Consider the following 71,681-nt stretch of genomic DNA (forward strand, 5'->3'; position numbering starts at 1 on the left):
TCAAAGGAAATCCTGTCCTTTTGTGTTGGAGCCAGGGAGTGGGGTTGGTGTGTAGACACATCCGTAGTGGCTGATCTGAAAAGCAGCTGCTTGGATTTGAGAGTAGCGTTTTTTTTAATTACACCTTCACATTAGATATTATATCCCTTTACAATTTCTCCCCCTAGCTGAATAAGGTCAGGGACTGCATGGAAGCAGTCTCCTGGGGCTTGATCCGTCAGTTTAAGGCTTGCATATAAATGTCCCCTATTGTCTCCCTATTTGCTCTTCCTATCCCTTCCTGTCCCCAGTTCACAAATAATATCTGACTCTGCTTAATGTGCTGTGCATCTGAACTTGAAATATCCTTGAACACCTTATCTGTGGACCATGCCGGCAACCAAATAAACTTGAGCAGATTTCTGAACTCGAGTCTAGTAAAGAGGCATTTGTTTTGAAAAAAATACACTTTTGTATAATCAGAGAACTGCAGAAGGCATTGCTATTGCCTGCAATTATGTGTATATGCTGCTTTTCAAAGAACAAAGGGATATTATTCTGTTGGAACAGTGAGTTCTCCTGAAGAACCCAAGAAATTGCATAGGATATGCATGTGTGCAGGTAGGGTCTGTGTGAGAGCTGAACAGTTAGATCCAACTGTGAGTGTGTGCAGGCACAATTTAAAGATGATCCACATTAGCCATTGGTGCACATAAATCAATGCCAAATGTAGCATCATATGCCAAATGGGGTATTGCTTGGGTGACAGTAAGGTAAAGGAAAAGGACTCCCAAATGGTTAAGTTCAGTCAAAGGCAACTATGGGGTTGTGGCGCTCATCTCGCTTTCAGGTCGAGGGAGCTGGCATTTGTCCACAGACAGCTTTAAGGGTCATGTGGGCAGCATGACTAGACCGCTTCTGGCGCAACAGAACACTGTGACGGAAACCAGAGCGCATGGAAACACCATTTACCTTCTTGCCGCAGTGGTACCTATTTATTTACTTGTGCTGGCGTGCTTTTGAACTGCTAGGTTGGCAGGAGCTGGGACCAAGCAACAGGAGCTCACCCTGTCACGGGGATTTGAACCACCAGCCTTCTGATCTTCAAGCCTAAGAGGCTCAGTGGTTTAGACCACAGCGCCACCATTCCAGTATTGATGGTGCCAGTATTGATAGGCCCTTACCTGTACCACTTGGTTGCAGCTTCCTTCTGCACATTGTTATCTTGGGACTGTGTCCATGATTTTAAGCTTTACGTCTGACCACGCATACACCTTGATAATTAAAATGCAGGCTGCTTCATTACCAGAACAGCCCTATTAGAAACGAAACTGTGTAAAATACCAGAAATGTTCACCAGGACAAAAAATAAATAAAAATGCCTTTCCCAGTTCTGCCCATTTGTTTTCACAGAGAGCAAGTTACTCCTAACAAGCGGAAAGTCTATGAAGAGGGAAAAGGAAGCGTTTAGGGAACCAGGAAACAAAGTTTGGCTGCTGGGCAAGACAGCTGTGAACTTAGATAAACAAATCTCTTGAAGCTTAATCTAACAGCAACACTCATGCTGTACAGGTGCAGAAAGAATATTGGTTCTATGCATTTTGTTTGTGGTTGGTCTGTTTGTTAAGATGCAAAAAGGTGGAGACAATGGCTGGCTTGAATCCAGAGATTATTCATGTTAAACTTCGCCCTCTCCTGCCATCCCAAAGTAGAATCCCACCTACTGTAAGATCTGTGCAATTGTTTTGCCTGGTGCAGCTTGTGTGTATGATGGCGAATGCAAAGAACTGTTTCTGTGTATGTGTTCCAACAATCACAATGGCCAGACTGGGCTAACACATGAGCCAGGAAATGGGATGCTGTAGTTCCCTGGCTAACAGGATGTTTTCCTGATGCCTTCTTAGAGGCAGCCTTGACAAAGCTGATCTAACCATATGCTTGTAATGCTGGACTTGGTCAAATAATTCTAAAAGGCTTTGCACCGTACTCTTTGATTAAAATCAACACATTGGCTTACAATAAAATATTAAAACATAGTGGGCAGCATCGAACGTGCAAGCAGATTTCTTCTTGTGCAATGGCAGTTCTCTTTTTTCTCCTCCATTGCAGCCTCCTTGTGCACCCCAAAAATTTGCTCCAAGGAAATGGCTAGTGGTCAGGGATGATGGGAGTTGTTGTTGAGATTTTTTTACTGTAAAAAGCTAGTGATAAATGAAAACAATAATTCATGTGGCGCTATGGTCTAAACCACTGAACCTCTTGGGCTTGCCAGTCAGAAGGTCAGCAGTTCGAATCCCCTCGATGAGGTGAGCTCTCGTTGCTCTATCCCAGCTCCTGCCAACCTAGCCGTTTGAAAGCATGCTAGTACAAGTAGATAAATAGGTACTGCTGTGGCAGGAAGGTAAACGGTGTTTCCATGTGCTCTAGTTTCTGGCACGGTGTTCCATTGTGCCAGAAGCAGTTTAGTCATGCTGGCCACATGGTTTAGAAAGCTGTCTGTGGACAAACGTCGGCTCGCTTGGCCTGAAAGCGAGATGAGCGGCACAACCCCATAGTTGCCTTTGACTTGACTTAACCATCCAGGGGTCCTTTACCTTTTACTTTTAGAGAGAAGTACCAGAGGAAATTCCTGTTGTTTGGAAAGCGGGACAACCCTCCCTGATCTTGTAATACAGGTTACATGATTTTCTTTTATTGATTAGTATGAATCATTTTGTTTCATTTTGGGATTACTGATTGGATTTGTTAACTGTTTTAAGTGCCTTGAAGCAAAGAGAATAAATCAGATAAATAGACATCCCCTATGATGAGAATGTATTTTATTACAGTGGTACCTCGGGTTACAGATGCTCCGGTTACAGACCATTCAGGTTATAGACTCTGCTAACCCAGAAATAATACCTCGGGTTAAGAACTTTGCTTCAGGATGAGAACAGACATCGCATGCTGGCGGCAGTGGGAGGCCCCATTAGCTAAAGTGGTACCTCAGGTTAAGAACAGTTTCAGGTTAAGAACGGACCTCCAGAATGAATTAAGTTCTTAACCCGGGGTACCACTGTATTAATGCAAAGTCACTGTTCATTTCACAGCAGTCCTTCTACAAACCAGATTTCCCTTTTCATTGTTTTGTTTCAAAGGCCCTTCTTTATCACATTGTACATGCATAAAGGGTAAGGTAAATCACCTTACCCTTAAATTATCTAAATCACATGCATAGGTGTGATTTAGATAAGTAAGAGGAATACTTTCCTCCCTCCCTCTAACTAAAATGTAAGGCAAAGCCCTCGATTCCATTTTGTAGTATAGAAATTCTGTCTATGTATTTCAGTAAAATTGCCTCACTGTGTGGGAAGTTGCAGCTTTGGTGTGCCAGCTAGCCTTCTCCTCGTACCAGTTTGTCAGCTTTCGAAAAGGTTCACCCTTCCCACACCAAAGAAACTGGCTGTTGTCCAAAGAACAAACCTGTAGGGTGGCATTTAATTCCCAGAGAAACCAATACTCACTCTCTTTCTCTCTCTCTCTTTAACCCACAGGGAGCTGGAGGTGAGATTGCTTTTTGATAACATTTGCATGTTGTGGTTGCCTTCCTCACTTCTCTGAAACAAAATGGCTGCCTACAGTAGGCTCAATTAATTATTTTATTATTATTCTTTACTGCACTCTATTTCAGGGTGGGCATAAATGGAATCCCTCGCCTTCCCAGCGACAGGGATCCCTTCTGGCCGCAATAGTCTGCTGCTCATCAGCAATCTTGGGACTTCACAGGCGCTATGCTTCTAAGGCACCTGCCAAGAATCCTAGGAATTACAGTTTAAGGATGCTGGAGGTTGTAGCTCTGCAAGATGTAAACTACACTTGCCAGGATTCCTTGCTGGGGGAGAAGGGGATGATGTACTTTTAAATTTATGATATGTGTGCAGCCCTAATTGGAATGGTTGCTGTGGTGTGCAGTCTGCAAAATTACCTTCGAGTTCCACATGTTATGGGGTGCAGGGGAGCAGTGGCGGTGGAAGTAAAGGTAAAGGGACCTCTGACAGTTAAATCCAGTCACGAATGACACTGGGGTTGTGGCGCTCATCTTGCTTTACAGGCCAAGAGAGCAGGCATTTGTCCACTCCGCAGACAGTTTTTCCAGGTCATGTGGTCAGTATAACTAAGCCGCTTCTGGTGCAATGGAACACCGACACCAGAGCAGCACACGGAAACACCATTTACCTTCCCACCGGAGCGGTACCTATTGATCTACTTTCATTTTTTGGTGTGCTTTCGAACTGCTAGGTTGGCAGGAGCTGGGAAAGAGCAAGGGGAGCTCACCCTGTTGTGGGGATTTGAACTGCCGACCTTTTGATCGGCAAGCCCAAGGCTCAGTGGTTTAGACCACAGCGCCACCCGCTTCCCCGGCAGTGGAAGTACCTGCTTCCATTGTGCTGGAAGGTTCTGTGTGACTGCAGAGGAGGTGCTTTGCATGCAGAAGGTCCCAGGTTCCATCCTCTGCATGTCTAGTAGATGCAGCTGGGAAAGACCTCTGCCTGAAGAGCTGCTGTCATTCAGAGTAAACAATACTGGACTAGATGGGCAAATAGTGTGCTTTAGTAGAAGGCAACTTATGCCTATGTTAATGTTGGTTTTATTATTTAGATTTACATGGCACCATCAGTAGCATTTTCTAGGCATGCCAAGGCTTATTTGGGCGTAGAATAGTCAAGGAGGGTGTAGTTTGTCTGCCTAGGATTGTGTTGTTCAATCTGTTCTGGATGGGACTTGCACACTTCCTAAAGGAGCAGGTTGGCAGTCAGGTTTTCCTGTCAGTGGCCTCCCTTTTTCCATTGCCTTCTTTTTCTGTGGAAAATTTTCCATTTCATAATTTCCAAATTAGGTCCCCCTGTCCTAGAGAGTAACCCATTGCCTATGGGCCAGATTTTGACCCAGCATGGGTTCCAGTTTGGTCTGCAATGCCATTCCCACCCCAAACCACACCCACCTGCCCCTATACCTGGTATCACATACCATGTGGCATCATAATGGGGCAGGTAGAAACGTAGCTGGATTGAATGCACGGCTGAGTTCTACATTGTCTGTGGCACAGTGTGCCTTAGAGCAGTTCAGACTGATTCATCAGCTGCTATCTGTTCTAGGCAGATAGCCTAGAGCCTCAGTCGTCCTTGCTCTCGTCACCTCTATTTGAATATGGCAATGTGTTGTATGTGGGGTTGCCTTAGGAAACGGTTCTGTAAATTCAGCTAGTTGTTCAAAACACAACCATGAAGCTGCTAACTGGGACCAGTTAGTGGATAACATGTCTCAAGTCCTGGCTTTCAGTTTGTTTCTGGGCTCAGTTTAGTTCTGGTGCTTACCTTTCAAAGCCTCTCAGGGCTTGAGACAAATCTGAAGTCCTATCTCCATGTGAACTTGTTGAGACACTGAGGTCCTCTTCGGAGACCCTCACCTTAATTCCTCCACCATTGGAGGTACAGTGAGGGGGCATTTTGGGTAGTGACGCTGTAGTCTAAACCACAGAGCCTAGGGCTTGCCGATCAGAAGGTCGGCGGTTTGAATCCCCGCTATGGGGTGAACCCCCGTTGCTCGGTCCCTTCTCCTGCCAACCTAGCAGTTTGAAAGCACGTCAAAGTGCAAGTAGATAAATAGGTACCACTCCGGCAGGAAGGTAAATGGCATTTCTGTGTGCTGCTCTGGTTTGCCAGAAGCAGCTTAGTCATGCTGGCCACATGACCCGGAAGCTGTATGCCGGGTCCCTCGGCCAATAAAGCGAGATGAGCGTCGCAACCCCAGAGTTGTCCGCAACTGGACCTAATGGTCAGGGGTCCCTTTACCTTTTTACCCTGCTTGTGAAACCATCTCTCTCCCAACTGGCATTGACTCTGATGACACTTCAGTGACAGGCAAATGTAGTCCTTATTTTCCCAGGCCTTTTAAATTAAACTGTTAGTCCTGGCAATTGGATCTGTGATGGTCATAAATGGTTGGTTGTTGTTGTTCTGTAAGAGTTCTTCTATTTATTCTTTGTTAGCGTAAGCCACCCTTGGAATGTGGATGGAGGGTGAGGTAAAAATATGTAAAGCAAACAGCATGTCACAAAGTAGCTGTCTAAGCTGCACTGGGTGTCTCGGCATATACCGTATTTTTCGCCCTATAGGACACACTTTTTCCCCTCCAAAAAGAAAGGGGAAATGTGTGTGCGTCCTATGGGGCGAATGCAGGCTTTCGCTGAAGCCTGGAGAGTGAGAGGGGTCGGTGCGCACCGACCCCCCTCTCTCTCCAGGCTTCAGGAGAGCCCCACCGCCAGCCCCGCAAGCTCGGGGGACAGCGGGGAGGCGCAGCTGGGCTCCCACGGCTTGCGGAGAGCTGCCTGTTCTGGGGGGGGGGGTAAATAAAATTGTTTTCCTTTATTTCCCCCCCCCCCCCAAATCTAGGTGCGTCCTATGGGCCGGTGCGTCCTATGGGGCGAAAAATACGGTAGATCTTGCAGTCTCTACAACGCTAAAACTCTCAAATATGGGGCAGAAGCTGTGCCATTTCACAAATATGGGGCAGAGCACATAGCAAGCCAGGAAGTGGAATGAAAAGCAGCATAACTGTCATTCACTAGAGCGTGCCAGTCTATAATGCATGTATTTTGTCGTGTGCATACTTTTCATTGTTGTATGTCAACATGAAAGCTTTTATTATGATGCAGGAAGAACATAATATATGAAATGATCTTCAGTGCTATGCTGATCAAAAGCTACCAGTTTGTAGACTTGAAGACTATTTGCACAGTGCTCCTCAGCAGTTTAATAAGTCTTCAGTTTTAATGGGTAAGAGTGGCTCCCTTCTATAACTTTTTTATTTCTGAAAAATGAAATTTGGGTGGAGACTAAGCAATCCCAAATGATTGGCTAAGGTTCACTGGTATGTTGTTGGGATCTATGAGAAAGGAATTTGAATTCTGTGCCATAAAATCCTACAACCCCAGAAGACTGGGTCTGTGAAAAGAGCTAGTTATTGAGGTTTGGTACATTTACAGAAATGTGCAATACTTGCCTAAACACCACATTGGTTGTATAGATTGCTTTTTGACAGCTAGAGGGAGAGTCAGGTTGGGCTCAGAATATTAAGAGGAGAAGAGGTGGAAAAAGGAAGGCTCAATGACTAGACCATCTAAATGGGTGCTTCATGCTGCTTCAGAGTATTCCGTTTCCCAACAAATGGAAGACGAACTCCAATTGTTGAGGGTTTTGTGTAATCTGCTTACAGTGATTCCCTATGGTTGTTAGAACTGTGTGCCACTATCAAAAGTGAGATCCTCTAAACTCCATGTCTGATACCAGATCCTGCACTGGAGAATCAAATTGCATGGCCAAAAGTCAAAGCAGCCATATGCATGCACAGGGGAGAAAAAAACATACCGAGCCTGCGCTTTATTTTGCTGTTTCCTTCATTGCAGTTCCTACTTTCAAAGCTGCCACTCCAGTTAAAAACCAGCTTGCCCTTTTAAGAGCAAGAACTGCAGCAGCAGAACTGCAGCAGTGCCCATGTGTGTACATAGTGACCTGGTTTGCACATACTGCTATGCCATAGTTTATTAAACTATGATTTATTACTCCACGGTTTGTTCGATCATCTGAATCTTGTTCAGCAGCTCAGCTGGGATGTGTGTGCTGCAACCAACTATGATCTGAAGCCATGGTTTGTTATTGGCTTACAAACCTTAGTTTTAACTATGGCTTGGTGTTGTGTGTGAACCACAGGCCTTATTTGATACTTTTGAGTTTCAGGATCTCAAAATGGAGTGAAGTTTCTGGAGTTTTTGCCATGATCTTGCCGGTAGGTTCCAAAACCTGACCAGGATTTTTTTTAAAAAATAGCAACCTTTTGCAGCACAGTTGACTGGCCTGTTGCTTGTTGCTAAGTATATGTAGTAGGAACTGCCAATGCAGGGTTAGGCCGATCCAAAAGTGTCCATAGGTTCCTTTTGACAGATGGGGAGGTTCCCCTACCTGTAAAATCGCTTGACATTATATGCTGTTGGGGGATTTGTGCCTGCCGAAATGCAAGCATTATTGCACATGAAAAATCAGGAGTCTTCTCTAAGCTGTGTGAAATGGATTGCTCTTCAGGCCTTACACCCAACATTATTTAAACTTGGCGCTGAATGCAAGTCCTGCTGGGATTGGCTCTTCAAAACAAACCTTGATCAATGGCTAAGGAAATTAGGGGATAATATGGTGATGAAGAATTGCATGTCATATCTGCCTTTCAGAGGGAAGAATGAAAACAATCCAGATTTTTCAACAAAACTGGTTGTTCTTTTTATTTTGTATTGGAACAACAACTACAGAAGGAATGAAGTGATACATGTGGCCATTCTCACTCTGATATGACAGTATTTGTCATACAATATGTGCTTGCTGCATGATTGAAATGATCTTTTGTAATTATGAAATCAATTTAAGATAAAAGAAGTGTGAAGAAAAAAGCGTGCATACCTTAAACCATAAAAACAATGAAAAGGGTTTTCTGCTTCATAGCTTCCTCTTACTAAGTTCTTCCTTAGGCATTAAAAATGTCTTATGTGGTTTAAGTTTCAATATTGATCAAAGTTAAAAGGCACGGGTTCATGTTTGGAGAGGCATGCTGTAAGGTTGAAATCAATTAAACAGGAAATAAAGATCATAACTTTCCTCCAGGTGTTCTAAAGTCCTAGATGAGCTTATGGGGCTGCTGCCATGGTATTTGTACTCTTTGGGGTGCATGAATTTTTGGATAGTTTTTTTCACAACTCCGCTCTCTAAGCCTGGTTATCTATCAGGCAAACCCACCTTCCCTTTTTAAAGGCGCGACTCTGGGTGGTTCTTCAGACTATGGTTCAAAGGCCACATTGGTGTGCTGCCCTACAACCCTCTTCTCTCATGAGGGAAGATAGTTGAGCTATATAATATTTGGGATGCCATTTTTCTGTGAGGGGCTCGCACTTACAGAGTACATGACCTTGTGTGAAGTGAGTTCACTGATAAGGATCCATGGTAATGACTACTTTCCCCTTCAAGCCTGAGGGACGAATGAGCTTTTTAAAGGATTCCCTCAAGAGGAAGTCTGGCATCAGTCACCTGCTTATTTGGAAAAGGCATAGGATCTTTGTACAGGAGAGATGGTATACAACCCAAAAGGAGACAGTGACATGAAAGAGTGGAAAATCTCTTATCTCTCCAAGCACTTTTCCCTTCCTTAAGTGTGAAACTGTCACACCTTGATTAAATTGGATAGAGCCACTGGGGAACTTGATAAATTCAAATTCAGTTTGTGGGCTGAGTTTCGTCATTCCCCAGTTGGGAATTGGCTTTTAGTTGAGAGCCGTGTATCTGCCAGATGTGTACCAGTGGGCAGCATATATATCTGGCCTTTCCTGTCCCACCTTCATCTCCATCTGCTAGTAACTTGCTTATATTATAAATACAAGTTCTTTGCTTCTAAAGAGCAGTGCGCTTATTCCCCACCTAAAGGCCTAATCTTCTGTTTGTCACATAACACGCTGGTGCTTTTAAAGCAGCTTAGGAGTCTCCATATGGAGGCACATTATGCGCTCCGTCATGCTGCTCTGGGCTGTGTGATCTGATTAGGTTTTCTGCACTTAGGAGAGCCAAACCTCTTTTAGCAATTGGATTGAGGAGGTGAAGGCCTCAATGACTATGGTGCTTTTCGCTTGCTGCATGTTTTGCTTAAGCGGTTTTGAAGGAACATCACCGCTGGACTTCTTCAAACAGCACCCAGGGCTAAAGTGACAATAGGGCTTCCAGGCACCGAATCTGTGGTGGTATGGATCACACTCATCCATGTCGTGGCGTTTGACACTGGTAAGTGGAGGGAGATGCGTGGCACGATGGGATTGAAGCTGGAAAGTTTTTACCCAACTATCAAAGGCTTGCCACTTTATTTTACTCTTCTACCATCCCTGGCTGACAAAAATTTTTTTTAAAATTTTTCCCCCTACAAACTCAGTTTTAAGATACCCGTTTGCACAAGGTGTTTTCTGAGGATTCCCTCCCTCTTCCACCACCTCACCCCACCCCCACTATTCATATTGTAATATCTTGCAAGTTAAGCCGTATCATTAAAAAACACAAACCACTGCGGTCACCAGATACCATGATGGTACTCCATTCTGTTCTCTCTCACCACTCAGTACAGTGGTACCTTGGTTCTCAAATGCCTTGGTTCCCAAACTCCAAAAACCCAGAAGTGTTCTGGTTTGTGAATGTTTTTTGGAAGCTGAACGTTTGATGCGGCTGTCAGCTATTGTTTCCGGGGCGCCTGCACCAATCAGAAGCTGCAGCTTTGGTTTTTCAAACATTTCTGAAGTCAAACAGAGTTCTGGAATGGATTAAGTTTGAGAACTAAGGTGCAACTATTTGGCGCTTTTGTTTTAGCTATTTATTTTCTGTTTTTGTTTTTGAGGCTTTTCCGGTTAATTTGTTTTTTGTGACTGTGTGGAACCCAGTTCAGCTACTGATTGATTGATTGATTGATTGATTGTGTGACTGCGGAAATGGATAAAAGCCCCCCATCCAAACAATGACTATCATCAGTGCAGGTATGAAAAAATAACCATTTTTATTTTTATCATCTACAATACTGTCTTATTTATTTTATAGTACAAAACATTGATTGTTGCTTTCATTTTATGGATCAGTGGTCTCATTGGATAGTAAAATTCATGTTAAATTGCTGTTTTAGGGGTTGTGTTTAAAAGTCTGGAACAGATTAATCCGTTTTGTATTACTTTCTATGGGAAAGCACGCCTTGGTTTTGGAATGCTTTGGTTTTGGAATGGACTTCCAGAACAGATTAAGTTTGAGAACTAAGGTACCACTGTATTCTTTGCCCACTGAGCATGCCCCATCTGCGGTTTGGGTGGCATCTTTCCCTTTAGGATGTCCTCCTCCCCCCAAAAAGTTTTTTTTAAAAAACTTCAAGCATTTTATTCCCTTAAGCCTGCTATTTTGATTACGTACTGTAAGAATGTATCCTCGGAAAGTGAGTTTGCTATTAGTATATGGACATTTGTGAGGAAGTGGTCCTGTGACTGGATTTTCACAAGAGCACTTTGTCCTCTAAATACCGTATTTTTTGCACCATAACACTCACTTTTTTCCTCCTAGAAAGTAAGGGGAAATGTCTGTGCGTGTTATGGAGTGAATGCCTACGGGTGGCGGGGGGGATCTGCTGCAGTCGTGAGCAGAGGATCCATGGTTCCCTTTCCTTCCCTCCTCCGTGGTTACAAAGCATGGATCCTCAGGATTTTTGCATTGGTCTACTCCAAACACACTGTCAGATCACATGTCTGTGGCCGCAGCATGAACCACAAAAATCATATATCCACTATTTCGTTTAGAATATTTTTTTCCTTGTTTTCCTCCTCTAAAAACTATGTGCGTGTTATGGTCTGGTGCGTGTTATAGAGCGAAAAATACGGTAATAGTTTACTCAGGGCAGACCGCCCGCCTCAAAATAATTGTGCGAATCAGCCCCATAATCTGTTGCTTGCGTTTGAACACTTATTGCTTTGCTTGTTAGTTTGTGTCAGAAATAATGATGAAAAGGTTTCACAAACTACTGTAGTCAACCAGAGAAGAATTAAATGAATAGGGAGCATGTACAAGACGTTAATGTTGCATTGTGGAAAATATTCTTCCATCTCAAAATAGTTGTGTGAAATGACTCCAAATTCTTCCTGTTGTTGTTGTTGTTGTTCCTTTGCTAAAGTCACTGTGTAGTTTCATTGACATGATTATTTCCAGGACACCTTGCATGCTGCGAGTGGCTTGCAAACTGAAATTTTTTATTAGAAAAACAAAACAAAACATTAAGATGGGAAGGAGCAGATGTAGAGAAATAAGAGGAATTGGAAGAATTTAAAAGGCAGGGCCGAGTAGAAGGTATTGATGCTGCAGCAGTCCTCCCACAATCAGACACTTGTAATAATTCAGTGGTGGCAGTTTGGAGTAGCCACCAATTTTTGGACTAGAATTTACGCAAGGGTGCTTTGTTTGGGAATTTGAATGACCCAGGCAAGATGGTAACCGTATAGCACAATTTGAAAGAGATGTTTAATTTGTAAGTATTCTTGGAAGTTTTGAATTGCCTTTCCAGAAAGTGTTGAATCTAGAAATGAATTAATGCCCATTGCACTGTTGTATAATTGGAAGAGTGGTGAAGTTGTGAATACAGTCATACCTCATGTTACGTCCGCTTCATGTTACGTTCTTTCAGGTTACGTCCCGCAGCAACCCGGAAGTACTGGAAAGGGTTACTTCCGGGTTTCACTGCTCGTGCATGTGCAAAAGTGCAAAATGACGTCATGTGCAGAAGCAGCAAATTGCAACCCGTGCATACGCAGACGCGCCGCTGTGGGTTGCGCTCTTTTCATGTTGAAAATGGGCCTCCGGAATGGATCCCATTCGCAACCAGAAGTCGCAGGAATCTAACATAGAGCAATACATTTTGCAGGTGTAGCAGCAGGTGGCCTGATCTACTGTAATGAATTGTTAGGGAAATGAACGAGACTGGTTCCTCTTTTGGATCACTCAATGCATTTTAGGTGCCTCTCATTGTTAAACCTACCCAATTTCCCCCCCTATGAAAATGCAAAGTTTTAACATAATTTGCACTGTTATTAGGTGTTTCATGAGTAATTTGAAATATTTGGGAACCTGCTTTACAAAGATTTTAAAATGATCACCCATGCATGCAAAGTGCCTATCCTTTCTATACAACATCCTGTGTTTCCTTAGGTACAGTATGCACAGTATTTCAAAGTTACAGGTGTGCTTGGATTCACAGAAAATAGTGGCAGACTTTTCACTGTTTAATTGCCTGCTGCATTTGTTTTCCCACTTGTGTTTTCGTTTTTCTATTGCGAAAATTGCAGCAAGGATAACATCCGCACTGTCTTACAACTCTTGTTCTTCCATGTTTTAAGGCTGTGGATCTTACTGGGCTTTCTTTACCTAGAGGACTAAATACTTAATATAAAGTCTTAAATTTACATTCTGAATACTGCAAGAAAGACTTCAGTGGATAGCCCGAAGTTCTAGTATTACCTGAGATTGCTACACCTGAAAAAAGGAATTGCAGCATCCCAGTACGTTAGATTTCTCCCCGTCCACTTTCTCAGTTGCACCCTAAGAGCCTATGATATTAGCAGTGTAGACCCAGACTAGGCCTCTTTCCTCAAAGTAACAAATACCGGTGTGTTGGGAAAAGATTTTGCTTGAGCCGTCTTTCTCTCATATATATATATAATGCGTGAGAGAGTTGGCTCTCCTTCCATTGCACCTGATTAAGAGGTAAAATAAATATTTACAAGATGTCATGTTATACCAGCAGGCATTGATATAAGGGAAAGGTGCCATCTTACATATTTTAAGGTTGCTTCTCTTGTGTAATACAGTGGTACCTTGGGTTAAGTACCGTATTTTTCGCTCTATAACACGCACCAGACCATAACACGCACATAGTTTTTAGAGGAGGAAAACAAGGAAAAAAATATTCTAAACGAAATAGTGGATATATGATTTTTGTGGTTCATGCTGCGGCCACAGACATGTGATCTGACAGTGTGTTTGGAGTAGACCAATGCAAAAATCCTGAGGATCCATGCTTTGTAACCACGGAGGAGGGAAGGAAAGGGAACCATGGATCCTCTGCTCACGACTGCAGCAGATCCCCCCCGCCACCCGTAGGCATTCACTCCATAACACGCACAGACATTTCCCCTTACTTTCTAGGAGGAAAAAAGTGAGTGTTATGGTGCAAAAAATACGGTACTTAATTTGTTCCGGAGGTCCGTTCTTAACCTGAAACTGTTCTTAACCTGAAGCACCAGTTTAGCTAATGGGGCCTCCTGCTGCTGCCGTGCCGCTGGAGCACGATTTCTGTTCTCATCCTGAAGCAAAGTTCTTAACCCGAGGTACTATTTCTGGGTTAGCGGAGTCTGTAACCTGAAGTGTATGTAACCCAAGGTACCTCTGTACATAGAGGTGTGTGTGTGTGTGTGTGTGTGTGTGTGTGTGAGAGAGAGAGAGAGAGAGAGAGAGAGAGAGAGAGAGCATACTATTATTTATTAGATTTCATACCCACCCTTCACCATAAGGTCCCAGGGAAGGTTACAACAAAACGATTCTGAAACAAAATGGTCACAACCATAAATTAAAAGAAGTTCACAAATGGCAACTTCATTATACATCTGTAAGCGCCATGCGAAAACGTTCTTGTTCAACCAGGCCTTCGGCTGATTAACAGTCTATGTCCTTTTAAATGTGTTTGCAAGAGGGTGTGTGGTTTTGTTTTGTTTTGTTTTTGGTTATGTTCTTTGTGGTTTTATTCTGTATTTTATGCTGTGAACTGCACTGAGATCATCAAATGAAGGGTGGTATACACATTTAATTAACAACAACAGCAGCAGCAGCAGCAGCTTCGTTTGTAAAACAATTACATTTATTTTAAAAAATGCAAACATTTAAAAAATAAATCTATAAAGTCAGTTAAAAATAGTTCTGAGACAGAAGCAGACTGGGATAATGATCTCCACTTAAAAGACGTGTTGGAAACATGTGGGATATGTTTATCATAAGGAGATCTGGGGTTCCTACACATCATATATTTAAAGTACATCCCTACCAAAAACCCTGGGAACTTTACCCCTCTGAGAGCTACAATTCCCAGCCAAACTACAGTTCCCAGTTTTTACGTTTGCGGGGTAGAGGGAGAGAAGAGAAATCTGTTTTAAATGCGTGGTGTGTACGTGGCCAAATTGTGAAGAAGCAGACTTCAGACAAAGGCACCGTGCCGTCTTTTTGAGTAGTGTGTGTGTGTGTGTGTGTGTGTGTGTGTGTGTTTATACAACCTTGTCTTTCTGGATCTTCTAGTTGTGGGCATGACTTCTGGAGCCGTACCAGAGCCTTTAAAGTGTAATATTTAAGCTTTTCACTCCCTGCCGTCTGACTACCAAAAGTAACTGTCTGTATCCTGATAGCATTTGTCGGGGCTAAACTTGGTTGTAGATTGACCTGGAATGGACAGGTATTTCCCGTTTTGTTCCCGCCTTGCAGCCGACAAGAGATTGCCCAAAAGCAGTCAAAGTTTGGATTCTGCCGGCTTTGCCTGTCACCGGTAAAGCCTTGCATTTCCAGCGTGTGCCTTCCTTATGAGCCTTCCAAGCACGAGGTTGCTGGTGACTGTTCTTGGACCGAAGTCATGGGTATGTTGGCTAGATTTTTATCTCTCCGTTCTCACCCTGCCGTATATGAGGAGAGAAGAAGGAGAGAAGAAGGAGGAGGATTTGCTGTCTAATTAGCAGCATTCCTGAGACGTGACTGGGTGGTGCTGCAGCCCTGTTGCGTTTGCTGCAGTCAGCTGCTCAACAATCCAAAAGTGTTCCAGGAACTTACTCTGTTCTGGGACTATTTGAAGAGAGACACAGATGGACTGGTGTTTGGTGTTTCTCTCCGCAGAGAAGAGCAATTTGTACTCTGTATAAAGGAATATGGATAAATTTGGAAAGCATGGCAGGTCCGGATTTGTTAGGACTCGCATTCCTAGACCTCAGGTCCTACTACAGCCAATCCAGCCTTCTGGTCATCCAGGTGTTTGCAGGTAATTCTCACATCTTTGTTTTGGGATGCCTCCTTTTTGGTGATTTACACTAGCGTAGAAGGTGGCATGGAGTTAGGAAGACCGTATTGTGCTCTGCTGGTAGTGTAATCAAATGGGAAATCCCAAATTTAAGGGACTAATAAAACTCAGTACGCAAAGATTGTAGCAAATACCGGTAATTGATATCGCTTATTTGTCTGTTTTTTTGTTTTTTTTTGCAGTCACAGTCTAAATTGGTGCATTTTAAATGAGCTTCTTAGTAGTCTGTTTCAGGAAATGCAAAAAGTTGTTTCAGTGTTAGAAACTACTGCATAAACCCTTATTAAAGAAATGATAACTTGTCTTGGAAACTGTTTCTGAGTAAAGGGAAGTAAAAGGGATAGCATAACTTCTAATGGACTGAAATTTTCTCAATCATAGTTTAGAGCCAAATGTGGGAGTACGCCCAGAGTTTTTATATAAGATATACATAGGCTACATTTCTCAGCGCCTTTGTTTGCTTGTTGGTTCCAGTGAAAGCAGCTGGACAAGCTTCCAAGGAGATATACTTAGGATCACAGTGTCCGTATATTTATTGTGGTATTGTGGATATTTAGTCAACTATCATGCACTCTGACTTGGGAAGTACTTTCCATTTCCCATATTAATATAAGGCAGATTGATACATCAATACAAGTTTGGTAGTTTTGTTTTTGTTTTGACAGGCATTTGTTACCAGTAGTTTTTTTCTTTGCTTTAGATACTTCTCATTCTAACAGGCTAGTTTCGGGTTTTTTGGTGGGGAAGTCATGACTGAAGGATAGGTTTATGGGAAATTGTCAAGAAGCAATGGCAAAATAAAATAAGAGGAGGGTCTACTTCATTTTGAAAACTTTAGATGGCACAGTTTAAGATGACTGTGGGTTTTTTTATTTAAAAAATCTTGAAAGGATCTCAATTTCAATATATCTGTTGTTCTTTTTGCCTCAAACTGCATCATGTATGGGATTTTAGTATTAACCAAAGCCTGATGATGGAAATTCAGATATACTGCTTAAATTGAAATCATGCATGCATGCATGTAAGTCACCCAGTGCTTGCATAATGAATACTCTGTTACGTATTTGCAGGCATGATTGATGGTGCCTGTGACTACGTGATGCTTGCAAAATGATATGCCAAAAATCCCAATAGTTTAATTGCTCTTCCGAATGGCCACATGTTCAATTAGTGTCGTAGTAACCACAGCATCCGTACTGGATTGCCATTAAGATGCCTAGCCTTGTTGAACCCCGCAGTCTTCAGTGCTATCCTTTCCAAGAACTGTTACTAAAGCTGTGGTTATTGATCCAGATTCCCTTGCATCATCTCCCTCTCCTCCTCACCCTTCCAAATTCAGGTTGATGAAGCCTGTATTTCTAGTGTCAGCACGCCGACTGAGTGCCAGCTGTGCTGCATTGTCTCGCAGTTCAAAAAAACCTGACTCGGTCACATTCCACAAGGTGACCAAACTTCATGCAGAAACTATTTGGTGCATTTTTGTGGCGGGGTTAACTTGTCTTCGAGATAAGCCTTAAAATAAACACCTATCCCTTTTTCTCTTTGTCTGTGACCCTGAATTTAACCCCATCTGCACATCTCGCTTCAAAGAAGATGTACTTCTAAGTAGCAGGTGCAGCGCTGAAGTCTGGATTTGGTTTTGTGAGCCAAACTGACCCCTCTCCATCTGGGGGTGGGGGGAAATGGTGACTACAAGGAGCTTATGGATCTGTGCTTTTAATTTGCATGGCCCGCAAATCTCTTTAAGCATGCAGCTTAAGTGGATCCTTCTTGGGTTCTGTTTTGGTGGCCTTGGAAATAGTTTATTCCTCTACTGTTTACATCATTCCTTGCTAATCACTGAGCCGGAATAGTTTCTGTTTCCCAATGTTCTTCTTGAACAGCAAATGCTTCCCAAAAACAGGGGTGGGGGGTGGGGAGAGAGAGAGAGAATGCCTCCATTGTTATATGGTAGAAATTTGGTCTCCTCTGAAGGATGGGGTTGCAAAACCGTATTAAATTACCATATTTTTTGCACCATAACACTCACTTTTTTCCCTCCTAAAAAGTAAGGGGAAATGTCTGTGCGTGTTAGGGAGGCAATGCCTATGGGTGGCATGCCTACGGATTTTCCTCCTCTAAAAACTACATGCGTGTTATGGTCGGGTGCGTGTTATAGAGCGAAAAATACGGTATATGATAGGTTTTGTACTGATCAAGTTAGTTGCATAACAGTCTAAACTGGCTTTTGCCAGCCAGGCACCCTCCAGCTGTTTTGGGCTACAAGTCCCATCAGCCCTGCACACATGCACCAGCTGGGGCTGATGGGAACTGTAGTACAAAACAGCTGGAGGGCAATGGGCTGGTCTAAATATGGTGGGAAAGGCTTTTTGTCTAAGAATGAAAAAAGAGAATAGCATTATTTGTACATTCTACGTATTATACTGTCTGGTGGAAGAGCATGTTAGACATGTATCAAAATGACTACAAGGCCTGATATTCAAAGCACGTGCTGTTTAAAACCCAACAAGAAAAGGGTGGTTACCCTTCCAAACTTGTGAGGTGTGGGAAGTGAGGAAGGCCTCCTTTGGAAAGAAATTCCAGATTTGGTGGAGGGGAGAGGAAGGAATCATAAAGGTTCCTCTTTAAAAACCTTTCAGATTCTGACTTCCTTTTCATTTCAGTGGCACCAGTAGTGTCCCATCAGGCCTCTCAGTGAATTTTAGAAACAGAGAATTGTGGAGTTGAAAGGGACCACGAGGGTCATCTAGTCCAACCCCCTGCAGTTCAGGAATCTTTTGCCCAGCGTGTGGCTTGAACTCCCAACCCTGAGATTAAGAGTCTCATTCTCTGCCGACTGAGGAAAGTATGCAACTTCCTCTCTCACTGGATCACTCCTACACTTGCCAGGGAAAGTCTGCCACACACCTCAGTGTATGTATTAGTTATGCATTGGCTGACCAGCATGAGTTATAGCACCCTGCAGGGTCAGACAGGAGATTACAAGTATTGAAACAGCGTGCTCAGCTGCTTTTGAACCCTTTGTTTGTTTGTTTCATAATATTTATACAGTATGCCGTTTGATTGTAGTTTTAATTTTATTGGAATTTTATTTACAACATAACATAAACCTCCCACCCCCCAATACACAAATCCACCCTCATTAAACGTGAACATAACATACAGTGAGCATAACATACAACAATACAAACAACCAAATAAAAGACTTCCATTTGATTGTAAAAAACACACAAAAGAATAAGCAAAAAGAATAAAACAATAAAGTGATCAGTCAATAACAGCTATATAAAACAAAAATAAAATAAATAAAATTAAAGATAAGCGAAGCAGAGATTAAAACACATGGCAGAATTCTAGATATCTGAGTAGGCTTGCCTAAACAAAAATGTTTTTACAAGGTGCCAAAAAGTGAAAGTGCCTGCCTGATGGCAATATGCAGGGCGTTCCATACTAAAAGATCAATTTCTTACTAATGCAGAAGGAGTATTTTGTGGCAGCTATGTAACACTGCCATTATCACAGATTGAAGTGGTCAAGTGGTCATGTAAGGGGTAAGGTGGTCCTGTAGGTAAACCAGTCCCAAGCTGCGACAGGGTCTCACTCCTGCCAGCAATCATGCTGCACCATTTTGCACACAAACTGTAGCTTCTTCAGCCTGGATAGCTCAGTTGGTGGGAGCATGGTGCTGATAATGCCAGGGTTTCAAGTTCGATCCACAAATGGGACAGCTGCAGATTCTTGCATTGCACAGGGTTGGACTAGAAGATGATCAACTCTGCAGTTCCATGATGCTATGATTCTAGATCACGTGCAAGAGAAGCCCCAGATAGAGCATTAGAAGTCGTCTTCTCTCCCCCACCTCCTCTAGATGAGTGGGACAAAGGCCTTTATTGTACATCTATTGATTTACCGAAGTCTAGTCAAGGAACTGGCAGCTGAGCTTAAGAGGGAACCTAGATGTTTGCCTTCCACATCCCATCCAACCGTCTTACAACTTGAGCCACACTGTTTCCAAAACAGTTTTGAAGTTCAGTGGTACCTCGGGAAGCAAACGGGATCCGTTCCGGAGACCGTTCGCATCCCAAACAGAACGTAAGACGCGACAGTGCGTCTGCGCGGGTCACACATGTGTGTGACATCATTTTGACCGTCTGCGCATGCGCGAGCAGCAAAACCCAGAAGTAACGCGCTCTGTTACTTCCGGGTCGCCACGGAGCGCAACCTGAAAGCACTCAACCTGAAGCGTATTTCCCCCAAGGTATGACTGTAGATGAAAACTGCAAAAACTTCTTTAGATTGAGAAAGAAAAGCTGCTGTTTGTTGTCAGGTGAATCAAGGAAGAGGTTAGGTTAGGTTAGGCAAAAACAAACAAACACTGATCTTGGAGGAAATAAAAATTGCCCCACATTGTGCTTTTGGCTCAGCAGCAGAGAAAGCAGGAGATCATCATATACGTAGTAAAAGCTGTTGCATTTTTACCCCTTTGTTATTGATAAATCAGTGTAACGGGAAATGGAGGACACAGCTCATTCAGCATCCAATTCCTTGGCGCATTGCAGAGGGGCTCTCAGCTGCATGGGCCTCCTATGAGAGAAGTTCTTCTCTGAACTGTGAGAAACCCTGTGCATTTTGTAATTGGCTAAGTAGCCTGTCAGGGTTACATTTAGCAGGTGCCAATGCCATTGGACTTGGTTTCTTTCCTTGATACAGTGATTTGGAAGTGAAGGTAGTCCTGTCTCACTACCCTTTGATTTTGACTTGGCTCATAAATTTGATAAGCAGGTGCTCTCCTTTTGGTTGACCTAGTTGCCACAAATGTTGAGAAACTGAATGCCATTTGTGCCTGTAGAGGCAACAGCCACCCTAGTGCATATAGGGAAAAACAGAACTGGGAGTGGTGAGAACTGCCCTGTGGCTGTTACACAATTACTTCACCTCCCCGTTCGTTGCCTAATCTTTTTATCCTTTTACGCTAACAGTTTCCATCCACGTTAACACTGAATTGGCATTTGTGGAACACTGCAGAGCCCTGCTTTGAGCATGTCTACTTATTGGAGTTTTATTTATTTTACAAGGAAATTCACCAAGATAAAAAGAAAAATCCAGGCATAAGTAATAAAACCAAACAGGGAGAAAGCGAAGAAAGAGCTTCCATTAAGCCACAGGTTATATGGCTATATTCCTTAGCTCAAAATCAGTGGTCACACATATGTTGATTAAACAATTTCATTTTAATTCTCAAAAAATTATGAAGCCATAACTATTATAGAAGGATCAGCCTTGTGTTCTACAATGTTGAATAAATACATTCAGTCAGGAAATGTGTGTGAGAAAGAAATTATGTCCTCTTGCTCTAATGAGATACCTTAGCTTGGTCATCAGGGTATAATCTCAACATCTATTAAAGCACTCTGTGATAGATGGAATGTTCCTTGACATCCATTTGGAAATACGGTAGGTATCTACAGTATTGGAATTTTGATCTATGAAATTCTTAACCTGTTGTGTTGCTTTGTTGAACTAGTGGCTGCATACAAGAGCCACATATAGTAGAATTAGACCTGAATTCAGATCTGCATTCAGATCTGTTAAAACTATTGGATGGCCATTTGCCCGTATTCTGACTGACCTCCTTTGCAGGGTTTGTGAGAATAACATGAAGGGAGGTGGGAGAGTGGAATAAAAGATAATCTTTATTGTCATTGTCCCATACAGAACAATGAAATTGACAAATCTACATAAAACATTCAAAACCCAACAAGCCTGCTATCCCAGCTATCCCAACCTGGTTAGCCCCCTAAAAACTCTGATACCCCATTTTTAAATACAGTATACTCCCATAGAGACTCCTTATACTGTGTTTAAAACCAAAATCGCATTTGGGTAGAAACTGTTTCTCAGGCGGCTAGTCCTAGTCTTTATAACCCTGTACCTTCTTCCAGAAGGCAGAAGCTGAAAGAGATCATTTCCGGGGTGCGCACTATCCTGCGCTATCTCTGCAGCTTTCTTATGGCACCTGGAAGCATAGATTTGATCCAAGGTGGGAAGAGTGCACCCAATTATTCTCTCCGCAGTCTTTACAACCCTGGACAGCATTGTTTTTTCCCTGACCGTTCAGCTCCCAAACCACACACACAGACCATAAGTTAATACACCCTCCACAGTACAATGGTAAAATGCCATCAACAGGTCCTCTGAGCATGCTCCTCTGAGGTCTTCAGAAGGGTAGGATAAAATGCAATTTAAAAAGGAACTAACCTCCACTGGCCTCTTGTAATGTAAAACCATAAAACAGATAAGCATCATAAAACAGCATTCCAGCAGCAAAGGGAACCAATTCTTTGAATCAGTTACCTCCCAAGACCTGAAGGAAGAGATGCATCTAAATGTGAAATCAGAAAACAAGCAATGTGTGGGGACAACAGTCAAGTCCACAAGCTTGCTTGTGTCGCAACTTGATTCTTAAGCTTTGCCTGAGCTGATTCACACAACATACTAAGCCACACTTTAGCTTAGCAGGACCATGCAAATGTGCAGACTCCTGGAGGGGAAGTCGCATCCGCTTTTCTACTCCCTAGTGCTCCACACTAAGCAAAGCCAAGGTTTGCCTTCACACAACCTTGAGTCTCCGTTCCAGTGGCATGCTAAGCCAAACTGACAGCAAAAGGGATCTGGGAGGAGCAGATCGGCTCTGGAGCCCAAACAGGAGCCCACCTGTTTGTGCAATCTCACAAAACCAAGGTTCAGCTTAGCATGTTGTGTGAACCAGGCCACTGGTACAGTGAACAAACATTAAGAGCCCAGAAGTTTGAACGCTGTATGGGACAGTTGCATGTGCCTGCATTTCGGGAAGTTGAACTAGATGAGCCATAGAGTCACTTCCAACTCTACTATTCTGTGTATGCATAGTCCTACTAAGCCAAGATGTGGCATGTTGTGCGATAACAGTGCCAGAGGCTGCACCAGTAGCCTCTAGGAACTGCAGGTTTTTGTGGAGAGGCAAAAAGTCCTGGTTGCAGATAATGGGCTGTCATCTCTGTTCTAATACAGCACCTATACTGAACAGGTCCTTAGCAGTTGCTAGCCTTTTGCATTCTTGATTTTAATTCTGTTGCATGCAACTGTGTCAGAAATAGAGGGTTTCCATGTAAAAAAAAGCTTGTAAAAGCATCAGGCCAGTGTCCTACCTGTTGCATGGAGATCTCCGTACCAATGATTCAAAGGACATGGCAATCTCCCAAAGGATCCTGGGAACTGTAGTTTGTGAAGGGGGCTATAGCAATTGTAGATCTTGTAAAGAGCAAACTACAGCTCCCAGGATTCTTTGGGAGATGCCATGTGCTTTGAATCTTTCATGTGGAGATCTCTGTACAACAGCCAAGTTATTGTGGCATCATCTGAAGTAAACACTGCTTTTTGCCTGGCTGGAATGTGCTCTGGACATCTCCTCCTTGCTGAATAGAGGTGTGTGTGTGTAGAACTCTCTTGTGTTTTGAATGGGCAGAAAGTAGCCTACTGTACAAAGATAGGCGTTGGATCCACTGCTGCTTCTCATTTCGGCTACTGGGTCCTGCCCAGATCCCCACAAGGGAATGTTACTCACTCCTGCCCTATCACCATATCTCCCCTTGCCTGTGCCCCTGTTGATCTGCACACCCCAACCTTCCTTCCCTCCCTCCCTCTCCACTGTCTCCAATTTTTAATTCTCCAAGGCACATATCTGCCTGCTTTCTCACTTGGTTGCTTTCCCCACCTCTTTTATGATTATTGTTGTTATTGCTGCAAAGTTTCTGCACTGCAAGGGAGTCCTTGTATTTGTTGATCAGGCCAATGTAGGTTTAAGTAATTGCTTAGTACAATCCGTTATTGCAACGAGAGTGCTCCAGGCATAAACTTGGAAGCAAATTAAAGAGGGACTTAGTTTCCCACTTCATTAACCCCCTCCCCCTTGCTCTTTTTTTATCCCTTTCATCCATCCTCTCTCTGCCAACTGATTATTTGACCTTGAGAGACTAGTTGAAGGTTGGCGGAAGAGCTGAATTTCTTGAAGCTGTCTGTCATTTCCTCTGACTTCCTCCAACTCTCGGCGCCCCTCTTTACCAAATCCTTACCTGGTTATATGTGTGGTGTGTGTACTATGTATACACAACTTTGTGGCCTGATCCACTTGAGTGGTCAAGCTTTCACTGGGCTCCTTGCTCAGCTGTGTCTGAAAAAATCATTTCTACCTAAGCTCTGATAGCATCAGGCTAAAGGACCATTTAGTTCAGCATCCTGTTCCCACAGTGACCAGTCAGATGCAACAGCACTCTCCCCCAATTGTGATTCCCAGCAACTGCCATTCAAAGGTAGACTGCCTCTGACAGTGGAGGTACTTTGCCCCTAGAAATTACTCTAGTATTCGGAATTTTCTTCTTCCAGTGTCGTTGGCATGGATGTCTTTGAGATGCCACCGTCACCATTTCCGTTTTTATTGCAAGCTAAGTTGGAACCATTGTGAAGTGGATCACATTATTGTTGGCTTCTGCTTGTGGCAAGCAAGTCTACCCTGTAAAGCGGTTGAGAACAATAAGAGGAAATGCTCTTTATTAACGCAGCTGCTGAACTGGAAGGCTGTCTAATTCCATTCTCCATGTGGAAAGGGCGTTGAGAAACGCAAGGCAGGAATCCAATAGCTTGCGGGGGCGGGGAGCATCTATTTGGGTGGAATGATTCAACCTTGGAACAACCGACTGCATAGCAACCTTGGCTTATGTTTACTGGTCAGTAACCAGTGCAAAGCGTATATTTTGGCCTCGTGTGCATCTTTCCCCCTTTTTGGGGTCTGTTTTTATGGTTATGAATATTGAAAGTAACTTGATGGGCTATAATGTTGGGTTAACAACTGGGAATGTCCACTAGGGTTAGTGGCTTAAAATGCAGCAAATCTGTTTTCGCCTTCTGCCTTTCAAGTCATATTTGCATGGTGCTGTACACATCGTAAGAGGAAGTGGGGATATCATCATCACCCGATGTGCACGGCCTATTCAGACACACATGCCCCGAACTCCTGTTCATGAAGCTGTCATTTGCACGTGTGCACTTAAGAGCACATGTGCGATTGCTGTCTCAAATGTGCACATATGTCTTATGTTCGATGTGAATGTGGCTTAAGTTTTCTAGTTGGATTGAAGCGGGTTGGGGGGGGGGAATACATCAGAAGCAGTAGATCTCCAGTAAGTGAAGGAATGATATGGTTTGTGGCTACCATCATGTGTATATGACTTCAAAAACTAGCAGAGGGAGTACACTGGATGCAGAGTAAGTAGTAATGCACACACAGCCCTAGATTGCAATTCTGTGCACCCTTAGCTGGGAGTAATCTTCTTTGAACGCCACATCTGACATAGCATGTATGGGATTCATCTGCTTGGATGACTTAATTTCTTACAGGCACATCACAAACCAGGTTGAGAAGAAGAAGAAGAAAGCAGTTTGGATAGGAAATTAACAGCTAACCACTTGTTAAGCACATATAATGAGATTCAGGGCAGAGCTATGTCTTCTTTCTTCTCTTTCTTTGGCGATCACTTGTAGCCGAGTAAGATTGTCTTCCATAAACACGGTTTTAACAATGAGTCCGTAAGTGACTGTGGAGGCCAATTCTGGATCCACGCGTCCTTTCACAGTGGGGACATTGGTTTCTGAGCGGGAGCTGATCACGGTGTGGATTTGCCAAGCGTGCCTTCCTCCTAGCACGTTTCTCCCTTGCGTCCTGAGTTTGAGTGTCTTCAAAGTCCATGACACCTTTGGTAAAGGCTGTTATCATAGCGTTGACAGGCCCAGGTTTTGACTTCCAAAATGTATGCATTTGCTTCAGGCAAAATGCTGCTGTGTAATACATGCTATTCCTAAAGCAACAGTGCATATAAATGAGGGCAGTGCTATATGCGACTTGGTTGTTGGATTGGGTGCAACGCAACGCCAGCACTTAAGGGTGCAATCCTAACCCACAGTCGACTTCATGTGTGTTGGGTAGGGTGAAGTTCTCCCTTCACCCAGCTCAGAACAGCTCCCTGCCTATGGAATGATGCTCCCTGCTCTGCCACAGGCAGAAGTACTGCTGGTGTACTCTGTATAAAGCCTGGAAATGGAGCATCTGGGGAGAGGTCAAGGGCTGAGCCAGCCTGGGAACCACTGGTGAGATCGTGACCTTCCTCTGCTTGACAGGGGTTTGGATTACGCAGTAAGGTGTGTTTTTTAAAATATATATATATATTGAAAATTAAAATATGAGAGTTCAAGTGAACTTGATTTAGTCATCTTCTTTTAACCCTCCTCCCCACTGTGCTATTGTAGCAGCTGCCCCCAATGATTCATTGCCAAAATAATCTACACTTTATCTAAATTGCTACTCGCCAGAGATCACTCAGTGTTCCTTCCTTACTGCCTTCAAAGGGAATCGACTTAACTTCACTGACGCACACGTTGATTCAACGACCTCCATGTTTCCAGATGTTGCTTATTTTTCAAAGTATTTCTTGAATCCCATACACTGTGTTTCCATAAAACATAGCAGATTCTAATCTACATCAGAAACTTTGAAGTGTGCGTATGTGTGTGTTCAATTTTTTTTGGAAAGCATAATTCTCTGAAAATGTAGCGCAAAGCAGATTCTTCTGTGACTGCTACTATTAGTGAGCAAAGGCATTGAAATGCAACAAGTTTAAAGTTGCACTCCTTCTCTATGCATGGTTAGTCCTTGTAACTCATTGCCACAGGACATAGGTAGGCAAACAAAGGCCCGGGGGCCGGATCCGGCCCAATCGCCTTCTAAATCTGGCCCACGGATGGTCCGGGAATCAGCATGTTTTTACATGGGTAGAATGTGTGCTTTTATTTAAAATGCATCTCTGGGTTATTTGTGGGGAATAGGAATTTGTTCATCCCCCCCCAAAAAAAAATATATAGTCCGGCCCCTCACAAGGTCTGAGGGACAGTGGACCGCCCCCCTGCTGAAAAAGTTTGCTGACCCCTGCCATAGGATGTGGCGGTTTAAATTTGGGTATCTTTTAAATGAGTGATAATGACCTACATCTTCCTACCAGGAGCGCTTTAGTCTACATAAAATTGGAAGTGGATAACTTGGGCACAGTACTTAGCAGAAGTTTTGTCCTGCCTGGTTAGCATCCTTAAAAATCTGGTCCATTGTCCTTTATCCTGTAGCGGCCTATCGAGTACCTAGAGAAAGCACACAAGCAGGAAATGAAGGCACTAACCTTGCTCTTGCTGCTGTTCCCCAGGAGCATGCTGGATTTTGCATATAGTTGTAGCCATTGATTTCCCTATCCTCCAAGGATATGTTTCATTGACTTTTAAAGCTATCTGTTGGCTGGCTGGTAAGATGCTCTCCCAATAGCTAGCAAATAGCTGGAAGGCTCAGCCTGTCGTCCAGGCAGTGATCGCTGCTGGGGAGATAGTCTAGCACAGGTGGGGCAGCACTGGTTCTAGGTTCAAAATCAAGTCCTGGCTCCAGTGAGCAGAGCTGGGCCAGGCCAGAGTCAAATTCCAGAAAGGCCAGAGAACGCGAGTCTGGTTCCAATATGAAAGTCAGTTGGCTGCAAAGGGTTGGGTTCTAAGATGGCTGCTATTAGTGAGGTTCCAGAAATGTGCCCAAAGTCAAGTTTAGGTCTTTGATAAGCGGAAGGAGCAGCATGGAGAGCTTTGAGTGGTACTGAAAGCTGGGCAAATTGAATTTGGACATTGTTCTGACAACTAGCAGATTCAAGTGGCTGGCTCCATCCCCACAATGAATGAGGATTTCACTGTGAATGGGGAACTGCTTACTTTAGGAACCTTTGAGCGTGGAGGTGACGGCAGCCTGCTGGTAGCTATGGTACTGGATTTCAATGATGGGTGCTACCTCATCAGCACAATGTGTGTGTGTGTGGGGGGGGAGACTGTTTTGTTGTCCCTTCCCACTCAGGAGCTACCTTTGTGGCTTCTCTCACTTCAATTAAAAGTGGATGATGTGATGTGGTAACTCCTCCCATGAGTCTTTTGTTTGTTTGTTTGTTCAGGAATGGTGTGCAGCCAGAGAAACTGCAGAGCGCCGGATGTACTGCAAAAGAGGCAGGAACACAAAAACGCCTTTTGCAGGTGAAGAGAAATTGGAAGACAGTTTTGGCACAGCACAAGATCTGTGCAGCACATCTTATTTCAGGTGTGAGAGCAAGGCGCTGCCTTGGGCCTCTTCCACTGAGGAGGTGGGATTAGGCCCCTGGTTTATGACATCCTTCTTAGCGGAGGCATACCTTTCTTGCCCTCCCTACCTCAGCTAAGGACAATGTCATCTGGGTCTGGGTCTGTGAAAAGGACCAAGGGAAGGGAAGCTGGAGTGCTGGTGTGAGACTAAGTCAGAGAACTAGCTTTGAGCTCTGGAGAACACCTTTTAGGGCTGTCTCACAGGAGAGTTGATACGGGCACAAGAGACTTCACTCTTTGTAGAAGTAAAGCTTTGTGTCCACATATACTCAACTTGGTTATGACTTGCTTATGTGGTATCTTTGCCTCACGGTGCCCTCTCCTGAAATACCAATCTTGTCACAGTTACCAATGCCTGGTGATGCCTACATTGGATTATGATTATTTTAATGTTATTTATTTATTCGAGATATTTCTACACTGCTTAATTATTCCCCTTTCTAAGCAGCAGACATTTAAAAAAAAAAACCATCAGAAAAGAGGACAATAAACAATTATTGCGAAATTAACAGAACCTTGAAATGCCTGTTGAAATGCCTGTTGTAATGCATTATACATGGGGCTGCTTGTGAAGAAAGTTCAGAAACAAAATGGGAGAGGAAGGTTATGAAGTTGGAACTGATCAGATATTGTCAGTATTGAAAGACCTTCTTGGCTCCTGAGTGGTTTCCAGGCACAATGCACAGTACCGTTGTTTTGTTTTGTTTGCCTGTCAAACCATAAATAGCCTAGGACCCAGATTATCTGAAGCACCACCTACTCGCAGATGAACCTATCAAAGTGTAGACATAGTCACATGAGGTCCTGCTTTTGAGGTCCACCAGCTTCAGGAGTGTGGCTTGTCAGTGTTGGTAACCCTTGCAAAAACTTCTCCCTGGTGCTCACCCTACTATTCCCAAGGCACCAGGTGAAACCTGCCCTGCTTTCCAAAAATTTTGGCAGGATGGAATGATGGCATTGGTAGATGACTTTTCCTGTTAATGCTGAAGCTTTTCCTGCCTGATTTGGACAACTTCATTTTGTGTTTTCTTGCTGCATTGTCTTAACTGTGTATGTAAGTTGTGTATGTAAGTTGCATGGAAAATTATTGATTTGGCATAAATCATTAAATAACAAAAAGTTTGGATTTGTGGGTGAGTTTAGGCAGGTTTTATGAAAGCTGAATGCAGTGGGAAATGTATTACAAATGCTTTGAACTAAGTGACCTCAAGACGTATTGTTTCAAATGAATTAAGGAGGCAAATAGTATACAATCATTCTGGATGATTTAATCATTCTTGAGTGAGTTTGACTATATATCATTATCTTGTAGCAATTTTTTGGCCTCCAAAGGAAAGGTGGCTGCAGCAGGTTTTCCTCCTCACGTGACTGTGATTTCCCTCCCCACTGCAGCACTGGCTGCATGGAGGGGTTCCTCTTGGCCTTTCTGCAATACAAGGGGAATTTAAGATGGGTCACCTGAGCTCTGGGATGGGCTCTGTGACTGCACTGTGCTAAGAATATAAGAGCTTGCTGCATCAGGCCAATGACTCATCTAGTTCAGCCTCCTGTTCTCCTAATAGCCAACCAGATGTGTGTCGGAAGCAAGATATGAGTGCAACAGCGCTCTGCCCATCTCCATTTCTGAGCAACTGGTATTCAGAGGCATACTGCTAATAGCTTTTATGTGTGTGGTATACAGTCATACCTCGTGTTGCGTACAGTGGTACCTCTGGTTACGAACTTAATTTGTTCCAGAGGTCCGTTCTTAACCTGAAACCGTTCTTAACCTGAGGTACCACTTTAGCTAATGGAGCCTCCTGCTGTTGCCGTGCTGCCGCCACACGATTTCTGTTCTCATCCTGAGGTAAAGTTCTTAACCCAAGGTACTACTTCCAGGTTGGCGGGGTTTGTAACCCAAGGTGTTTGTAACTCGAGGTGTTTGTAACCTCAGTCTGGGATCTGTTCCGGAGCCCCGGACGCTCGATGAAAGGGACACTCGACAAATCACCGCTCTGTGCACGCACGTGGAGTGGTTTGTGCTTCTGTGCATGCGTGAGCGTCAAACCCGGAAGTAACCTGTTCTGGTACTTCCAGGTTTGCTGCTGACGTTCGCCGAAATGGACAGTCGACGGGGCGGACGTTCGCGGCAGTATTACTATATGCGTGTGCATGTGTGAAGAAGTAACAATGCCCACTGCATGCCTGCAGCCCTGGGGGTTTTGCAAAAGGGGCGATGCGACCCTTGGGCTGAAAAGGTTTACCCAATCACTGTGGGTTGAGTATGGCAGGGTGCTTTTAGTGGGTTGTATGTGGCTTAAAGTGAAAGGAGATGAAAACAATAGCCTTTTTCAAGGTCAAAGGCCTACAGCTTATATTCAGCTCCCACCTCAGTTTTATGTGGGCCCCACGTGCTACCAATTCTTAGTTCTCTCCTGTCACCCTGCACCCAAATAGGCACACAAGGAGACCAATGAAGTGAAGCCCCTCTGTGCTCATGCCATATTTAAAAGGCTTCCAGGTCAGACTCTCATTTTCCTGGGATTGCAATGATTTTCCTCTTCAGGTTTTGGAAGCTTTGACTCTCACAGGCTTAAATCAGCTCTGAATCTTTTCCAAGAACCAGAAGCTCTGGTGCTTCCTTTGCATTCTCTGCAGAGTGTTCCCTTCTAGGTCATGTACAGGACAGTTCAAGGAAGCTTGCATTGTTGCAGCTCCACTCATGTCAAAAGGCTGGGCTCAGTTTTACCCTTCAGCCCACATTATCGCTAAACAAAAACAGAAAAATAAGACACTTTGGAATTTTATCTTTTTTCTGGATGTCATCTTTGTTGGGAGAATGATGGGGGTTTTTGTGTGTGTGTGCACGCAGTAAGCATGAATGCCGAGCAGATATCTTTCAGTCTCTGAAACATTTGCTTTCCTTTTCCCTCCTCATTAGAAATTGCGCTTGCAGAATGAGCCGCTTTCCTCGGAAAAGTTCCTCGGAGCTGTTGCAGTCAGAATGCAGGCATTCCAGGGCAGATTCCTCAAGCAACTTAGCAATGGATACTTTTTGGCTAGAGGTGGAGAGCATCAAAGAGAGTACCGAATGTGAGCCGGACGAATGCAACCTTACGGATGCCAAGCCCCCAGAAGGTAAAATGTTTCTGTAGCTCCACTTGAGTTGTGGGAATGAAGAATAATTTGCAAACGTGCCTGTTTACTGGAGTCATCAGCTGAGTAAGATGCTTAAAGGGGGGAAAAGGCATATTTTATTATTTACTGTATTTTTCGCTCTATAAGATGCACCAGACCATAAGATGCACCTGGTTTTTGGAGGAGGAAGAAAAATATTCTGAATCCCAGAAACCAGAACAGCAATTGGGATTGCTGCGCAGCGATCCCTCTTGCTGTTCTGGCGTCAGCGAAAGCAGCACAAAGCCTCTTCAGGGCATCAGGAGGAACGCTCTCCCTGCCCTGAAGAGGCTTTGTGCAGCTATCCCAGAAGCCAGAACAGCAAGAGGGATAGCTCCACAGTGAAAGCAGCAATCCTTCTTGCTGTTCTGGCTTCTGGGATAGCTGTGCAGCCTGCATTCGCTCCTTAAGACGCACACACATTTCCCCTTACTTTTTAGAGGGAAAAAGTGTGTCTTATAGAGCGAAAAATACGGTATTTTTGTGCTGCATTTATATCCCCCCCTTTCCTCCAAGGAGTCTAAGGTTTCATATATGGTTCCCTCCTCCCTCATTTAATTCCCCTGTGAGGTAGGTTAGGCCAAGGTTGCAGGTTCAATCCCCTTAAAGGACAGCTGCATATTCCTTCATTGCAGGGGTTTGGAACAGGGTCCCTTCCAACTCTGTGATTCTATGAAATCCTTCTGTGTTTGAGGGACAGAAGAAGTCCCTGTAGACACGCGACTGCTTCCCAGATGATGAACTGAAATTCTGACAACCAGTTTCTGAAAACGGCAGGAGGGGAGAGTGCTCTTGTTCTCAGATCCTGCTTGCAGGTTTCTTAGAGTCATCTGTCTGGTCAGCAGCTGTGAGAACAGAATCCTGGACAGATGAGCCATTGCACTGATCTTGCGGGCTCTTTTGTGTTCTGTGTTTTTAGGGGTATGGCGTTTGGGTTCATTGTTGTGAAACTTGGGGCATGGAATTTGTTTTGAAAATAATGCTTAAAAGTACCCTTAATTCGGCACTCCCCATTTTTTAAAATAAGATTCTTAAAAACAAACAAACCCAGACATATTAATAATCGGTTGTGTGCACACCTTTCTCCTTCACCAAGAAGAATTGGGCTATAAATGGATGCCGAGTTTTGTGGTTCCATCCCCCAAGGGGTATGTTGCATGTCTGGCTAGACTTAAGGGGAGAGGAAATGAAAACTCCCATGGGGAAACAACTACCTCTGCCTTTAAGAGGAACTGAGTAATAATCATTGCTTGCTTGGAATTTCTTGCTTGTGACCAAAGCTTCTCAGAAGAAAACAACTATACAACAGAAGGTGGTATGCTGCTTTTTGTGTTAATACAGTCGTACCTTGGTTCAAGAACAGAATCTGTTCTGGAAGTCCATTCAACTTCCGAAAATGTTCGAAAACCAAAGCGTGGCTTCCAACTGGCTGCAGGAGCTTCCTGCACTCAGTTGGAAGCAGCAGAAGCTGCATTGGACATTCGGCTTCCAAAAAATGTTAGAAAACCATAACACTTACTTCTGCGGCGTTCAGGAGCCAAAACGTTCGAGTCACAAGGTGTTCAAGAACCAAGGTACAACTCTATGTCTCTGTGTGTATATACACACCTTAGTTTCACAGTAAATGCTGATGCTACACAAAGCCTAATTGTTTGGACCCACTAGGTGGTGCTACAGATAATCTCTTTTCCAATAGCCTGTTTCTCTGTGTGTAAGCATCTTAGTTGGCCCTACACAGGGCCTAATTGTTTGGGACCACTGGGGAGTGCTGCAGGTAGTCCATTATCCAGTAGCCTTTTTAAATGTATTGGAGGTTTTCCAGAGCAATCATAAATTTGAGCATGGGAGGAAATGTCACGTCCTGCATAGATGAACAGCCGCACGAAGAAAATAGTTGGGGATATTATCCTCATTTTAAGAGACATTGAATTTTATTCTCAGCAGAAAACCATTGTTTATCCATGGATAAAACGCTAGAACATACAGACAGACAGAACCAAATATATCCATAACATATATCCAACACAAAATTGGAGAAACTACAGTCATGGTGAAGGTTTGTTTTTTGCGCAATTGTATTTCCAGATGAGAAAAGGCTTAACCTGTTGAAGTGTTTGCCCAGAAAATAAGACAGACGCAGGAAAAGTGCATTAAAAGGGAAAGGGAAACAGCAGGTCTTTAGGACCCTGAGGGTTCCTATTACCTGGTGTTCAGACAACTCACCAGCCCAGAGTTCTGACTTCGGCTAAAAGAGCTGGCAGGTGGGATCAGCCAATCTTGCTCATTTTACAGAAATTGCTTAGAATAGTGCCTGTATATTTTACTGCATAACTTGCTTTAGAGGAGAGCTTGAGACTTTGTTTTTAAAAACAATGAAAGCTCAGAGTCTTGCGACTGTGGGGCCCAGGCTGGTGACCTCAGATGTGGAGCATATAATCCATTGCAGTAATCTATTGCAACTAAAGCATATGCTTCCTTAGCTAGATAATATTTCCCCAGGAAGAGTCACAGCTGGTGCACCAGACTAAAACTGAGCAGAGGCACATTTGGCCACTGCTGCCACCTGGCTCTTCCGACGTTAAGGTGCACCCAGGAGCAGTCCTAAACTGCAAACCTGATTCTTCGAGGGGAGTCACCCCCATCCAAAACAGGCTGAATCCCTCTTCTGTCGCCTGATTTAGAAGCACAACTGTCCCGTCTTGATTGAGGCCTCCTTAGCCCAGCTCCAGAACTCTACATCAGTGACAGTTCATAGACTCATCATTATTTTGTGGGTTTTCTTTGGGCGTTTTTTGTATTCCAGCTGCTGAACTGCCCATGATAGATGCTGTGTAACTGCTTTTGGAAACCTCAAAGGAAGGCCACTTAGATATGTGGTTTCAGGTAGTTTGATGGAAATGCCTTGGCTTGCCTCCTTTTCTTTATGAGAAGGAGGGACCACATAACATATACCGGTATCTTGCTTATGAGAGTTCTGAGGTTCAATCCCCTTGCAGTAAGAGAGGATGTTGGGTAAGGAGGACTGGCAAAGACCCCTCTGCCTGAAACAGTGAAGAACCACCACCACTACCTGGCATAGTCTGTTTGCACCAGATGGACCACTAGTCTAGCCCAAGACTTTATCTGCTATGTACCTTTAAGAGCTGAATGACAGGCAGAAATTCAACACACTTCCATAACTCCCTAGCTCTGTGTTTGGAAAAGCTCAACATGCTGAAATTATGCCTGTCATGCATCTGTTAAAAACATCGTCTTGGCCAGGTTTTGGGGAGGTGACAACTGAACCTAGCTAGGATAAACATGGTAGCCTGCCAGAAGGCTGGGAGCTGGGCAGTCTAGCCTACCAGGATTTACCAATTTTGTGGCTCTTCTCATTTTTGACCTTGCCTTCCTCCTTGTTCCTTGTGCCTCTCAGAAGGGGAAACCGAAGCCGAATGGCTCCAAGATGCGGGGCTTTCAGATCTAATTGGGGACCACGCCGCAGAGAATGGCAACAGTGTCCTGCTTTCCACGTTGACCAAGACTCAGGCTGCAGCTGTGCAGCGACGGCTTGACACTTACACCCGCTCTCGGAGAAAGAAGAACAAGCAGCCTGTCCGTGATGTCCGAGACATCTTTGGAGTGATTGGCTCTGCGGTGTGTTTACTTCACATGCTTTGCTCTGCGATAGGCCCCCGACCCCACTTTTCCAGCTCTTGTTCCTCCGTTAATAGAATGGAGTTGAAATACAATCATGGAACTACTGTACAGTCACAGAGGTATCCTGATTCAAACTGATAAGGGCTGAACTCTGCTGAACAAATATTCATGATGTGGGCATACAGTTCTCTCTTACTTTCCTTTTTGCTTTTCTATTATACTATCACACCTGAACTGAAAGTGTTTTTAAAAAACAACAACAGACAAGTGTGCCCTTAACTTGCAGCCCCATGCAGAGGGTAGTCAGCTGATGGAGCAACCCAGTTTTAAAACAACTGTAGAGCTTACAGTCCTAATATTAAGCAAATTTAACAGTACCCTGGGGGAGAAATGGACTTAAACACCACAGTAGATTTGTTTTTTGTGTGTGAAAAATTTGTTGAAAAAACAACTCCTGGGCTCTAAACTGTAACCATGAGCTGCCAGTTACAGGACATCAAGACTTGTCTGAATTTCTCTCTGTTGGTTAAATACCAAGAATTGTTTCCTTTGCCCCTAGCAGCTTTGATTTAATTTTAGAACTTTTGCACCCCACCTTGAGTAATCTATTTTTGGTTGACAAAACAACCTGGTGGCTGAGTGCCACACACCCAGATTGTTCAGTGACTCTCTAAAAATTTGGAGCATTTCAGCATCACATAGCGTGCCTTCTGTGCACTGACCCGTAGCTACTATGTTCCTGGGATGTCTGCAGGTCTTGTTGAAGGAAAAAGAGAACAGTGAAACTTCTCTGACTCAGGTTGTCTCACTTGATTTGCATTAGCACTGATCCGCTTTTTGCGCTTTGATCTATGGCCGTATGACATCAGTGTTCAATTTGAAATAGAGCTTAGCAAAGAACCTTAATTCCCAGGTGAAGCACTGAAGCAAATGCAGGAATCATGACACCACCCAGCTACGCCAAGAATGCCCTTTCCTTTTAAGCATAGAAATTAGAGCTCATAATTTCCAGGTGGGAAGACAAGGCTTTCAGGTGGGATGGGTTCCCCGGTCCCTCTCTTTGAAACTATACCTTGATGCTGGTGTACCATAGGATCTAGTGTACCTCCGTTAGAAAATATGAACCACTGTGTGGCAATCATAATAATGAATAGTTGGAAGCAGTTTTGAATTGGGGAAAAAGAACTGGCTGAAATTATTCCATATTGACAGGAATCCTGCCTAAGCATGGAGGTTGGATCTAGCTGTTCATAACCATTAGGCATTGGAAAATATATCCCATACGTGGATGTGCTCAAGAAAGGGGATTCATTCTTCATGTGTTGCAGTTGCCTATTCATTTTGAGTTTTACTCAAAAAGCTGGTAGAAGTTCTGCATTAAAAAGCTGTACTTACGTGCATATACCTACCAACGATAGCTTATTCTTCATGGGATTATGCCACTGACCAGCAGTGAGAGTTTGGAGCATGTCAAGATTCTAATACTTATTCTGGACAACAAGTTCCTTTTATTCCCAGCTTCCTCTTCTCCATAGCCAGTGAGGCACCCTTCTTTATTTTGGGAGGAAGGGCTGTAGCTGTGTTGGTAGAGGAAGTGTTTTGAGTGCAGAAGCTCTCAGGTTCAATCTCTGGGGTCTCCAAATCAGACAAGCTACCAATTCAGTTTAGACAGCACTGATCTGGGTGGACTGGTTTTCTCAGACTTGTCATAAGGCAACTTCCCACATTTCTGTTTTGCTGTATGTTCGCCGTGTCTAGGGTATAGTACGCCTGGTATTCTGTTCATAGATTTCATGGAATGTGGCTTCATTTATGTTCTTTGTTCTGCATGTAGGAGACTGAGCCAGAGACAAATTTGGAAATGGACAGATCACACCGCAAGTCTGCATCGTCAAACAACATCCAGAAAAGTAAGACAGTAGTTGTATTGTCATGGGTAGAGAGAAGGGAATAGATCATTTAAAAATGATTAAAAGTCTAGGATTCCAACGTGAGACTAAAAGCTGCATAGGTCTTCCTTCCTTAACCATACAGTGAGTATGCAAAGGAACTTGTAATGACTTAAAGAAGACAAAACTGCAGTCCCGTACATGCAGGGAATAATGTCCCATTGAACTGAATGTCCCATTGAACTGAATGGGGCTTAATTTTGAGTAGGCATATACAGAAACAGGAGTAGGTAGGCTTAATGTTATACAGCATTTTGCAAGGCAAGTTTAGTTAATTCTTGCTTTCCCATTGTCACAGAGGGCAATGATTCATTCATTCAACGTACTTAGGATAGGTGAAGCTCCATGTGAACCTTTGATATATTATAGAAATAGGAGTGTGGGATATGGAATTTTAATGGAATTTCATGGAAATTTTGTGGGAATTGTGATGTCAGTTTGCAAGTAAAAGTGACCCAAAGCAGGTTAAACTCATCAAGCTGCCTTGATTGATCAGACCAGACCTAAAACATGGGAATAGCCTGCATTGTAACATCATTTCAAAAGCAGCTAGATTTGCAAATCCAAAGACCTAGTTGTAGCTTTTTCACTTACCTATTTGGGTAAAAAGACTTGATTTTTACTAGCAATGGATTAGTTGTATTTCAGGATATAAACTCAGGTGATTTTTAACTTCTCAGTTGCCTTGCGTGCTCAGCTTTATATCTTAGCATAAGCCTGCCTTCCGCAATATGACACATTCCAGATGTTTTTGAACTACAACTCCTGTCAGTCCCACTAAGCATGGCTGTGCTGATGGGAGTTGTAGTCCAAAACATCTGAAATTCTCCAGGTTAGAGTAGGCTGGTATAAGCTCTTCAAATGGACCAGAATGTGGTCAGTGCTCAGTCTAAATGTGAAGGCGGCCATGCAATTCAGGTGTCTGTTGTAATTATGCATTTAAGTTCAGGTCTATCTTGTGTTGCAAATCTTGAATGCAACTTCGCATCCCCCTCCCCCCCTTAGCAGATCCAATGGAAACCCAGGACTTCCCATCGCCACTGAGAGGCTCTTCAAGAGAGGAGCTATTCAGCACGGAAATTGCTTATTCTGAGCAGGCAGCCATCCTGCTCAAAGGATCTTTCCCAAAGGAATCCAGGAGGATAAAGGATGAGAGTTGTTTACCTGTAAGTGCAAGACTTTGCTATATCCTAGCAGATTCCTGTGGCTGTGATTTGACAGTAATGATAATAATAACCAATAATAGCGACATAATAATTTGCATTGACTCTGATATGTCACTCCAATTTCCATCCCCCTGTCCTTTTTGCTTTAGAAATTTAAGATTCCCAAGGGAAGACTGGGAGTGACCAGGATTGGAGACTTATCTCTGCAGGATATGAAAAAGATTCCCACGCTGGCACTCATTGAGCTAACTGCTCTCTGCGACGTCGTTGGCTTGGAGCTGAAGAGAAACAAAGCAGTAAAGCGGAAGGCTGCAGGTACCTGTTTTCCTACTGCTTCTTAGCATGAATTTGACATCTTGTGGTTCTTGTCACTGACTAAAATTAGGGAAGGAAAACCATTGGTAGTTCTCAGCTATCTGAGTAAAAGGGCTTATCTGCAAGCGGTCTCCTTTTGGGAGAGCTTGCAGATGTTTTATTCAGCAGATTTGGTGTACGGCAAGGATGTGGGTCTTGCAGGTATTGTCGAACTCCCGTTCCCCGCATCCCTGACCATTGGCCATGCTAGCTGGACAGGTGAAGTCCAATAATGCCTGGAGCACCACCATGGCTTCTCCATGCCTGATCTGAGACATGTGTGCCTTGAACTGAATCGGCACGGGTTCCCCTGCTATCCCTGTAAGAAAAAGGGAGAGAGACTAGTGTGGACTAGCATTGGCTAACTGCACTTTGGGCAGTTCTACACGGGTGCTTAGTATTTTGGGGTATTGCATATGGGTCATTGGCAACAGCATTTTGTTTTCTTGTAAAAAACAAAAACCCTACCTAATTCTTGCTGAATTTTCCTTGATAAGGGCAAACCTGATGGGGTTGGGGATATACGCTAGTATTTTGATTATAACAGTATTGTGTGAATGTAGCAGGTATCGTGATAATTGGCCCTTTGTGATGTCACTTCCTGGATTTCTGTGGATGGCTGTGTGCCCTTATTATTTGAGGAAACAGAAATATTTATTTATTTATAGATGAAGTATTTTTTTTAACGCTTATAACACAGTGTCTTTCATTGCAGAGCGCAAGCTTTTTGGGGTTTCACTTGGCACTTTGTTAGAAAATGACGAAAAGCTCTTCCCAAATACCAGGGTTCCATTGATTCTGCAAGCAGTAAGTTTATTTCACAACTTCATTTGTTTTTCTCCTGGTTTCCCCCCCCCCCACAAAAAATCATTGTCTATTCTTTGCTTTGAGCTTCATTGCAAGTTCCTTGTTGCCTTTTGGTGATGATGTTTTGCTGTCTTCTTTTATAGTTGCTGTCGTGTTTAGAAAAAAAAGGTCTGGACACGGAAGGAATCCTAAGAGTTTCAGGATCACAGAGCCGCATTAAGGTAGAATTCAATGGTCAAATTAATATCCTATGAAATGTCCGGCAGTTCCTTGGAAACTTAGGTGTTCCTCATGAGAAGGTCACACTTCCCGCATAGATTTTGATCTACAGCAGGGGTCAGCAAACTTTTTCAGCAGGAGGCCAGTCCACTGTCCCTCAGACCTTGTGGGGGGCTGGACTATATTTTGGAGGGGGGGAATGAACGAATTCCTGTGCCCCACAATTAACCCAGAGATGCATTTTAAATAAAAGGATACATTCTACTTATGTAAAAACACGCTGATTCCCGGACCATCAGTGAGCTGGATTTAGAAGGTGATTGGGCCGGATCCAGCCCCCGGGCCTTAGTTTGCCTACCCATGATCTACAGCTACAGTATCTACATTCCCCTGTGATATACAGACAGAGGAGAGTGCTGGGTATGATCCAGACTAAGGTGGATAAAAAAAGGATACCATGGCCTACCTCTGGATTACTAATTTATTGTGGACAACCTAACACCTTCTGGTTGCTGAGATTCCTGTAAAAAAAAACAACCTTGGACTAGCAAGGTGATTGTGCCTGCACTTAAAGGGCAGAGACCTACAGCTTAACCTGCTCATCCTCACAGCTGGAAGGCAACTCAACCACCTGGGTAATCATGGGCAAAGGTTGATGGTGGATAGAGGTCTGATGCAGTTAGGTCTTCATGCCCCAAAACAAGCATTGCGGTGGCTGCCCTTCTTTTCATGTCCAAGTGTGCATAATGGGAATCACTTGACACATATTAGTTCCGAGATCCCGAGGGTGCCCTTTATCCCTTTGTAATTGTAAAGTGGACTGGCAGACCGAAGAAGAAGTAGGTCACATAGGTCAACCCACCGCTGCTTTCAAGCAGACACTCAGTTCATGTGAGGTTAGTCAACGGAGAAAACCCCACAATGCCTGAGCAAAGTGTGGTGTTGAAAGTCATGCTCTGGAACCTTCCGTAGTATGCAGGAGTCTTAAGAGATTCGTCATCCGACAGGTTGGTGTGGAAAGTGTTCCCTGGGGGTAGATATTTGAAAACTACCCACATGGTGTCGTGCGTTGATGGAAGCGAAAGGTTCAGTATGTCTTCCTGTGTTTGCCGTTGCTTGTGGAAGTTTCACTGTGAATAACTTCTTTAAAAATGTGATAGCCTGTATTTCTGGTCAGACCAGAAGGTCTGCAAACAGAAATAGTCCTCTTTTGCTGAACTCCAAGCCCATATCATAACCTTCCTACAAGCCTGCTGGATTTTTGAACTACAGCTCCCATCAGCCCCCACCAGCGTGGCCAATAGTCAGGGATGATGGGATATGAAGTTCATTACATTTGAAGGGCAGCAGTTTGGGGAAGGCTGGCATGAAATATATCATGGTCTGTCTTAATTACAGTGGTGGATTCTCCGCCCCCAAAGGTGCAATAAATCATAGGTTTTACTTGCATGTTACACTGGAATCCTAGGTGACTTTCCTCATGGAAATGTTTTCCCCGCTGGGACATCTCAGTCATGCAGTACTTTGTCACCAGGGAAAGAAATCCCACTTCTTCCCTTAGCCTGCACCCCAAACTCTGGTTTATTATTAATATTCATATCTGCTTTTTATTGCTATTCTGTTGAAACATTGCAGTCATTTCTCCCCACCCCTTCCCATGTTTACTTTTTCCAAATCTTTCTACCTTCAGTATGTGACTTTCCCCTCTTTCCCTTTTCCCCCCAGAGCCTGGAACAAAAGCTAGAAAGTGAGTTCTATACTGGTTTCTTCCAGTGGGATGAGGTCCATCAGAATGATGTCTCTGGCTTGCTGAAGAGGTTCATCCGGGAACTGCCCACCCCTCTGCTGACGGCAGAATACTTACCTGCCTTTGCAGCTGTGCAAAGTGAGTTAGGCCTTGGCCAAAGAGATCAGGCCCTGCCACCTTAAGCACTGATTTCTGTCTTCTTCCTTGTTGAGTGTATTAGGTGGCCGTTGTATAGCAGATACGTTGTTGGACATCAGATAACCAAGGTCAATTTCTTACTCAGCCGTAAAGCTCTCACTCAAAAAACCTTGGGCAAAGTCATGCTCTGTAAAGCTAAGCCTAAATTTTCCAGAGCTTCTTGGGGGGGAGAGTGTGATACAAGTGTCACTGACGGATGGCTGTGAGCCAGGAATGGGAACCTGTTGCCCTCAAGATGTTGCCAGATGGTCAACTCCCATCACCCCAAGGATGACTGTAGTTGTAGCCCAACAGCAACAGGTTGTCCTTCCACACAGTAAGGGGTGGGTACTTTCAGGTGATTGAATAGGAACAACGGCAGGTATGCCATCCTCTTAAAGGTGCATAGTGTTGTCTGTGTGCATTAACTGTTGGAGTAATCCACATTTCTAAGGCTATGGGAGTTGTCTTCATCTCATGCTAAGCCATGGACGCTACTTAAGAAACTGCCTAGGTATTACATGCTAGTTACTGCGTATGAGAGGCAAAGAGTGAGTATGAAATAGTGTGGCCCTGATATGTAAAACAGTCTTCTACTGGTATAGTCAAACCTCAGTTCCCGAATGCCTCCATTTTGGAACGTTTCGGCTCCCAAACGCCAAAAATCTGGAAGTAAGTGTTTTGGTTTCCGAACGTTTTTCGGAACCAGAACGTCCGATGCAGCTTCTGCCTGGGTTCAGGAAGCTCTTGCAACCAATCAGAAGCCGCTCCTTTGTTGTCGAATGTTTCGGAAGTCGAATGGTCTTCCGGAATGGATTACGTTCTACAACCGTGGTTTGACTGTCTATAAAATGCAATTTTAAAGAGGCAGAGCTTCTAGGCCAGTGTTTTCTTCTTCCCAGTAATTTTGGATGTCAATTGTTCCTTCCATTATAGATATCCCAGATCTGAAACAGAGGCTGCAGGCTCTCAATCTGCTTATACTGATTTTGCCAGAACCCAACCGAAACACCCTGAAGGTAATATCGCCACCTCCTGGGCATCGTAGTGCCCTGACTGCAGAGTGCAAAATGATATACAAACTCATCCTTTTAGAACTGTGGTATTGCTGTATGGACAACATTCTTACCTCACAATGTTGGAAATACGTTGTCTGCAAGCATTCTCTCATATTCATCATCTCAGAACCCAGAGACAATTTGACTTCTCTCCCTGCTGCCTACAGCTGATGTTTGATAACGGAAAATAATTTTCCTCCCCTTTTTCAGGCTTTGCTTGAGTTTCTGAGGCTGGTGGTTACCAGGGAGCGGAAAAACAAGATGAATATTTGGAACGTTTCCACAGTCATTGCTCCAAATCTCTTCATGCACAAGGGGCTGCCGAACAAGATCCCGGAAGGGAAGGAGAAACAGCTGGCCGAGGGTGCGGCGGACGTGGTGCGGATGATGATCCATTATCAGGATTTACTCTGGACTGTAAGTTGGGGCCATATTTTCCGAGTCATCCTTGAATTTCCATTGATAAAACTCTGTATTGATTTTTTAAATAACTTTTTGGTATTTAAAATGGCAGCTACATAGAACATAAGAGCCTCTTGGGTGAGGCCAGTGGCCCATCTCGTCCAGCTATAATAATAATAATCAAAAAACAAAAAGTGTGTGCCTTATACGCAAGGTCTGTTATCAGTGCTCTTGGTTAGCCGTTTGCTCTTTAAGTGTCAGAGGGCTGAAGACAGAGGATGCAGTATGGATGAAAATCCCATCTGTGACACTCTGAGAGGGAGGGAGGGAGGGAGGGAGGGAGGGAGGAAGGAAGGAAGGAAGGAAGGAAGGAAGGAAGGAAGGAAGGAAGGAGGTAAGGGACTGGAGAGGGTTCAGAACCGGACAAAGGTGGCATCAATCTGCCGGACAGATGGAAGGGCCAGCATGATTTTGCGTCAGTACTGGGGATCTTTTTGGAGTGGGTTTCACTCCAGGTAGACTGTTTCCAAGTTCTTGGCTCCTTTCAGCTCATCCAAGTCGTTCCAACACTCAATGAGGTTATCGTTCATCCAAAATTCTTGGAGCTCTGTTAGATGGGCAATATTTTCAATCTTTTTGATCCTGTTGGCCGCAACGTCCGGCATTGTCAATTTATTATTGTTTTCCGCTCGTCCAGCTATCCTGATCTTACAGTAGCCAACCAGATGCCTATGGGAAGCCCAGCAGCAGGACCTGATTGTAACTAGAGCTGGGAAAATTGTCTGAAACAGTATCAGATCATGATACTGGTTTTTGAGCTGGCAGTACATCGCGGTGGCCGGAGAGCCATGATGTATTCCCAGCTCAAATTGCCTGCAGACAAATTGACTTCCCTCCCCCTCCATTCTGAATGCAGCTTATTTTTGACACCGAAAATAATTTCTTCCCTCTTGGCCTCCGTCTTCCTGTTTGCCTGCGCCTTTGAGGAAGCCCCCCACCCCACTCCCTGGCTCGTGCAAGTTGGAGAGGTATGGGAACTTGGGCTGGGTGATGTATCTCAGCTTCGTCCCCTAAGATGGGGAGAAAGAAGCAGCCGAGACACATTCCAGACATCGCGATAGATTGGAATATTGTGGAATTTGGCTGTTGATATACCACAGTGTTGAAAACAAGATATCACCCAGCTCTAATTGTAACAACACTGTGTGTTATTCAGAGCAGCTGTTATTCAGAGATGTGCTGCTTCTGGCAATGGAGGTAGAACATAGCTGTAGGTACAGAGTTTTGGAATAAAAGATCCTAAAAAGGTTTGGCCTGCTGTGCCAGAAAGGTTTCCCTCCCATCTACCCCTCTCTACATACCTTCTGTTTCTCCTCTCTTCAGGAGATACTTTCAGAATGGCAACAGCCTCACACCTCTTTCTTTTTTTTGCATTCCCTCTTAGGTTGCATCTTTCTTGGTTTCTCAAGTGAGAAAACTGAACGAGAGCAGCAGCAGGAGGTACCAGTTCTGTGACAGGAGGATCAAAAACCTGTTAAGGAAGATTAATCTGGACAAGGAGAAGACTGAGAAAAACCATGGCGAAGTGAGTAAAATCCCCATTGCCCACTGCATTGTTAATGCATTGTTGATGCGTTAAGAGCATCCTTCACCCGGCTGGTGTCCTCTAGGTATCTAGGCCTACAATTCCATAAGAACTTAAGAAGAGCCTGCTGAATCTGGCCCGTGAAGTCTAGCATCCTGTTCTCTCGGTGGCCGCTTTGATCCCTGTAGGGGCTCAAACAAGACCCAGTCAAAAGAGCACTCTCTCCCCTGCGGTTTCCAGAAACACATATCCAGAAGTATTGCTGCCTCCACAGCCATGCTGGCTGGAGCTGATGGGAGCTGGGAGTTGTAGTCCAAAATATCTGGAGGATTCCAGGTTGCTGAAGGCTGCATTAGAAGATGGAACTGTGGCCAGCCAGGCCCACTTGCAATTGTCTTTTGGCGCATGCAGACTGTAGGATAAGTTTTCCCATGTTGACTCAGAATTAGATTGGATTTGCAAGTGTGAGTGATTTAGCAGAATAAGTTGGGAGAGCTACAGATAGAACTTTCAAGGAATTAGTGGGCCACTACCATGTTTGGCCATTGGCTGAGTCAATAGGCCCCAAGTGAGTGGTGGTTCTCAGAGAGGCAACAGCAGCAGTTGTAGGATAGGTTGAGCATCAGAGCAGGGGATCCTGTGGTTTGATGCCTCTTAGATCTGTACTTTTTTTAAAAAAAGAAACTCTTCTAGTCTGAGGGCACTTCTAGGTTTTGTAGGTGGGAGCCAACCATGTTCTTACAGATTCACGTTGTGCAATTAAAAAGGGACTGGCATCCTGGTATGGCATAGCGCCTTAAGAAACCCAGAATTGCTTGAGACAACATTGTATAACCTCCCTGCAGACTAAATTGAAATGAATGCTCAGTGAACAGCCAACATATGTTTATAACCACCTTGCAAACCTTGTGCAAAAAAATCAGGATGACAGTCCTGTAAACAGGTTATCTGGAAGTGACCTGAGCCCATCTGATATTTCTTGTTTGCTTTTTTAAATCAAATGATTCCCCAGAAATCTGTTTTGTATGGACCTTTTGGTTCTTGGAGGCAACCAAACTTTGAGATGCCTGGCATGCAGGTTTTTGGTTTTTTTTAATTGCTGTATATGAGATTTGCTCAATGGAGAGAGAGAAATTATTTGCATGGTCAACTGGCTGATGGTGAAATTTTCTGCTTGAAACAAACACTTTGCCTTGTGTAAACACCAGGGGGCACTCATGCTTACTTTATTAACGCTAGTCCAATACTACTGCTTCTCACGCGGTGTGACGAAATCAAATTTAATCTTTATTGCTTTGCATCCATCCTGCCTTTTGCCTGCTTTTGGAGAAGTGCATACACAACCATTTTACTTGGAGGACAACAAGCATTTTCAAACAGAGTGTTTGATTATGTCTTCATCTTTTGTGCACATGCTTTGGATTTTCTTACCTCTTCAGTTTCCTCCTCCCTCTCCCCACCCGCCTAATGCTCCCTCCTTCATCTTCCAGCCATCCAAAATAGTGAAAGTCCAGGCTTCCCCGTTCCTAAAGGATTCCCTGGAAGTTCGCTTAACCAGTGGAACCAAAGCTGCAGATGTCCTGAGGCAGTTCCAGAAGAACCTCTGCCAAAACGGCTGGAATATTGTCAACACAGTCAAACTTATCAAATGGTAAAAGCACCTCCTCCCATCCCTCCTTAGCTTAGAAGGAAATGTAGCTTGTCTACACATGATCCATTCCTTCATGATTAGGCAGGAGGCTTTTTTTTTAATGTCTGTTGAGATGAGCATGAGTAGAGCTACGGCCAGCGGTCTGTCAGTGCAAGAATTTCTCTGTGTCAAAGGGAATGTTCTCTCCCTCTCAGATTTTACACTGAGGTCCAGCTCCGAGGGCCTTCTGGCAGTTCCCTCACTGAGAGGTTTCAGGGAACCAGGCAGAGGGCCTTCTTGGTAGTGGCGCCCGCCCTGTGAAACGCCCTCCCACCAGATGTCAAGGAAATAAACAACTACCTGACTTTTAGAAGACATCTGAAGGCAGCCCTGTTTAGGGAAGTTTTTAATGTTTGATGTCGTATTGTGTTCTAATTTGTTGGAAGCCTCCCAGAGTGGCTGCGGTAACCCAGTCAGATGGGCGCAGTTCCGGATTTACATTATAAGCTAAACAAGCTATAGCTTAATATATGACTTAAAAGGTAAAGGTAATGGACCCCTGACAGTTAAGTCCAGTCGCGGACGACTCTGGGGTTGCGGCGCTCATCTCGCTTTACTGGCCGAGGGAGCCGACGTTTGTCTGCAAACAGTTTTTCTGGGTCATGTGGCCAGCATGACTAAGTCGCTTCTGGCGAAACCAGAGCAGCACACGGAAACGCTGTTTACCTTCCCGCTGGAGTGGTACCTATTTATCTACTTGCACTTTGACGTGCTTTCGAACTGCTAGGTTGGCAGGAGCTGGGACCGAGCAACGGGAGCTCACCCCGTCGCAGGGATTCGAACCTCCGGCCTTCTGATCAGCAAGCCCTAGGCTCAGTGGTTTAGATCACTGCACCACCCGCGTCCAAATTACTTAAAATGATCCATTACAATTAATGTTCATGTTTTTTTAAAGGCAACTTTAAAGGGTGCTTGTCGGGATATTTCAAATCCACTATACCGTTTTAACATGAGCTGGCCATCCTCAGGTCTAGAACAGCTTTCCCCAACCTAATGCCTTCCATGGCTGATAGTCAGGGATGATGGGAAATATAGTTCTGAGCTATAGCTGGAAGGCACACCATGTTGGAGAACTCTCATTTAGAGCAATTCCAATATATATATATTGTTAATCTACGTGAAAATCTACGAAAGCATATATATATATATATATATATATATATATATATATATATGCAGGTTTTGGTGTCTTCGGGTATCTTCCCGTGTAAGAGTTGGGGTGTCTAGGCGACGTTTCGACGAGGTCTCACTCGTCATCTTCAGGCTGGTGCTTTCGGCTTCTTGTTGCTCTGTTCTAGTAACAAGAAGCCGAAAGCACCAGCCTGAAGATGACGAGTGAGACCTCGTCGAAACGTCGCCTAGACACCCCAACTCTTACACGGGAAGATACCCGAAGACACCAAAACCTGCATTCCTGTACCCGTGAAAATCTACGAAAGCAAATATATATATATATATATATATATATATATATATATATATATATATATATATTGGCCTCTTTGTCTTGGAAATGGTTATAATTAGTGTGTTTTTTTAAATTTTGCAGTAATGGTTCGGTAGATACGATGAACCTGCTCTTCTATGAAGTCGGTGGCAACCTAAGTATGTAAATTTGAACTGTTGTCATTTTATTTTTCATGGTGGGGAATGTGAGTTATTGGGTTAAGAGGTGGGCAGCTGAAGCAAACAGTTGTCCTAGGAATGAATCAAAATGGGGAACCACTAGGAATTAGCAGGCTTAAGCCTTGCTGGGCCACATAGGGTTGCTTAAAGGCATTTCCTTAATAATCAATTTTAATTTTAAAATAATCATTAAAAAAAATGCTCGAAGTGGCTTTGAACAAAGAAAACAGAAATACATTTCAAACAAAGAGTACAGAAACAATTTCATAGTAACAATTTCCTAATAATTATAATAACAAAACAATAGTAGATATAATAATGTACAAAACCCACATTTCAGTGCTATAAATATAACAACATTACCTAAATGACAAGCAGTATCCAAAAGCAAAAATAAGAAGAGAGCTTCACAGTTTCACTTAGTCCACCTGAAAACACTTCTCCCATGATGTGGTTAATGATTATGCCTCTATCTCTTTTTTAGCCTTGATTTTAGCCTCTTTTAGCCTTGATTAGGAACATAGCAAACTGACATATAACAAGTTGGCTCATGAGTTCCTGTAGCTCTATACTGTCTTGCTTCTCCCATAGCCACAGCTATGGATTCAAGCAGAAATCAAGCATGGCTTCTGCTGGCAGTCTTCTTCTGGCCCTTGTCCTTCTCATCAACACCCAGGTGTAGAGGGCGGCGGCACACCCATTTGACCTCTGGCACAAAGCCACTTTCTTTGTTACCCTAATAACCTATATTTAGAGTGGCCTTTAGCTCACCAAGAAGCTGGCCTGGCTATTCCAGCAATTGAATCCTTGGTGGATTCAGGAACAAGAAGGGACTCATGCTTATAGGCAACCCACCCACCCCACAACTCACGATACTTGTAATCCAGAAGGTGATAGGAGATAATATTCTCCAAAGTCCTGACACTGTTAGGGAGTTTATTAAATAATCTGCAACTAAGTTACCCAACGTTACCAGGCACAGGAGGAATAGTGAGATCTATATTTTTTTGGAATGGTTTCTTTAAAATAAAAAATTTTTCTCTATCCCAACAGGTGAACATTGCTTGGACCCAGACACATACCTCTTAGACCTGTACCATGTGAATCCTCATGCAGAATGGGTTATAAAACAAAACCCATCTTTTCCAAGGACACTCTAGGAAGACTGGCAAGAGGGAAATGACCTAGCTGGAAATTATGTTAAACAAATAGTCAAATGGGGCCGGGGTGGGGATGAATTTTTTATTCCTGGATTTTTATTTTTATTTTAATGGGAGGCTGTGAAAAAAGAAGCAGTTCCCTTTAACTGTTCACATGAACTTGTGGCTAATTGAAGGGTTACATTGGGGTAGCAGAGCTTCTATAGGATGTGAATGCCTGTAGTAAAGGACTACTGGAAAGAAAGTTTTAAAAAGAGACAGTCTTGTCCTTGAAGAAATTGATGGAGATCGTCTGGGTTTGATTCTTTTAATGCGCAAGCTTCAGGTTCTCACATTAGTGGAAAGACACCCCAGTGAACAAATGTGCTGTCATGTAAAGCCTGCACACTTTCTAAAGAAGTAAGGCTTCTCGGATAGAAGCTGGAGTTATCTACATTTTGCTTCATTTTGTTTCTGAAGGGCTTAATAGGCAACCAAATTGCCCGGAATGTAGAGGAGAAGTTCTGTCCTCAAAATGGTAATGTCCCAAGCACAGTGTTGGTGACATATTAACTATGCACAACTGTAGGTGTGCAATGTCTTCTGGGATGCAGCCTTGACATTGCAGTTCAGTGCCCAAACATGTATTTGTGTGTGCACACACAGTTCCACATACATGTTGCTATTTGATTAGAGTAAACCATCTCAGTATTACTGTTTAATTCAACCTTTTTAATATTCAGATTGGATTTCACATCCCTGTCTGGTTGTAATAATTTTTTCGTTTAGAGAAACTCCCCAGCAGAGACTTGTCTTCCTATACTGGGCCCTAACAAGTCTTTTTGTTATGACCAAGACAATCCAGAAACACCTGAGCCATATAATGTTCTTAGTCTTCATGTCTTCATTGTTTCTTTGGTGTTGCATTTTTAAAATGTTGTGTTTGTAGGTATATTTACCAAAAGCCTGTTGAAATGATCTAGGTTGTTCTGGAGAAAGCGATGATCTGTACTTAAAGATCCTCCTTTCCTTGTTTGCTCACATTTTTTAAAAGGCCAAAATATCCACCTAAATGTGTAGAGGGTTTCTCAAAATTGGTAGTTTTGAATATCTGTATTTTGCACTTGTGACTTAAAGAGGGCCTATTTATTTTGAAAATGTCAACTAACAGTGACATTTAAATGGTTATTTCATGTTATCCACTTCCAAACTAGTGGACGTGAGAAAGCTAAACACTTTCTTAGTCCAAACACCACAGCTGATGTTGTCAGAAGAGCAAAATATGAACAAATATGCCAGAAGATTGCCTCATTTGGACATAAAAGGGTTTAGAAGGAGGCATTTTGTCAGCATAAGAAAGGAATTCGTGCTTGAGGGTGGATGAGTAGGGCGGGGAGTCCACCTTTAATACAAACATGCATTACACATCTGATCTCTAGAAAAGCAGCGAAGGAAGGAAGGAAGCATGTATCTGAAACCCCATTTCTTCTTTTGCAGCAGGGAGGGGAGAAGCTGCCTACACTAGTAGGGAAATGGTTAATGTCCCTCCCTGCTGCTCAGCTGTCAATCATGCCCTCTTAAGGCTGCCATTTTTTTGAAGAGAGGATCAAGGGCTGTTGCATGTAACATCTGGTGAATGAGTTGCCATTTGGATAGGAAGAAAGCAAATTAACCTGGGAAGTTACTTTCCACTTGCCCTGTACTTTCCTTCCTTAGCCCCATTTATAGTATCATCTGACTGCTTACCCTCCAGTGTAAATGGGTGGCGTTGAGAGGTGATGCATGGGTAGTTCACGAATCCCTTGGAGCTTTATTGGAGGCCAGAATGAGAAATTGCATGAAGAGGTGTCTCCTGCTAAAAATGGCAACAGCATGTAAATCTCCCCTCCCTTCCCCCTGTGTAAGGTTGAGTCGAACCTAGCCCCATGTCTTGGTATCATTACTGCCAGTGTTTTCTTTCCCCAACCTCACTGACAGTCAGTGCTGGGGGCAAGGAGGTAGGGAATCATGGTGACATCACAACACAAAGCAAGTTTTATTTAACCAAACAGATGGGGGCAGGGAATAGTTCATGTGGAAGCTGTTTTCTTCTAAAGCTGTGTCGTTTCATTCTGAGTGCAGGAGTCATGTCTTGCTCAGCATAAACATTTCCAACTTTGCATTTCTCATCCTTTGTAGCCTTTTGCCAGAGAAAGGATAGGTGCAGAAATCCATTAGAATTTTCTGGAAAAGTACTAACAGATGTAATGAGCAACGCAGGCTGGATGACTCAGATGTGTTTAGGAAAGTATCTACATGGCACAGCACAGCCTTAAAAAAATGCAGAATTGCCTACAAAATCCCTTGAGTATTTTTTTAATAGGTGTTGTGCACTCTACATCCACTGTGCAAAATTGTTCCATGCCAATACATGGAAATAGTCAGTACAGAACAGTCTTCCCCAACCTGGTGCCCTCTGCATACTCCCACCCAGCTAGCATGGGGAATTTTCCAGGAGTGTTGAGAGTTGTAGTCCAAAGCTTGGGGAAGGCTAGTGTAGAACTTTAAGAGCATAGCAGGCTTGCCAAGCAGAGAGTATGCTTTGATCCTGTATGATAAAGGGTGCAAGATGGCAATTTTGGTATCTCCGAAAAGGTCAAGGTAGAAGAGAGGCCAATCTCTGCTTCCAAGATGTGAAAATTAAGTTTTGTACTTGGGGCCAATTTGAATGAATAGCTTGGGGGATGAAAGAAAATGACTCGGATTCCTCAAATGCTAACAAGAGTAATGTGAAATGAGTATTGCGAAAAGCTATGTGTGCAGGAGCAAAACCCAAGAGAAACTAACATTGGAGGGGGATAGATGGTGTAGGCCCAAATCTGTCCATAATATTGATGGTCTGTCATCACTTTCACTATCTTTTTGTGTCTCTAGAAATTTTATTGATGGCAGTTAAAGTGGCAAGGCGTAAAATGGTAAAGCTCACGTGTGTGTGTGCGTATGTGTATTTTTTTAAAAAAGATGGTTTATATTATTTTTAATGCTGTATTTAATCAATAAAGAACTAGATACGTTTCCAAAATGTCTTCTTTTCTGTTTTGTAATTTAATTTTGTAATCAGTTGTTGGATTTGTTTTTGTTGATGAGAGAGGTTCTCTGAACTAAAAAAAAAACAAAAAACGGGGAAAGAAATGGTTTTGTATTAGACTAAGAAGGAATGTAAACAGTATGAAAACACACTTCAATAGCTAAGAAGGCGAGTAAGCAAAGACCCAGAAAGAGATACAATGTGGGATCGAGACATGGTTTTCAAACCCTTTGTTGGTCTCTCAACCAGTGGCCTTAGAAGTACGGTCCAGAAAACATCCAGTTTTGTTCTAACATGAAAAGGGGTTTTGGCTCTCAATTCAACTTCCAGATTGACAAATCACCAATAAGCAGTGGTGGTGCAGAACCCATCATCTAGTGTCACTGCTGTTTACCTGGTTGCAAGTAGTTGAGGCCAAGCAGTTGCACCAGAGGAATTGCTGGATTGGCCAGTCTCTTAACCTCTTGCCCAGCCTGGTCCAGGTAAGAAACAACAATGCTGGAGTTGGGAGGGAGATTGTGTTCCACCACACACAGAGAGCCATTGTGCCATTGTCAATAAGAATAAACAAAACAATGACTCCAGAGCAATTTTAAAAAATGAATCAGATTAGCAGTGACAATAAAATACTGTGATTTCAAACAGATGACATTCTGTAATAAATAATATCCCCCAGACCCCAAAGAAAAATGTCTTCCCTTGCTGCTGAGAAATTTTGTACCAGGCAAGCCTTCCTGGGTAGTGACATTCACGTGTCAGGGATGGGGAACATCTGACTTGGGGCTGAAAGCAATCATCAAGCTCTCCTCCTCTGGACCTTGGCACTTTGCCCAGACTATGCCCCCTTGCCCAGGGGCACATCCTTGAACTGTGATAATGCTTCCTGCTTGTATGTGTGTGTGTGTACAGTATATGAGCACTGCATGGTTGCATAAAGGAAATAATCCCATCCAATTCCCCATTTGCTATTGACACATGGGCTCCAGAAGGTTGCCTTTGGGCTGGAAATGGTCCTCCACCATTGACCCACTGGATGCCACAGCCAACAAAGCTCTCTAATTACTGCCTGACTATCCAGAAGGTGGGAAGACTCTTTTTTTTTTTTTAATAAAATTTTTATTGGTTTTATGAAATTTTAAAAGACAAACAAACACTTAAAAAGACAAACATACACGTATAATTTCATAACATATTTTCATAAACCTCTTTTCTGTGACTTCCCCATACCCCCCCCTTTCTGCATCCCAATGTCCATAATTTTATAGCAACTCCCAATTGTTACTTTCCAACCTCAGTCGTCTTAGTCATCTCTGTATTCTGACCTTATCTCACTGTATCCCTTTGTTCCTAAAAACCAAAACACTCTAACATTCATTAAGTTTATAATAGTCCTTAAGATAGCTTTTGAATTTTCTCCATTCTTCTTCCGCCGTCTCTTCTCCTTGGTCACGGATTCTGCCTGTCATCTCGGCCAATGTCATATAGTCCATCACTTTCATCTGCCATTCTTCCAGAGTGGGTAGATCTTGTGTCTTCCAGTATTTTGCGATAAGTATTCTTGCTGCTGTTGTAGCGTACATAAAGAATATTCTGTCCCTCTTTGACACCAATTGGCCGACAATGCCCAAGAGAAAGGCCTCTGGTTTTTTAGAAAAAGTACATTTAAGTACCTTTTTCATTTCATTATAGATCATTTCCCAGAAAGCCTTAATCTTCGGGCATGTCCACCAAAGGTGGTAGAAGGTACCTTCAGTCTCTTTGCATTTCCAACATTTATTATCGGGCAAATGATAAATTTTTGCCAGCTTGACTGGGGTCATGTACCACCTGTATACCATTTTCATAATGTTTTCCTTTAAGGCATTACACGCCGTAAATTTGATACCGGTGTTCCATAACCATTCCCAGTCATCTGACATGATGTTATTGTTCAGTTTCGGTTTCAGTTTCTGTTAATTGGTTCTCGTGGGAAACTTGCAGATTCTAGCTTCACCAATTAACTCAAGCTGGTGTCAATTTACTCTTGGCAGAAAGCCCAGGTCTGCTTGACCTAGAAACTACTCACTCTGATTGGTTAACGAGCAGCACTCAACTCTGTTATCTAGGGATTGCTAGCACAGTTTGGTGTGAGGTGTGTTAGGAGTTAGAAGTGCTGTGTATGGTTATGAGAGAGAGAGAGAAAGAAAGAAAGAGGATTTATTTTGCTTTTATTTGTATGCAGAAACTCTGCTGGTTTTATTTTTCCTTTTTAATAAATCCTGTAAATAGTTATTCTGAGTCTAGCTGACTAGTCATTACTGCCACAACTAGCTTCCTCGCTGTGCAGGAAAACTCTGCTACGTTTGGGCTAAAGCCAGTAGGGCTATGCCTGACACTTCAAAGTTCCATGAGGTTATGGGCATTGTACTGCCAGCCTGAGTTGCGGTGGTGTCAGCAGCAACGGCGTTGGTTCCAGTAGTTCCAGAAGTTGTTGTTCTCTGGCTGGTTCCTGACCGTGGTGAGCTGGTGACGCAGCGGACAGAAGGACAACAGCTGCAGCGTGTGAGTGCTGGGTGCTGTGGTTCCTGTTTTCTCTCTCGGTGGTCGTGAGTAGCTGGTTCCGGGTTCCAGGGACATTGCTCTCAAGATGGCCTCACAACCAGGTCAGATGGCTTTTGAGCGTCTGAATGACTCCAATTACTTGCTGTGGTCGGAACGCATGCAGGCAGTGCTGCAGAGGGATCGTCTCTGGCAAGTGGTGAGTAAGTTTCCTACGAAGCCTGATGATGAAGACCTCGATAAAGACCAAAGAGCAAGGGCCACAATTGTCTTGGGGCTGGAAGATTCCCAGTTGCCGTATGTGAGGGGAATCAAGACAGCTAGAGGTGTGTGGCAAGCACTTAAAGAACTCCATGTGCGTGAGACAGCGGTTTCCAAGCTGTTCATTCGCAAGGCATTGTACAAGGCAATGTTACAGCCTGGGGTTACAATGCAGGAACACCTACACAGTTTACAGTTAAAGTTTACTGCGCTACAGGAAAGAGACTGTGCATTAGACCAGCAGGAGAAGGTGGCTATTATTTTGAGTTCTCTCCCGGAATGCTGGGATAATTTAGTTTTGTCTCTAGAAGGCATGCAGGAGCATGATTTATCAGTCAGTTACGTTACTGGGCGTTTGATTGAAGAATGGCAGAAGAGGCAAGAAAGGTTGTTGGCTGCAGAGGCTTCTACAGGTGGGCGGTTTGGAAGGAGTTCTCATGCCGTGCCAGAGGTGAAGCAAAAGCAGCGTACTGGTGAGGAGTCAGCGTTTGCTGTTAGGCGTTGTTTCCGATGTGGGTCTTCAGCGCATCTAAAACGACAATGTCCGGAGTTGGTCAAGTCTCAGTTGCCGGTGCAGGAGCAGAGACGAGATCAGCAGCAGCAGCAGCGTAAAAAGAAATTCTTCAAACGAAAACAGTCGGCTCAGCTGGTGACCGGCGAGGTCAAGATTGCTGATGAGAAACAAGCGGTCTGGGTGGTCGATTCGGGAGCGTCGCGCCACATCGTGAATTCAGATGAATTGTTTGTTTCCAAGAACTCAGCACAGCGCAGCCAGGTGGCTCTAGCAGACGGAAGTACTTTCGAAGTGATTTCGGGGGGTGCAGTTTTTGTTCCTTGTCTTCGTGAGTGCCTGCAAAATGTACTTTGTGTGCCATCATTAAGGAGCAATCTGATGTCTGTAGATTGTTTGCTAAAAGCTGGGTTTAAAGTGTATTTTGAAGGAGACAGTTGCATTATTAAGAAGGCTGGTGAGATTTTAGGCACTGCTAAGTCAGAGGGAGGCTTGTTTTGGCTTAAAGCAGGATCTCAAGTTGCAGCAGTAGTCAGTAAATCTCAGCCTGCAGTGAATAACAAAGCTATACATGACAACTGTGTGCACTTATTGCATAGGAAAATGGGGCATGCTTGCTGGAAAAGTGTACTAAAAATGTCTGAATTGACTGATGGGGGTAATTTAAAGAGTTGTAACAAGTACCTTGATTGTAATGTGTGTAAAAAGGTTAAAACCCACAGAGTCTCTTACCCCAGAAGTGACAGAGTTAGTGAGTCACCGCTACAGCTGGTTCACATGGACGTAATTGGTCCATTTGCTGTAAGCAGGGGTGGATCACGTTTTTCACTAACAATTGTGGATGACGCTACACGTTATTCTTGGGTTTTTCCCATGAAGAATAAGGGTGACGTGTTCACTAAGTTTAAAGGCTGGGTGGCATCTGTGGAAAGATTTCTGTCTGTTAAACTCAGAAGGATACAGACAGACAGAGGTGGCGAATTTATGTCAAATGCCTTTAAAGATTGGTTACAAAAGCGTGGCATTGGGCATAGAAAAACGAACGTTTTTTCCCCAGAGGAGAATGGCGTTGCAGAGCGAAAAAACAGATCTTTACAAGATATGATGTTTGCCATGCTTGATGATGCTGATTTGCCCATGTCTTATTGGGGGGAGAGCATGCTCACCGCGTGTTATCTCCAAAATAGGCTCTTTCATCAAACAATAGGTACAACCCCGTACTTTAAATTGTTTCAGAAAAAACCTAAAATTGACCATTTGCATGTGTTTGGATCAAAAGCCTGGGTATTAATTCCGAAACAAATGAGAAAGAAGGGAGATCCTAAGACCAAACAGTTAGTGTTTGTGGGTTACCAGGAGCTGGAAAAAGGTTTCCGCTTTGCTGAAGGGACGAATGGCATTGTGATCTCCAGGAATGCCAGTTTTTGTGAACATAGTGGCTGGGAGAGACTACATGCCAATACTGAGGTTTGGTTTGAACCTTCCCAGGAGCTTCATGACTCTGAAGGTAAACACAGAGAATCAGAGTCTGAGGGGGAGGAAAGTTCAGATAAGAGCTCTCAAGAAAGTGGAAGACCAGTTGCTAAGCAACAAAAGAGAGGTCGTAGTTCTGAGGAGGAAAGTGGGTCAGAAGAAAAATTTTCTCCCAGAAGATCTAAAAGACAAAACAAAGGAGTGCCTCCAGTGTGTTTTTCCCCAGATACTGCAAATGTGTTTAGTGTAAGTGCAGAACCCAAGAGTTTTCAGGAGGTGTTAAAGTTACCAAAGGAGGAGGCAGAGCGCTGGAAACAGGCAATGGAGGAAGAGATGTCCTCTCTGAATGAGCACAAGGTTTTTACACCAGTGGCAGCGCCTGAGGGGGCAAAGGTTGTAGGCTGCAGGTGGGTGTACAAACTTAAACCTCTGGTGACAGGAGAGTACAAATACAAAGCTCGTTTAGTTGCTCAAGGATATTCTCAGAGGCCTGGAAAAGATTATGACGAGACTTTTTCCCCTACTGCTAAGGGGGACAGTGTAAGGCTGATTTTAGCGCTTGGAGCAAAGAGAAAACTCCTGTTAAACCATTTTGATATTCAGACTGCATATTTACATGCACCAATATCAGAAGACCTGTATCTAGCCGAACCGCCTGGTTATGAGACAGGTTCCAATAGAGTGTTGAAATTAAACAAAGCTCTATACGGTCTCAAACAGGCTGCAAGATCTTGGAACAGATATTTCCATGAGGCCTTAGTGTCATTTGGTTTCAAGCAGAGTACAGCTGACAATTGTGTTTATGTACGTGGTACAGGCAGTAATCAAGAGTTTTGTCTGATTTATGTAGATGATGTATTGTATGCCTGTAAAACAGATAAACAAACTAAAAGGTTTGCCAAGCAATTGTCCAGTAAGTTCAAAGTGAAGGACTTAGGCCCGGTTAGGACATATCTAGGGTTGGAAGTGTGCTGGGCCCAAGATGGCAGCTGCCTAATTAGTCAGCAGAACAAAGTTAAGCAACTACTGACTACATACAGGATGCAGGATTGCAAAGGGGCAGCGGTGCCTATGGATCCAGGTTTCATAAAAACACTTCATACAGATGAGAGTCCTGAATTTGAACATCCTGATGTATATCACTCTGTAATTGGAAGTTTATTGTATATAGCACAGTGGTCCAGACCTGATATTAGCTATGCTGTAGGCATATTAAGTAGATTGGTCTCAAAACCCACACTAAATGCCTGGAAAGGGGTAAAACAAGTTCTGAGGTATCTCAAGCAGACAATTGGCTATATGTTACAATTAAATTCTTCAGAGGATGAAATGTTGAGTTGCTACTGTGATAGTGACTGGGGAAATTTGCCAGATAGAAAATCTGTCACAGGACTAGTTATAATGGTCGGTGGAGCTTTAATCAGCTGGCGGTCACGCAAGCAAGACGTTGTAAGTGTGTCATCAACGGAATCAGAGTACGCCGCATTGAGTGAATTGTGCAACGAGGTGATTTATTTCAAGCATTTGTTAACAGATTTAAATGTAAATTGTGGAGAACCAGTACAAGTTTACATTGATAATCAAGCTTGTATAACCTTAAGTAAAACAGAGGGTTTCAAATCGCGTTCCAAACATATCTCTGTAAAATACCAAAATGTACGTTGCTGTGTACAAGACAATGTAATCACCTGTACTTATGTGTCAAGTGAAGAAAATGTAGCAGATGTGTTAACTAAACCATTGGCAAAGATAAAGAACAAGCGAATGTGCAAGGGTTTAGGTTTGCTGGAAAAATGATCTCCTACATAGGTGTATTTGGTGTTAATTGTTCAGCAGAATCTGTGAGGGGGTGTTCAGTTTCGGTTTCAGTTTCTGTTAATTGGTTCTCGTGGGAAACTTGCAGATTCTAGCTTCACCAATTAACTCAAGCTGGTGTCAATTTACTCTTGGCAGAAAGCCCAGGTCTGCTTGACCTAGAAACTACTCACTCTGATTGGTTAACGAGCAGCACTCAACTCTGTTATCTAGGGATTGCTAGCACAGTTTGGTGTGAGGTGTGTTAGGAGTTAGAAGTGCTGTGTATGGTTATGAGAGAGAGAGAGAAAGAAAGAAAGAGGATTTATTTTGCTTTTATTTGTATGCAGAAACTCTGCTGGTTTTATTTTTCCTTTTTAATAAATCCTGTAAATAGTTATTCTGAGTCTAGCTGACTAGTCATTACTGCCACAACTAGCTTCCTCGCTGTGCAGGAAAACTCTGCTACGTTTGGGCTAAAGCCAGTAGGGCTATGCCTGACACTTCAAAGTTCCATGAGTTATGACCAACATCTTGTGCCCACTTAATCATAGCTGATTTGACTGTTTCCTCCTGTGTATTCCATTTCAGCAACAAGTTATACATTCTAGATAGATTCTTAGTGCTGGGTTCTAACAATTCAGTTTCTAGTTTTGATTTTTCCATCTGGAAGCCAATTTTCCTGTCCTGTTTGAAAAATTCCACTATTTGATGGTATTGAAACCAATTTTGTACCTTATGCTTCAGTTTCTCATAACTTTGCAATTTAAACTTATCTCCATCATGTTCCAAGATTTCCCAATACTTCGGCCATCCGACCTCCATATTGAGTTTCTTCACTGCCTTGGCCTCCACTGGTGAGACCCATCTAGGGGTTTTGTTTTCCAACAGATCTTTGTATCTTATCCAAACATTAAACAATGCTTTTCTAACAATGTGATTCTTAAAAGCACTATTGACTTTGTCATACCATAGATATGCAAGCCAACCAAAAGCATTGTTGAAACCTTCCAGATCCAAGATGTCTGTGTTTTCGAGGAGCATCCATTCCTTCAGCCAGCAAAATGCTGCTGCCTCATAATACAATTTCAAGTCCGGCAGGGCAAAACCCCCTCTTTCTTTAGCATCTGTCAATATTTTAAATTTAATTCTGGGCTTTTTGCCCTGCCAGACAAATTTTGAAATATCTTTCTGCCACCTCTTAAAACATTCCATCTTATCCAAAATCTGCAAGGTCTGGAACAAAAATAACATTCTAGGCAATACATTCATCTTGATAACTGCAATTCGGCCTAGCATTGACAATTTCAAATTTGACCATATCTCTAGATCTTTTTTAATTTCCGACCAACATTTTTCGTAGTTATCTTTATACAAATTCGCATTTTTAGATGTCAAATAAACCCCTAGGTATTTCACCTTCTTGACCAGTGTCAACCCTGTCTCCTCTTGAAACTTCTGCTTTTCTATATCTGTTAAATTTTTTCCTAAGACTTTGGTTTTTTGTTTATTCAACTTAAATCCGGCTACCTGTCCAAACTGTTGTATTATTTCTAGAACCTTTTTCGTACTAGTGTTTGGCTCTTGCAAAGTCAATACTAGGTCATCTGCAAACGCTCTTAATTTGTAATGTTTAGCTCCGACCTGCACTCCCTTAACCTGCTGGTCTTCCCTTATCATGTTCAGCAACACCTCCAGAACTGAAATAAAAAGTAATGGGGAAATTGGACACCCCTGTCGTGTTCCTTTTTCTATCTTAAGTTCCTCCGTCACTACATTATTTACAATCAATTTAGCCTTTTGTTCAGAATATATTGCAGCCATACCATTCTCAAAACCTTGACCTACCCCCATCCCATGCAGATTCTTTATCATAAAGCTCCAAGAAATATTATCAAAGGCTTTCTCCGCGTCCACAAAGATCAATACTGCTTTAGTGTTTATGTTCACCTCTAGCTTTTCCAGAATGTCTATCACATTCCTTACATTGTCTGCTAGATGTCTTTTAGGGAGAAAGCCTGCTTGGTCTCTATGAATCTTCTCCATCAACACTTTTTTAAATCTTTTTGCCAAAATGTCTGCAAAAATTTTGTAATCCACATTAAGTAGTGATATTGGGCGGTAGTTCTTCAGTTGAGTCTTTTCAGTCTCTGTCTTTGGTATGAGTGAAATATATGCTTCTTTCCACGATTCAGGTGTCTTTTTTCCTTCAAGGATCTCATTACAGACTTCTTTTAGTGGCTGAATCAACCATTCCTTCAGCGATTTGTAGTATCTTGAAGTCAATCCATCTGGTCCTGGAGATTTGCCCAGTTGCATATTCTGAATGGCAGCCTCTATCTCTTGTTCTGTTATTCTCTGGTTCAGATCCATCTTGTTTTGATGAGAGATTTTTTGTAATCCATATTTATCAAGGAATTTATCTATATCTTCTTCATTTTGCGGGCCTTGAGTATAAAGTTTTTTAAAATAACTCAGGAAGCAATTTCTAATTTCATTAGGTTTAGATATATTCTTTCCATCCACTTCTAGGCTTGTAACTGTATTTAGTTTCTGCCTTTTCTTCAGTTGCCAGGCCAGAAGTTTGCCACATGAAGGTGGGAAGACTCTAAGAAGGGCAGCAGAGGATCATGTCAGGGAGGAGATGGTCTTTAAGACACTTGCAGCCGAAGCCATATTCAGGTCATTTCCAGCCCTTTCCTAATTGTGCTTATAGAGTGGGACCCTTACTGGGCATTCAAGTGGATAAGAGTAGAAGCCCCAACATAATTTGATGGCGTGGTGGGCAGGCTTTGCGTGTGGGTCCCTCAGCACCTGAACCCACACCTTTGGAGTTGTTGGTGAGGCGGTAGGGAACGGAGGCTGAAATAGCTGTGCGAGACTTAGGGGAGCTGTGGCAAATTGGTTTCTGTCAGGTGCAGGTCTGAGAATACTGTAATTAACTTAAGTGCGTATCTCCTACTGCCTTCCATTACAGCTTTTTATACATGGATGTAAATTGAGGTGGCAGTTCTCATCTGTGCTGATGACACTGGGAAGCTGTTCTCTGGACACAAGAGGCTGCCAAAAGGGGAATAATTGGGTCTTATTTATAACAAACCAACAGAGCTGGTTGATGAGCTGGATTCCCGTTTACAAGAGACAATTAAGGATATTGCATTGTTTTTCTTTTCTCCCCCCTCTTCAAAAAAAGGGAGCAAAGTCGCAGGGGTTCTCTAATAGCCCTTCTGACTCTGCTTCATGTCCTTAGAGCACATTTGTTGTGTGTTGCATTTATTATGATCCACTTGTTATTATCCCCTAATTATTTTGCTTGGGGGAGGTCTTACTCAACAGCGAAATTTGTGACTTGATGATCACTCAGCTGCCTGCATTTAAGGTAAAATTACTGCAATTAACGAACTGATCAATCCCGGTAGCTGTTTGACTTGCTCGGGACAGAATAAAGGGGCGACAAAAATGAGAGCAGCTTTAGCGGTATCAAGGCGGGGAAGGAGGGCTGCAAATTATAGGAGTAGCAAAAGTGGATTGCATCTTAAGCTTCCTAGTAACAACCCAGAATGGAAATCTCTGCAACTCTTTCTTCTTGGGCCATTCTGTCTGCAGCCAGAGCACATTGCATCCACTCTCAGAAACTGGTACAGAAAGGGATAATCAGGGAAAAGAACAAATTCACTGAAGATGTCCGAAAGCACATTTTGTAATGTTTCCATGTGTTAGTGAACTGTTTTACAAGCCAGATCAGGCCAAGACTGTGTTCCCACTGTATATTTAAAACACAGTTTCCCTTTCTCAAATCCTGGGAACTTTAGGGGTAAATAATAGTTCTTGGGATACTTTTTTGGGGTCTGGGAGATGTTGTTTAAATGCATGGTGTGTATGCAGCCCAAGACATTTTGTTGCCAAAATAACTCAAAATACCCTGGGGCTTTTTTGTGGGGGTGGGGTGGGGAGACAAGGTCCTGGATATATTCAAGTTTAAATAGCAAATTCTTTTACTATTTTTGAAATATTTATTATAATTCATAATCATCAATGAGAGGGGAGTATTTCTGAGTAATAATCATGTGTTGTTTGAAACATCCTGTAGAGAAGTGTGTCTTCATAAAATGTAGCCCCCTTTTATCTGGAAGATCTCACAGCATGAAGGTAATGATAGTCATCTCTTATTGTTGGCCCCTGTTATCTAACACCCACCAATCTCTCTGAAGATTGCATTTCCATTTAGATGTCATGAGTAACAGTTGCTGACAGGCCCTTCTTACTTCATACAGCAATGATATAAATTAAGGTTAAATGCATTCTGTATTAATGCTTTGTCTCCATGGAGGATCAGAATGCTCTGCACTCCTATCTAAAGAAAAAGCAGCAAAACTTTCTATAATCCTTTTACTGTGTAAAGTTCCCCTTCTCTGGCTCAAAGGACTTCAGCTCACAAGCCGTAGTGGAATTACAGCTTTCACTCTGTCAGAGTCAACAACTGCCAAAGCAGGCTGGGCCTCTTTTAAATAAAGTGGTACTATCACTGGAGGCGGGTGGCGCTGTGGGTAAAACCTCAGCACCTAGGACTTGCCGATCGCATGGTCGGCGGTTCGAATCCCCGCTGCGGGGTGCGCTCCCGCTGCTCGGTCCCAGCGCCTGCCAACCTAGCAGTTTGAAAGCACCCCCGGGTGCAAGTAGATAAATAGGGACCGCTTACTAGCGGGAAGGTAAATGGCGTTTCCATGTGCGGCTCTGGCTCACCAGAGTAGCTTCGTCACGCTGGCCACGTGACCCGGAAGTGTCTGCGGACAGCGCTGGCTCCCGGCCTCTAGAGTGAGATGAGCGCACAACCCTCGAGTCTGTCAAGACTGGCCCGTACGGGCAGGGGTACCTTTACCTTTACCTATCACTGGAGGCAGAGCTAGCATCTGAGGTAGTGCTGAAACATCCTACACTACACTATTTAAGCCTTAGGCTTTGAGCAGAGCTGTCCATGGTACCCTGGAAGCCTTGCCCAGATACTGCTGAGGCATTTGCTCAAAGCAGAACACAAACAGCATCACTGGGCACAGCTGGATTGCAAGGCCTGCCTTGCAGCTATTTTTGTTGTGTAAATAACTTTTTAATTATTTTTTAAAAAGAGAAAATACAATAACAAAATCTTGATTTGCATATGTAAGAAACAACATTCTTGGAAAAATTATACAGAATATAGAAAATGTTGGATAGCATGCCAAGGGCCTTAGAACTATCTAAAGCATAATATTTCAATGCAATTGCATCCTGAAAATTGCATGCATGCAATTGCAAAATTGCATATTTGCAAGGAATGCAAGTCTACCTCTCTGAGACGTTTTCTCCTATGTTTTGCTCTTGCAGCAGATCTTCAGGCAGAGGAAGGAGCTGCAATTGCATGCTTTGTGCAACATCAAGGCCCTCTTTCCTGTCAGCTGCTTCCCTCTGAACAGCTGACAAACGGTACAATACCAAGTAGATTGAATGAAGTCTGCTGAAGGCCTAATTTTTAGAGCACTACCAGATTATAGGTTGCATCTTACAGAACAGAGTTGCAAATAAAAATATCCAGGCTCTTTATCAAGGGATATATAAATGAACTAATCCAGGAAAAATATATATTCATCTTTTATAAGTTGGTACTATTGTTGGACCACATTTCTTCTGTGCTCTGGCATCAGGTGAATCATTGACTTCAGTCTTGGAGAACAGAATTCTACTCTGTGTTGAAAATTAAATGCACACAGTTTTGGATTTAAAGCATTCATCGGGTCTGCAATTGGTGTGTATATGTTTGCTTGTTTGTTGGTTTCTGTTTGTTATTAACTTCTCTTTCTCTTCCCGGCTGTCCTCCATTTTGGAAACTAGCGGCTGCATATCTGTCAGACATTTTGCTGCTCATACTCTATCTTGTCCGTCTGTCACTTTCCATTGGGCTTTTCCTGTCCAAGCTCAGGAGGCATTTGTGTTTTGAAGGGGATGTCGCATGGCTGCTGTAACTGTCGCATACATGCGGGGAGAACCTGTGTTGAACCGTCAAAGGCAAGAGCCAACAGCATTTGAAAGCTTCATTAGCTGGCCTTTGTTCTGACTCAGTGCAGTCAGGCGGGCAAATAATGCCTTGAGTGTTATCAGCCATGTGCAGGCCTCAGTTGCCTAGCAACCCAGATTGGTCTACATCTCCAGTTTTCTGGGAGGAACGGGTGAGGGGGGAAATACTCATAATTTTCTTCAATTTAGCTGCAATGCAAATGAGAATTTATTCCTAGCTACATATTGATAGGTTTTTATAGAAAACCAAAAACCAGTTTATGCCAAGAACCCTTGGTTTTTTCTTACAACAGTTCAAGTCTTCAATGCACACCAGCCTACCCCCAGGTCTGTTTTGGACTCTTTGATGCTATTTTTAATCTTATGACTTGACGTGCTTACTGACTGGCTCTCTTCCTGCTTCCTGCTAGAATCTGTGTCATTCCCTTCAGACACGTTGGGAAGGTAGGGCCAGGGGATTCCTGTTGTGCAATCTGATTGAATTACTATTTTTAAATCACAAAACTGCCACAAATAGACTGTTTGTTTCTAAATATTTGTGTTTCCAGCGTCGGAGCAGAACCTTTTAAGCTGCTTTCAGAAACCAGGTCCATGGCATATGCAATATCCCATAGCCATTTATTTGTGATAATAAACTTATCACTTACCACACTACCAACTTGACTCAGTTTCTCACCCTGGCAAAACATGGAATTTGGCTCCTTGGAACTTGCAATATACTAGCTACTTTGCCAATGAAAGAGGATGGATAAAGGGCATGTGCTATTTTATATGTACAGTGGTACCTTGGGTTACAGACTCCGCTAACCCAGAAATAGTACCTTGGGTTAAGAACTTTGCTTCAGGATGAGAACAGAAATCGCGCAGCAGTGGCGCGGCGCAGTGGCGTAGCGTGGGTTGTCAGCACCCGGGGCAAGGCAAGTAATTTGCGCCCCCTAACCCGTGGATTTTAGCACTCGAGTCTCTTCCATTAGATTAGTTAAAGAAACCCTTACCCCCTAAGCACATGTATTGTTTGTTATGAAAATACGGATGTAATTAAAGTAAAATGCATCTAAATACAAGTTTATTTTCAAACACTTTATTGAGTGCGAACATGCATTACACATTCTCCACATTTTCAGCAGGTCTATGAATACAAATCTACAAATGTAGTAACCTAGCATGGGCCATGCTATTATATGTCGTCTCACAACCATCGTAAACGACAAAAAATATCAAGAACAAAAACTAAACATCAAAATGGAACCATACCCTGGAGATGATCCAAGACTGGGCTAGATGGAGACAACTTCCTCAATCCTGTACCTCTAATTGTAATTCTTTAATAGAAGTGCAAGATATCAATCTGTATATACAGATTAATTTAAATTCGCCTGCTTTTAATTAGCGGCCTGCCCACGTCCCTCCAGCGCATCCCCTTCTGGGCGGACCGCTCGACCAGCCTGATCGAGGGCTGCTGCCGCGGCGACGCCAAGCCGCCCTTGTCCCGCTACAAGACGGAACTGTGCCGCACCTTTGAGGAGAGCGGCGTCTGCAAGTATGGGGCCAAGTGCCAGTTTGCCCACGGCGCGGCCGAGCTGCGGGGGCTCAGCTGCCACCCCAAGTACAAAATGGAGCCTTGCTGCACCTTCCACACCTCAGGCATCTGCCCTTACAGCGCACGCTGCCACTTCATCCACAACGCAGAGGAGCACCGCGTGCCGCCCCCGCGGGCAACCTTGCTGGCCCGCCACTGCCCCACCGCCGACCCCCTGCCTGCGGGCCCCCACCTTCCAGAGACCTCCTTCCCTTGCGGCGCCCTGAGCCAGCCGACTCTTGCCTGCCCCCTCCATGCCGCCGGAGCCGCTCGGGGGTCCTTCCCCTGCCCCTTCGCCTTCCTGGCTCTACTGACGCTGCAGAAGAGGCTTTCCGCCGACTCCCTCTCTGACCAGAAAGACTCTGGGGGTTCGGGGGGCAGCAGCTGGTCAGAATCCCCGGGGCTGGGCCCGCTCGGCCGACGGCTGCCCATCTTCAGCCAAATCTCCGACGACTGAAGGGGCGTTTTCAGGTTGGGAGGAGAAACTGAGGCAACCTCTTTATCCAGAGAGCTGCGAGTGTGAGCGTGCCCCCCCCAGATGTTGCGCCCAGTGCGGCCGGCCCCCCCTGCACCCCCCACGCTACGTCACTGGCGCGGCGGCAGCAGGAGGCCCCATTAGTTAAAGTGGTGCTTCAGGTTAAGAACAGTTTCAGGTTAAGAACGGACTTCCAGAATGAATTAAGTTCTTAACCAGAGGTACCACTGTATATGGATGGATGGATGCAGTATATCTCACCATAATGGAGAAGACTGTCAGCAGGTGACCTGTGTGCCGGTTCAGTCTGCTGTCCAAAATCTAACTATTGATCTCTTCTTTTCCCCCTCCTTAGGGTTCTTGATCATCAGATCCAGCCAATGGTCCATCTAACCTAACCTTCTGTTCTCATGGTGGCCAATCAGATGTCTGTGGGAAGCCCCCATGCAAGACCCGAGTGTATGGCCCATCTCCCCTTCCTGTAGTTTCCAGCAACTGGTATTAAACACACAGCTCTTGGTGTTTATACTATTGACAGAAGCTTTCTGGGTGGCTTCCAAGATAAAAATATATATGACAGACTTAAAGTAATCATAAAGGAAAATGCAGCAAACACAACACAACCACAGAGTTCTAAAAGGCCACTTCTGTGAACTGCCCTGGGACCTAGGGGTATAGGGCGGTATATAAATTCAATAAATAATAATAAATAAAATAAGATACCTGGGCCTCCTTAATGGACATGGATGCAATGCTTTTCTAGCCCTTTGCAACATTTTCCCAATGTTTCACGCCTGTCATTTCTGTCTCCTTTCATAACTGCCCTTCAGGCTTGCATGAGTCATTGTCAAAATTGGTTTGTTGTGCTCCTGAGGCAGCAGCTGGCCAGTGGATTTTATTTTTCTTGCTCAGGCAGCATTTACACCTATAGCCAGGGCCTGACAATCTCATTCACTCCCCTTACTATAGGGAAGGAGGAAGCAAGGTTCTGGCAAGTGAGATAAGCTTATTCCAAACTCTGGCACTCTAGGAGAGAGGGTGAACCCCAATTCTTCTCAGTCGAAAAATTTGGCTGAAGCTTGGGGTTTGATTTGGCTCTGCATTTGGCAGGAGCAGAATCATAGTAAGCCCCTGTTCCCTCACCCCACATGTCCAAGGGGAGGCAGGGACACATAGGAGCCAACGTCCCTTTGACCCCCCCCCCCATAAAATATTTGAGGGGCTCATCCCCCCTTCCAAAGTTGATGGACATTGTCATTCAAATTGTGTGTGCCACATCTTGTCATTGATTATGCAGGGTGGGGCTTAACCATGCCCCCCTCCAATATTTTATTCAAGTTGGCATCCCTGCAATGGTAGGCTATGCCAGTGGCGTAGCGTGGGTTGTCAGCACCCGGGGCAAGGCAAGTAATTTGCGCCCCCTAACCTGTGGATTTGCGCCCCCTAACCCGTGGATTTGCGCCCCTAACCCCCAGATGTTGCACCCGGTGCGGCCAGCCCCCCTGCACCCCCCACGCTACGCCACTGGGCTATGCCCTTCCACCCAGATCTAAGCTAGGCTGGAGCCAAATCTTCCTGCTCTCCGCTTTCTCATGCATAGAAGGACAGAAAGAAGATGGTATTTATGAAACTTACTTCACCTTGATTGTGCAAGTGGATTTACTGACCATGCTTAGCACCAGGGCTGGCCCACCCAACCAACCCATGAGGTCTCGCTGGAAGCAGCTGTCACTACTCAGCCAGTGCCACCACCACTCAACCCAGGTAAGGGAGGCTGTGGTGGTGTGGTGACACAGCAACCCCCCCTTTTGTCTCAGGCAGCAAAAAGGCATGTGCCACCTCTGCACAAGACCGTCTCATGTTAGTCTGATCATCCCCAAACATAGCAATTGTTGTATTTCCAAAGGCGATTCATGAAAACCGTGTAAAATCTTTCTGCATGAGCATGATTGCTAGGGTTAAGCTAACCAGACAAGGTCATTATGCTGTTTTTCCCCACTTTAAACTCACACACAGAGAGAAACCGTATCTTTCTTGAGTTTCTCATATTAGTGGAATCCTACCTTAAAAGAGGTTAAGCTATTTCTATTTTGCCAGGCATTTTAAGTTGGGATCCTTTGACTCTCCAAATGTTGCCACTGACTATCTTTACTGGACTGGTGGGAGTTGGAATCCGTCAACATTCGGAAGACTGCAGGTTTTCTGCTGCCACCTCATATATTTGGTTTTATTGTATATTTTAGTGTTTTATGATATGTATAATTCATTATTTATACTTGTTCTTCACCATAAAATTTGAATGTAGGGTCGCATGCAAATGTTTTAAATAAAGTAAGTAATTGTAGCAGGATTCGACACCTCTGAAAACTGTAATCTGCTAAATGGGAGTTCCTTCTTTAGTCTCAGTCTCTACTCCCAATATTTCAATATCCAGAAATGATAGATTTTCCTCCTGTCTCATTAGTGATGCAGTTTGTGGATTCATACAGATTAACGACAATTCTCTGTGTATCAGACATTTAAAAAGAGAGAGAGAGAGAGAACCCAGGATGTTTATGAAAAGCAATTTCCTCAATGCCAAACAGTTTAATATTAACTCCAGAGTCAATGGCATAGAGACTCATTTATTTTGAGCTGCATTTCCAAACTCTGACGGGTCAAGAATACATAAATTTCTTGGATGGCAGATTTTTTTTAGACAATATTGGGTTTTAAGGGAAGAAACCAATCTGATTCTCAACACAATGCCAGTTTGTTAACAGAACTGACTGGGAAAGCAAGTGTGTAATCAAGCTAAATTGGGGGTAAGGTTTTCATTTTGTGAATGGAAATATTTCCTAGTTCTTTATTTTTTAAAAAAATAAATAAAATAAAGCCATGTTGTTTGCAGTCAATAAATTCTAGCCTTTAAACTCTCACAGACAAATGAAACAGAAATATTATGATGGGTTGCTGATTTGAAATGGCTGCCCCCCCCCCGAAAAATGACAATTGGAATGTTGCCCCCACAACTTCATAATATTATTTATTTATTTTTTAAAATATTTATTTATTTATTTATTTATTTTTAAAATAGTTATATACTTCAATCTCAGAAAACATCATGGTGGTGTAGAACAATATGTACACGATAATAATCAAACACCATTTGAGGCACTACAAAATAATTATTAAAATGGCTTTCCAATCAGTGTTTTTAAAGAGCTGAACATAAGAAGAGCCTGCTAGATAAGAACAATTGCTCATCTAGTCCAACATCTGGTTTTCACAGCAGCCACCTTTGGGAAGCCCACAAGCAGGAGCTGAGCACAAAAGCACCCTCTCCTCCCACAATTTCCCACAACTGGTATTCAGAAACATAATTGCCTTTGACCAAGGCTGTATGGGCCTGTCAGCATAACAAGGTTTTCAAGAGATGCTTGAGGTGGTGGCTGGTGCCCATTGGGAGCAGAGAGGCCAACTGCAGGTGGAGTCAGAGGAAATGACAGGCAGAGACAGGTCATTCAAGTGTTCCTCCGATCCATTTCCCTGCTGAGTTCTACAAGGGCAGACCAGTGGCATTGCAACGGGTGTGTGTGCGTGCGGGGGGCAGTGTGCCCCGGGCGCCATGTCGGGGTGTGTGTGACAAGAAGGCACCCTGTGGGGGCTCCCCCTGCCACTGTGGTGCGAGCAGCCATCACGCTGCCGTCGCCGCTTGTGGAGGATCCTCTCTTCGCGGCTGCGAGCAGAGGATCCCAATGCCAGTGGCAAACTGCTATGTACAGCGCATGTGCAGCGTCACATGCATGCACTGTACGTAACGATGCTGCCCATGTGCTGTACATAGCGGTTTGCTGCCAGAGCCTCTTGAGCACCCTACAGGTGGTGGTGGGATCCCTCTAGTGCTGCTACAGATGCATGTAGAGGATCCCAGCACCGGCTGGAGCGGCACCAGCAGCAAACAGCTATGTACAGCACATGTGCGGCGTCACTATGCCGCACATGCACCGTACGTGGCGACACCCCACCCCAGGTGTCACAACGCCTTCGTTCGCCCCTGGGGAAGAAGAAACTAGCATACAGTGCCACCCCCTGGACTGGATGCAAGTAAGAAGGTAGGTGGAGGGCTGGCTGAAGCCCAAGTGGTCCTAATGGACCAGTCTCCACTGGACTGGACACCTGAAGTCAAAAGTGGAGATGCCTGCTGAATCTTTGCTGGAAGAGGGCTCCACAGCAAGGGACCAGCAACACTAATTGCCTGGTTTCTATTGGTGGTCAGTTGAGCATCTGTGACATGGGGGACAACTAGCAGCACACTGCCAGGTGATCTAAGTGATCAAGCTGGGATAGAATAACAGAATCATAGAATTGTAGAGTTGGGAGGGACCCTGTGGGTCATCTAGTCCAACCCCTGCAATGCACTAAAGCATCCATGACAGATGGCCATCCAACCTCTGCTTAAAAACCTCCAGTGAGAGTCTATAACTTCCTGAAGGAGCCCATTCCACTGTCTGACACATCTTACTGTCAGAAGATTCTTACTGATGTTGAATCTGAATCTCCTTTCTTGTGACTTTATTATTATTATAACAATTATTAAATTTGCATACTGCCCTATACCCAATACAACATAAAATCACAAAATAATAACACAAAATGTATAATGAAAACAAGAACAAGAACAACCCTAATCAGTATACTATAGAGTTCTAATTCTGGAAATTAGGTGCCATTGGTTCAAGTCCTACTCTCCAGAGCAGGAAAAAACAAACTTGCTTCATCTTCCATATGGCAGTCCTTTAGATATTTGAAGATGGCTATCATATCTCCTCTCAATCTCCTTTTTTCCAGGCTAAACATGCCCAGCTCTTTCAACTGTTCCTCATCAGGTTTGGTTTCCAGACCCTTGAGCATCTTGGTTTTCCTCTTCTTGGTTATATCCTCCTCTGGGATATAAGAACTCAGATGGTCCTTCATGGCTTTATATATCAGCACAAGCACCTTGAACTTGGCCCAGTAGCATAACCCTGCTCATCTGTAGCCATTAACTGCTTTTCCAAATATGGACACTGAGGTTTGGCCACTTGTAGCAAGGGTTATGCCAAATGCATTAGATGTCAAATTCTACGGCTTATGAAATGCTCTATTGTCATTGCAAGCCTTTCAGCAGGACAGGGGGGCTGTGCATTTAAAAATCTAGGCTAATAAAATGGAATCGTGGCTGACTTTTCAAGAAGAGGTCAGCCAAAAAAGATGAACCTTTGTTTCCTCCTGTCTGCTCCTCCTTTCATTTTAAGGCTATGAGCTTCATGACTGAAGAAATTAGAACT

The 71,681-nt window shown here is 43.6% G+C and overlaps 2 protein-coding genes across 3 annotated transcripts; both read left to right on the forward strand.

The window, feature by feature from the left end:
* Window positions 1–15,294: 15,294 nt before the first annotated feature.
* Window positions 15,295–51,687, forward strand: ARHGAP40 (Rho GTPase activating protein 40). 2 transcript variants are annotated; one of them, XM_081196210.1, is made up of 15 exons: window positions 15,295–15,630; window positions 30,833–31,029; window positions 34,484–34,704; window positions 36,542–36,617; window positions 37,665–37,822; window positions 37,972–38,137; window positions 38,892–38,983; window positions 39,127–39,204; window positions 40,928–41,087; window positions 42,063–42,145; window positions 42,395–42,601; window positions 44,031–44,171; window positions 45,662–45,822; window positions 47,411–47,466; window positions 48,541–51,687. In XM_081196210.1, the coding sequence occupies exons 1-15, from the start codon at window positions 15,521–15,523 to the stop codon at window positions 48,645–48,647; spliced, it is 2,013 nt and encodes a 670-aa protein (XP_081052336.1). In that variant the 5' UTR covers window positions 15,295–15,520; the 3' UTR covers window positions 48,648–51,687. The 2 variants fall into 2 exon arrangements, with proteins under 2 accessions (XP_081052336.1, XP_081052335.1); XM_081196209.1 differs by having other exon boundaries at window positions 15,298–15,630; window positions 37,662–37,822.
* Window positions 51,688–64,253: 12,566 nt separating this feature from the next.
* LOC308587734 (uncharacterized protein) lies at window positions 64,254–66,354 on the forward strand (the record flags this gene model as incomplete). The annotated part of the gene is made up of 2 exons (XM_081195501.1): window positions 64,254–64,309; window positions 65,709–66,354. The coding sequence occupies 2 exons, from the start codon at window positions 64,254–64,256 to the stop codon at window positions 66,352–66,354; spliced, it is 702 nt and encodes a 233-aa protein (XP_081051627.1).
* Window positions 66,355–71,681: the final 5,327 nt, after the last annotated feature.

The sequence above is a fragment of the Podarcis bocagei genome (genome assembly GCF_964188305.1).
Source record: "Podarcis bocagei genome assembly, chromosome: 5".
Lineage (NCBI taxonomy): Eukaryota > Metazoa > Chordata > Lepidosauria > Squamata > Lacertidae > Podarcis > Podarcis bocagei.

What these genes read in the sequence shown, in the direction of transcription:
- ARHGAP40 (XM_081196209.1), top strand. Translation starts at nt 15,521, where the DNA reads ATGGATAAATTTGGAAAGCATGGCAGGTCCGGATTTGTTAGGACTCGC. An exon ending in CCAACCGAAACACCCTGAAG is followed by an intron (nt 42,146 to 42,394) that starts GTAATATCGCCA and finishes CCCCTTTTTCAG; the next exon opens with GCTTTGCTTGAGTTTCTGAG. An exon ending in TGAAGTCGGTGGCAACCTAA is followed by an intron (nt 47,467 to 48,540) that starts GTATGTAAATTT and finishes CTATCCCAACAG; the next exon opens with GTGAACATTGCTTGGACCCA.